This window comes from Cynocephalus volans, chromosome 1, assembly GCF_027409185.1.
Source record: "Cynocephalus volans isolate mCynVol1 chromosome 1, mCynVol1.pri, whole genome shotgun sequence".
Taxonomy (NCBI): domain Eukaryota; kingdom Metazoa; phylum Chordata; class Mammalia; order Dermoptera; family Cynocephalidae; genus Cynocephalus; species Cynocephalus volans.
In genome coordinates this window covers 53,239,575-53,311,663 of record NC_084460.1, presented here as the reverse complement: position 1 = coordinate 53,311,663, position 72,089 = coordinate 53,239,575, and positions in this window count along the sequence as shown.

Genomic DNA, 72,089 nt, shown 5'->3' with positions numbered 1-72,089 from the left:
AGCCACAGAAACCTCTAGAAATTGGGGCTGAGGAAAGAAAGACTACTCTTCTCCCAGCTTGTGGTTCACAAGGGTGCATGTATTCACCACAAACCACGCACTCCGGGACTGGGACTGTTCTTAATAGCAGGGATCCTGGGATTCTGCAAAGGACAGGCAAGATCCCTGTCTCCCTGATGTTCCAAGTGTGCCTAGAAATCTTTCATTCTTAGGGCTGAAAGGGACCATTGACACCCTCTAATTCTATCTCAGGATAATTAAGCACAGGCAGGAGAGGTGGTTTGTCCAAAATGAAAGACAAAGCAAAGCAGGAACTAAGTCAGGGTGGGAACACAGGACTTCTGACAACAGTCAGCCTAGTGTTTCCAGCAGGGTGACAGCCCAGGGCACATATGGCGAAGACTCAAGGAGGGGTTTCTGGAGAAGAGAGAGTGGGCAGACGGCAGCAACAGAAAGAGCCATGCTGCATGGTCTGGAGTCCCTCCTCCTGAGACCTCGTCCCCCCAGCAGCACATTCTCCCTTGGCATCAGGGCCCCCCAGCCCTTTTCTTCAGAGCCCCAAGGGGAAATTGGAGCCCAGGATTGGCAGCATGGAATTAGGGGACCCCAAGGGAGTCTTACCAATTCCTGGATCATGCTCCTTTGATGTTTGTTTTCTATGTAGCTGGAGTACCGGGCTACTGCTAGATCTATGTACGGGCTCTGAGGCGAGTGCAGAGAGGAGGACTTGGAGGAGGTCTAGGGGAGAGGTAGAGAGAGCCATCATTAGGGGTTGGGGTGGGGGCTATCTCAGCTGGCAGCTGGGCACCCAGCCCCCACCATGGGAGGCGGTCAAGAGGCTGGCCTGCAGGGCACTTACCTCCAGCTCCCATGTAAACTGATGTCACAAAGGCCTCCCCACTGATGTCACACAGGACTCCCACCTGATGTCACAAAGGCCTCCCCACTGATGTATGAGGTGGGCTAGAAGAGATTAGAGCGCACATGGAGATGCTGTGTCACCCTCAATAACTAAGCCCTCTTATGTCCTTTCATCCCCATCAGCTGGCAAAAGTCTCTTCCCTGCCTGACCTGGACTAGGCCCTTTTCCTGGAGCCCCTTTGTCTCCACTTCTCATGGTCAATCTCCCCCATTGTTCCTCCCCTCCCGAGCAGCTCTTATCCTGCTTATTTTGGTGGTGGCCAGTACAGGGATTGAGCCCTGGATCTTGGTGTTATCAACATCATCCTGTGCTCCCTGCAGCTGGATCCAATGAGATAACCAAGCTCGTGGTCCATCTTTGTGTGTACAGTTTCAAGGGAGAAGACTCACAGAACAGTACTAAATCATATCCGTAACAGAGGGAGGGGGAGGATTCAAACCCAGACTTCTTAGCCAGTCCCTGACACTTCTTCCATGATAGTTTCCATTACCACCTACTGCCCCTTGAACCCCGTTCCCAGGAGCCTGACCAGCCAAGACTTACCTCCTTAGGCAACTGGAAACCCCCAGAAGTGGTTGAATCAGAGCCACTGCCAGTTTTCATTTTGCATTTTGTTCTTTGGTCCTAGAGGACCACCAGGCCTGTTTTTCCATTGGTAATCTCTTAACTGTGAAAAGGAAAAGCAGTAATATTCAGGAGACCTATAAGCCCCTAAACTTCCATCCTACTTTACAGTTTTTACAAAATATTTTTACTTATACCATACGATTTAATGACACCAGCAGCCCTATAACCCGTTGTAATGACCAGTAAATGGTTGAAGAAATGGATTGATAATATGACTAAAATAGGCCACTAATGGAATTTAACTTCAGTCTTCTAGGCCTTTGTCATGAATCAGCAGCTGCCAGGTGGCAAAATACAGATCAGACATTGGAGTCCTCTCTTACAGAGCTGTGAGAGGTGTACACTAGTACTTCTTAAACGTTTATGCCAGTGTATCCTAATGGCAGAAGTCAGTGAGAGCACACCCATAGGGATCTGCGGACCTAACAAAAAGAGGGCAACCCAAGCACTGCTTCAGCGAGAAGTCTATTACGATGTTACAAATTTAGGTGAATGTCACCCCTAAGTATATTAATAGCTTATTTCTCTCTCCAAAGAATCAAGCAAATCTGATGCTTCAGAAAGAAGCCCCCTATGAGTCCTATGGCACCACACATTGACACGATATGGGCAAGATTCAAGCTGTGAAGTTCAGTTGCCCAGGATTTGTTCCACAGAAGATAAGCACATCTCCCTCCAGAGAGCACTGACTGAAAGGTGCTCTGGTCCCAGAATCCTAGGGAACTCTAATGTGAGATACAGACTCAGACCCAAATTGTAAAGTGTCTCTAGAGAGTAGAAACCTGGGAGAAAACCATACCAAATCCATTCTCCCAATTGTCACCCAGAGATATTGTCAACATTTCGAGCTCACTGGTCAATGTCTAAGTGAAGGGAGTAAGGGAGCCAGAAACCTCTCAGTCCTGGGTCCCCTAGTCCCGAGTGTCCTTCCAAGTGGAAATTTGTTCCACGACCAGAGTAGCCAGAGAGAGGGTGAAAACACTTAGTGGACTGGGTCATCAGGTCAAAGGCCGGGCTCCAGGCATTAATGACAGGGTGAGCCTGGCGAGGGCAGGGGCCAGGCTGCTGAGGGGGCAGGGATGGCTGAAAAGACTTTGGTGAGGTGAATCAAGAGGCTCAGAGGGACAAGCCCTGTGTGCCTCAGAAGTGACACCGATTCCTGCCCCTGTCCCACAATCAGAGGGGCCTCGGGCTGGGTCTGTGGCCTGTGACCCAACACGCTATACCTTATTCTTTACTGGAGCCAATTTCCTCTGTCAGCATTCCTCCGACATTTCGGGGCAGGGAAAAGGAAAGGAGGGCCACATCACCATCATCCAAGCACTGGGGAATCGCTTCCTTCAGCTAACAGCACAGATGTGCAACTGAGCCAGAGCCTTGGGAGCACACAGTGCTAGGCAACACTGAAGTGGGCGTGGCCTCAATGCTCACAGCCCCTTGGTGGATGAGAAAAACGAAACTAATGAGGGCGTGGCCAGAACACAGGGAAGGGTGGAGTCACAAGAAAAGCTGTGATTGCTGGCCCCACCCACTCCAGGGAGGGCCCCCCCTTGGGGAAATGGGGGGGCTCTTATTTGGTGTCCATGCAGCTCCTGTGTGACCCTTCATGACGGTTGTCACAGAATTTGAGGCACCTGGCAGAACAGAGAGGCTGCTCTCCAGCCCCTGCCCTGGACCCTCCTGTGCCAGTTCAACCCCTGAGCTGGAGGCGTAGGACCCCAGGGCTCCGGAGGTGGTCGAGGAATGGACAGCAGGGGAGAGTGTGTCACTTCACAGTCCCATCCCAGATGCTTCACAGCTCTGCCCTAGACTTTCTCATCCCAGAAACCACCTCCCAGGACCCCCGTCCAGTCCTCCAGATGCTTCTCCACTTGGCCCCTTCCTCGAGGGACCCTTCACTAATCCCAGGAGTGTAGCTGCTCTCTCCCAGCTGGGTCCCACCCAGGTCACTCCTGATGCTAGCTGCTCCTCCTCTCACACCCCACAGCACCCCCTTCCTCCCAGCATGGGCTCTGGGTCCCATCAGCCTTTCCTCTAGGACGCCTCAAGACCAAACTGGGGGGCTAAAATTATAAAACTCACAGAAGAGCACGTAAGTGTAAATCTTCATGATCTTAGATTAGGCAATGGTTTTCTAAGCATGACATCAAAAGCACAAGCAATGAAAGAAAAAATGGATGAACTGAACATCATCAAAATTAAAACCTTGTGGTTCAGAGAATGCCATCGAGAAAGTGAAAAGAAAACCACAGAATTGGAGAAAAATTTTACAAATCTTATATCTTAGAAGGAGCTTGTACCCAGAATATATAATAAAGGATTACAACTTGATAATAATAAGATAAATATTCCATTTTTTTAATTGGCAAAAATCTGAATACACAGTTTTCTAAAGAAAATATACAAATGGCCAATAAGCACGTCAAATATGTTTAACATCAGTAAACATCAGAGAAATGCAAATCAAATCCGCAATGAGATATCACCTCACATCCACTACCATGGCTATAATCACAAAGATGCATAAAAACAGTGTTGTAAGGATATGGATAAATTAAAACCCTCACAGATGGCTGGGAAAACTGTACAATGGTGCAGCCACTTTGGAAACGGCCTGAACGCTCCTCAAATAATTCAGTGTAGAGTTACCATATGATCCAGCCATTCCACTTCTAGGTACATGCCAAGAGAAATAAAACTATGCATCCACACAAAACCTGGAATACAAATGGTCATAGCAGCATTACTCACAATAGTCCAAAGGTGGAACTAGCCAAGTGTCCGTGAACTCAGGAATGAATAAACAAAATGGGGGCTATCCATGTCAATAAACATTATTCAGTCCTAAAAAGCATTGGAGTACTGACACATGCTACAACTTCACATGAACCTTGAAAACATTATGCTAAGTGAAAGACACCAGTCACAAAGGACTCCATAATGTGTGATACCCATTTTATTAAATGTCCAAAATAAGGAGATTTGTTGTAAAATAAAGTAGATTAATGGTTGCCTAGGGTTGGAGGGGATGGAGTAATTGCGGGTGATGGCTAAGGGATTTAGTTTTGTAGTAATGAAAGTGTTCTACAGTTGTGGTGATTGCAAAACTCTGAGGGTGCTAAAATGCATCGAATCACACACTTTAAATGGGTGAATGTACATTATATCTCAATAAAAGCTGTTAAAAAGCAAATGTGCAGTGACTTCACCTTCTCGTTAGGATACAGATGTTGCAACAGCCCAGTGCTCAATAGAATGACTGGGAAAAAGCCAGATGAACGATAAAAGTTCTGTTTTTGAAGGCATAACAGAGTCGTGGAGACAATAATTAGATGATCTTGAATTTGACAGAGGGTCGCAACCCCCAGAGGCCCGGCATCCGCTGCCCGGGCCGAAGGCCGCTCGTCATCCTGCGTCATCGCCCGCCTAGGCCACCAGATTAAAGGGAAAAGGGAGATTCGAATTCTGGCGCCGAGTCCTGCGATTGGGTGGAAGGCGTGGTGGCGGGCCAATGGGAAGGCGTGGCGGGCGGGGCGGGGGCGGGGCCGGCCAGGAGTCTTTCCCGCGCTCACGCGGTGTCTATCTCGAGCCCCATGAATGCGCTGCCCACCCCGAAAAGCAAACAGACCAAGCAAACGAATGAAGACAAGCATCGCCCGCGAGGTGGGTCTGCGAGGCGGGCGTGCACACATGACCCTGTCCTCAGAAGGCGACGCCCGCCACGCTCTGGCCCCCCTCCCCCGCCCTCGCTCCCCCTGCAGGCCCCAGCCCCGCCTGCACCCTGGGGAGCGGCCTCCGTGTCTCCCTACGGTAACTGGCCTTGTTGTCAGGCTCCCCAGGTCTATGGAAACCGTAGCTAAGTCCCTCAGAACTTTTCCTCTGGTTTTGGCCACGCTACTGCAGGGAAACGTACCTCAGCTTGTCAGAGAAAGCCCCTCCTTCTGGTTTTCCAGTTCCTTGTTATTTTCTTTACATTCCTCAGCAGCATTCCTGCGCTCACTGCAACTTTACAGTAAGCCAGGGGACCCCGGTGTTGCTTTTGTCCGGAACCTTTTCTTGCAGCACTGGAAGGTGGGGCTCTGCAAATCCCACGATGGGGTACACTCCGGGGTACACTCTGGGCCCCTGCAAAGCGGGCTTGTCTGTGGCTGTGGCCGGAAAGAGCTGTCTCTGACTTCTGATGAGGTGCTTGCCACCTGGGGAGATGGCAATGTGACCTGGGGCTTGGCCAGGATTCAGCTGCTGGCCTGGGGGTATGACGTGGCACACAGCCACACTTCCCTGGGCACTGACCTGTGGTTTTCCATTGCAGGTGTGTCTGCGACCAGCAGAGATCCTTCGCCCTGGGAATCCAGTGGATCATAGTTAGAGCGCTAGGTACAGTGGAACACGAGGAAATCATGCACAGTTGTACGGTGTGTTCACTGTGCGAGGGCACCCGGCAGGGGTCTACTCACTGCACCACTGTGCATCTCCACAGGAGCTATGCCCACCTGGGGAGAGCACTGTTCTCTAACTGTCCCCTAGAGGGACCCATCGTCACTTACTTGCCCAAAGAGTTTTCCCCCCTCATTAACGTGAAGGCTGCATAGGAGTCAGAGATGGGGGACTCCCAGCCTGATGCTGAATCCCTAGAAAAAGAAACATTTAAGTCCCCTCTGTGAGCCTCTGAGAACATCAATGGCTGATGTCACCCTTCCAAGACCCCATGCATTCCAGGTCTCCTGACTGCCCAGACCCCCTGCCTGCCTCTGGGCATATCAGGTGCTGAGCAAGTGTCTCTCTGCAGGGGGCATCCCTGGGCCCATCGCCTTGGCTGGTGATTGACAAGGCGTGCCCTCTGTGGCAGAACCAGTGCGGCCACCAGGGTTCCTGCTTTGTGTACCAGAACGTGGCCATGAGCCAGTACATACTCATCGCAGGGCTCGTGCACAAGGTGAGCTGCGCCCACGGGAGGGAGCCTGGGGTCTCTCCAGAGGGCAGGGGGGATTTCCTCCTCAGCTAGCTCAGGGCGGTACACTCCATGGGATCTTCCAACAGCTTCAACCCCAGCTGAATACCTGCAACTCTGTTTCTAGAAGGGGACATCCCTTCCACATGCCTCATGAGCTGGTGCCAGGACTCTGAAGATGTGCCGGTATCAGATGGAGCCATGGAAGAGCCTTTCGGGGTTCACACTCCAAGCCCCAAGCAATACCCCAGCTCACAACTCCAGGCCATAGAAGCAGCTCCTGTCCCCCTGCCTGCCAGGGGCTGCTGACCACAGCATGGACGGTGCCAGGTGGATCTGGTTAGTGAAGGGCTTTGGAGGGATGACAAGCGGCTCCTCCTGGCAGCCTGGCGGGCCGGTCCAGTGCTGGGCCTTGGCCTGCTCGCTGTATCCACGTGCGACACGACCCTCCACTCTCAACGTGCCTTGAACTCCACCTGTTTCTGAGCCTGTCCCTCTCTTTTCAAGCTAAGAGAAACTTCCTGTTGTAACTCTCGGCTCATGCTAGCTTGAATGTCCCCCGAGTAGAGGACAGGGCAAAAAACCTTCAAAATAAAAAGAAATCCCAGGACCAGGAGCTCAGAGGATCGTGATCCTCCTTCTGGGGTGGCAGACTCAGGGGCATTCAGCTCACAGGAGCCCTGGCCCCACGTGCTTTCCATGCAGGAGGCTTGGAGAAAGAGAAGGGCTTGAAGCCAGGAAGGAGACCCGTGTTTATCCCCCCTCGGATTAGCACAAAAATAGCCACGTCTGAGAAGGGATTTGTGTGGCTCTGGAGAAGAGCTGTTGGTCAATTTGCAGAGATGCACTCTTCCCAGGAACCTGTCCCTTGCCTTTCCTTTCCTGTATGTTGGATGTGAGCAGCAGGCTTGTACCCACGTCTGCCCAGAACACACCCCAGGAGCTCCGCACAGCCGGCACGAAGTGTGCAGAGGGTTGGGGTCGGCTCCAGAAGCAAGGTGTTGATTTTAGAAGGGGGGTAGACAGGCCCGCCCCTGAAAGTCCCCATTCGATCAGATCGCGGCCCAACCAAGTTGAAATAGCCTTGCTCTTGTGAGTGCGGGGGGGCGGTGCTCCAGGAAGCACGTGGGAGTTTCTGCCCAAGCCTGGTGTTCATGCCTCAGTTGTGTGCACAGCTCGCTGCGTGTGTGAGGGGCAAGCACACGTACAGAGGTTGTGCTGTCGCCAGGGCCTGCGCGCCAGCCTGCAATGTCCCCGCATGACCCCGCAAGGGGGGTGACGCTTCCTGTTGTGGGGAAGGAACTGACCGGCTCGTGTTTCGTGTCTGTGGCTGCCCTAATGAGGAACTGAGGTGTGGGCAGGTTTGTCCCTTCTAGGAACTCTGCGGCAGGATCTGTGCCAGCCTCTCCCGTGTTGGAAGCAGCTCTGGCAATCTTTGCTGTGTGGACACGTCACTCTGGGCTCTACTTCTGTCTTCACACAGTCTTCCTTCCGTGTCTGTCTCAGGTCCCCCCCCCTCCCATAAGGAAACCTGTCATTGATATAGGGCCCACTTCAAATCCAGGATGTCCTTGTCTCAGGACCCATAACTGAGTTGCACCTACAAACACCCTATTTCCAAATAAGGTCCCATCCACAGGCACCCAGGGTTAGGACTCGGACATATCTTTTGGGGGGGACACTGTTCAACCCATGACAAGCCCTGCCACCTTATCCTGTGCCTCAGTTTTTAGTCAAATGTTTTTCATTTCCTTGTTGACAATATTGGTACCCACTGTAGGAGCTGGTTATGTGGGAAAGACGTGTCTTCCTCCCAGGTGGGCCAGGTTCAAGGGGCGGGAGAGGCCTTGGAGCAGGTGGCTCGGGGGGTCCATTGACTCCTCCTCTGTCCCCAGGTGCTGGGCTTCCTCTTCTTTGCCATTGCCTGCTTCCAGTACAAACCCCCGTCGTGGTCTTTAGATGGCTTGGAAGACTCTCTGCCCAGCCAGTCCTCAGCCTCCAACAACCTCACGGACCTCCAGCTCCAGAGTGACGTCTGACCCCTTCCCCACCCGCAGGGACACGGCAGCCACTGAGCATCCCCTGAGAGCAAGAGCCACCTGCCATCCAGACTCATCTAACTTCTCGGAAAGGCCGAGGACCTGGGAGAATCCCACATTGGGTTCTGGGGCCTGCAGGGCTGTCCCAAGTTTGAGACGGAGCTGATGGGCCTCAGGGGACAGAGTCTGAAAGGCACTTAGGAGAAACCACGAGCCTCCTGGAATAGGTGCACGTCCTCGTGGCTCAGGGTCCACTGCGTCTGTGGGTGCCTGCTCTGCCCTGCCGTCCATGTTGCTGTGATGAAGTGTGAAACCCAGTCAGATGGCAGCGCCCCAGGGGATGCCATCCTGTGCAACCTCCTACTTGACACAGAGTTTAAAGTCTGCCATCAGTTCTGCCCTCGGAGCTGCACTGCATAGCCTCTGCAATAGGTATAACCTCCATAGGTATATATTTATGGATGTATATTTTGCATAAAAATGTATTTATAGAATTTATTTTATACCTGAGAGTGTGGTGTGTGTACAGGCAGATTCGAGCAGGGGTCGTGAGTCCTATGGGGGTGGTGTCGGGGGTGATACCGAGACTGCCAACCCCAGGGAATGTTTGTCTCTGTATGTCCTCAGTTGAAATTGTGCATATGTGAATATATTTTAATATTTAAAGCACATGTCCCTGTACAGTGTATTTCATTTTCATGAATTTGCACAACGTGGTGGTTTTACCCACCCTCTGTGTGGGTTTTTGTGAGTGTGCACCCCGAGGGCAGCAGTGGACTGAGCCCACAGCCCCCCCATTATTATCCAAGAGGGGCCGTGCATGTGTGTGCTTGCGCATGTGTGCTGAGTGCCTGTGTACACATGTGTGCATGTGCACTCGTGTGTGCAAGCATGTATGTATGAGTGTGTGTGAGAAACGGGACAAAAGGGAACCCAGCACAGGTTCCCTTGTTTGCATGAGCTCTTGGGTGGGCCGAATCTTGTCCCAAGAGGGGCCCACATAGGCCAAAGACCTGTCTCGTGGCTTTGGGGGAAGGGGGTGTGACGCAAAGGACCCCTTCTATCACAGGAGCCCCATGGGAGCGAGGGAAGATAGGCCTTGGTCCTGGTTGTGGCTGTGTGTCCCCAAGGTGGCCCTCCAAAGTCAGAAGAAGGCTGAGAGGTCTACACTCCAGGAAATAGTGTTTGAAGCACCCACGGCTTCTGCGCGGCAGCGATGGAGCCAGGCCTGGGTGTCAGATGGGCAGGCACGCCTCGCACCATACAGGATTGAGAAAAGAACAGAGCGACCAAATCTGCCCTTTCCCTGAGCGTCCTTGTCCGACTAAGTGGGAACCAGCCCGGTCCAGGACCGGCATCCAAAATGCCACCTGCTTCCAGTGTTTGTACCCAGGGCTGGCTTTGGCACCACCATGGACAGGAGCAGGAGCTGGGATCCGCGGGGTGTGTTTCTGCTGTTCTGTGAAGCGCCTCACCACTCCCACCCTACCCTCGGCATTGGGCTGTGGGAGGGGGCTGGGCAGGTGTGTGACCCCAGGTCAGGCCTGTCTATGGGAGACACCAGGAATAACAGAAGTGCCAAGAGCTGGGCACAAGCACCCGTGAGGACAGTGTGCCAGGAAATTGTCTGGGTGGGTTCCCCACACCCATGGAGCCCCTCTCCCCACAGCTGCATCTCACATGACCCTAGTGTTGGACATACCAGGAAGCCACACGGGCACACGTGTGTGTCCAGTGCTCTGCTGTCTGTCACGCGTGTGGATTCGTGGGCCCACAATCAGACTGCAGAGCTTCACCCGTGGTCACACCCACCTCTCTCCTGGCCACCCCTGCCCTGGTGTCCTCTGAGCTGGTCATCTCTGCCATGCTACATTTGGGGCCTCGCACAGTACGTGGCCTTTTGGAGCTGACTCCTCACTTGCACAGCCCCTGAGGCCCACCCGGGGGCTGCGTGTGTGGACGATGCTCCCGTGCACACCTTCTTTCTGTTGCATGGGACACCGTGCCATTCTGGGGCCTCCACCTGCCTTCGGTCACCTGGCCAACCTCATCTTACGGGAAGGAAGCCGAGGCCCAAAGGCATGAGGGTACTGGTCCAGGGTCTCATGTCCCCCAGGTTGTCAACAGACCTGGCAGAGACCATCTTGGCCACGTGCTGAGCAAGGAGTGGGCTCCTGGGAGCTTCCCAGGGGGTTCAGCCAGATCAACAGGCCGAGCCAGGCTGGCAGGCCCAGGAGCCACAAAAGTACCATCCAAACAAATGGTGCGCCACTCCTTTGGGGGTGGCCCACTCCTCTGGGGGTGGCACACAGAGGCGTTTGCTGAGCACCTCTGCCACGCCAGGGTCCATTCCAGCCTCTGCAGAGACAGCACCGTCCAAGGCCAACACGAGGTCCGCCCTCCCAAGCTGACAGTGAGGGGTGAACACACGTTCCCGACAGGATGCGGCTCCAAAGGGATTAAAATGGGCAAGGCCCGCGGGCCCCGCTGGGCAGGACACTCGGGAAGGCTTCTCAGAGGAGGTGGCGTTCCAGCTGAGACCTGAGAAGGGAGTAGAAATTTTAGGTAGAAAAATGGCAAGTGTGAAGGCCTTTAGACAGGAACTAAGTGACGAGCCCACAGGACGCCCGAGAGCCGTCCCCAGCCCCAGAAGTGGGCAGCCACCACATTTTCTTTAAAAAGACATAAAAATGAAAACGTGCAAATATAAAAGTATGCATACATAATTTATTAAAATATAAGGACATAAAAATAAAACAGCTCCCAGTGTTGAGGTGCATTTCCCTGGTTATTAGCAAGGGTGAACAGCTGTTGTGGACTGAATCGTGTCCCCCCACATTCCATGTTGAAGCGCTAATGCCCAGTGTGCTGGTTTCGGAGATGGGCCTTTAGGAGGTGACTCAGGTTAACCGATGCTAAAGGATGGAGCCCTACTAAAAGTTTTGATCTATTTTGCTGCACAAAGATTGAGCTTTTCATGTAACCATATCTGTTGCTTTTACCAGGGCTCAGGGCCCCCCACATCCACACATGAGGAAGTCTGGTCACCCTCTAAATGTTGGGCTTCCCCAACTCCAGCCCAGGCCTCATCTTCCTGCACAATCCTACCTCCAACTGTGACTGGACTGCCCTGGGCCCCTCAGGGATTCCCAGGTAGCCTGCCACAGTCTCTCCCCAGGAGCCCCGTCCCCACCTCATCGTGACATCCAGCCCACCTGGTCATGACACGTCCCCCTCAAGGTGACACCTCGGCATACTTGGCCACTCTGTTCCTCACCTTCCCGTCCCCTCTCCATGCGGGCCCAGACCCATCCCTCCCTCTGTCCTGCTCCGCCTCTGGGACTCAGACCAGAGTCCCATCTTTGAGGGTGTCTTCCTCCCAGGGTCCAGGTCTCAATGGCCTGGGCGTGGTCTGGCTCTGCTGCAAGTCCCTGCCCCCCATGGGATCCTCAGGATGGGGACCTGTCAGCTTCATCTGCAGGAGGGCTAGAGAGTACATGGTCAGACATGAGGAAGAACTTCCCCACACAATGAGAAATGCCAGAAGCGAAAGGTTGCTCCCTCCCCCAGGGAGTTATTCTCATTCCACACTGATCCACCGAACATGGGCAGGTCTTGGCTTGGAGCAAAGGCAACCTGGGGCTCAGAATTCAGCTCAGGGTCTGGGCTGCCCACATGGACAAGAGTGGACTCTAGGTCTGCCCTGAGAGGCCTCTGAGTGTTCCTGCTTAGGGACTTACTCTTCAGATCCTCAACTGCAGAGAGACACAAGGGGCCATCAGGACCCCTCCCTCCAGGGTGGGAGCAGAAGGCCCGGAGCTGGGGGCCCACACATACTCCTTCCCTCAAGGGCACATCATCAGGTTCCATGGACACTCGGCCCCCATGTGGGTGAGACAGAACTTGGACCCAGGCCTGGCCCAGAGGTGTCTCACACTACCCGCCCCCCGCCCCCCCGAGCTGGGATCCAGAGTGGAGGATGGTGGACGGATCACAAACTCCTTCCAGGCCAGAAGGACACGGCCAGAAGCAGTGAGCTGGAAGATCTGCAAGGTGTACCCTTCAGAGGGGCTCAGGCCCCCCACCGTGGCCGTGGGGGACTTGGTGGTCAACATCACCTCCTGCTCCGAGTCCCCTGGTGAGGGGGTGAGAGATCTACAGAGGCCGCTGCAGGGGCCATGTGAGAATGTGTGCGTGATTGTGCCTGTATGTGTGTGTGCCTTTGCATACACGTGTGTGAGTGCGTGTACGTGCATGGGTGTGTGTGTGTGTGTCAGGTGGGGAGGGGAATGAAGTCCTCCAGGCTCCCCTCAGTCCCTCATCTTGAGGCCGGGGAGACACAGGGGGCCAGGATGTGATTGGAGGACTGGCCATCCTGGATAACAACTTGAGAATGAATCTGTGTGGCAGTGCAAAGAAAACATCCTTTACAAAACCTCCACAGAGGAATTTATCACGATGAGATCCCACAAACCCTCAGGGTGCCTGGCCACAACGGCCTTGGGACACCATCAAGTGTGCAGATGGGGGCTGCTCAGGGAGAGGAGTCAGAAGAACCAGAGCCCAGCCCCCATTGACTGGCCTGTACATGATTCCTGCTCTGTGACTCCATGAGTCTAAAGCTAGGGCTGGAGTCCATGCATACGTAATGTTTTGGACTGACCACAAATATGGTGATCTAGTAAGATGATAATGGAGCTGAAAAATTCCTATTGCCTAGTGGCATTGTGGCCATTGTAACGTCTTCGTGCAACACATTACTCTCATAAGAGCCATGGGTCATGCCATGCAGCCCAGGTGTGGTTCGTGTAAGCCAAAACGATGCATTTCTCAGAATGTATCCCCATTGTTAAGCGACACATGACTGTTAAAAATGAACAGTTCCAAAGGGGACAGTGTCACAGTGTCAGAGGAAGAAGCCACAAGAAACAGCCTTGAAATAGAGGTGGGGAGATAGCAGTCAGGCTCGAAGAATCATTGGGTAATTGGGGGATTCTCTGCATCTCAAGCACTAGGAATTGGAGAGAAGAGAAAGGAAAGGGAGCAAAGCACTGTCCTTGTAGAGAGGATGGTCCCCCGCAGCCCCATGCCCACCCTAGAAGAGGAAGACAGGGAAACTGTTTTAGATGAAATAGTTTAGATGAAAATTACTTGAGACATAGGTACCAACTAAAATGTGTGGACTCTGTTGAGATCCCAGTTTAGACAAATCAGTTGTAAAGATTTTCATCAGGCTAGTAAGAGAATTTAAACACAACTAATTATTTTATAATAGCTCTGGAATATTTTTAATTTGTGGCCATGCTAATGGTACTGGAGTTATTTTTGAGTGCTGTCTTTTAGAGAAACATACTGAAATATTTATAGACAGACTTATATGATATCTGGGATCTCCTTTACAATAATACAGTTTTTGGTGGGGGTGGAGGCGAGAGACAGGAACCAATGTTGGCCATATGTTGATGACTGACGAAGCTAAATCATGGGAATGTGCCACTTCATTACACCATGCTCTCTTCCATTGCATGTGTTCAAATTAAAAAATCCATTCAAAAGAAGATGACAAGAGAGAGTAAAAATTTATGATAAGTATAACAAACAGAAAGAAATTATGAAGGATATAGATTTAAACCCAAATATATCAGTACTTTCATTAAATATAAATGGACAAATTATTTCAACTAAAAGACAAAGATTCTCACACTGGATAGAAACAATACCCAATTAGATGCTGCTTAGAAGACACATGTAAAAGGTTAGGGAAAGGTTAGGGGTGAAAGAATGGGAAAAGATATTTAATGCAAACACTACCTGGTGAAGCAATATTGATATCAAAAAAAGTAGAATACAAGTGGAAAACCCTACTCCAGAGATAACGAGGAATACCTCACTATGAAAAAGCTTCACTATACCAGGAAGATACAGTAATTCTAAGTTCATATGCAGCTAGTAACAGAGCCTCAATACGTAAAACAAGGATCAGTGAGATGACCACAAAACAGACATACCTACAATCATAGTGGGGGTTTTGAAATACTTCTGTCAGTATTAATAGAATAGGTAGACAAAACATATCAGCAAAGATATTAAGGTTTTGATAAATAAGGGAAATAAATTTGGCTTAATTAGAACATTACAAAAATACACCCAACAACTGCAAATTGCATGCACTTTCAAGGTTACATGGAACATTTGCAAAAATTGGCCACATACTGGGCCAGAATGCAAGTTACTTTTGAAAGGATAGAAATCACATCAGACATCTCTGAGCACAAAGCAATTAAGCATGAAATCTAAAACAAAAAGTAAGTAGAAAATTACCCATGTATTTTTTTTTGATTTAACTAGATGATTTATTATTTCTTTTTACTTTAATTTAATTTAATTTTATTTTGTCGATATACAATGTGGTTGATTATTGTGGCTCATTACTGAAATCTCTCTCCCTCCTTCCTCTCCCCCCTCCCTCCCAACAATGTCCTTTCTCTTTGCTTGTCGTATCAACTTCAAGGATTTGCAATTGTTATGTCTTCTTCCCCCTCCAGTTTTTTTTTGTGTGTGTATTTATTCATTTATTTTTAGCTCCCACCAATAAATGAGAACATGTGATATTTCTCTTTCTGTGCCTGACTTGTTTCACTTAATATAAATCTCTCTAGGTCCATCCATGTTGTTGCAAATGGCAGTATTTCATTCTTTTTTATAGCTGATTAATATTCCATTGTGTAGATATACCACATTTTCCGTATCCACTCATCCAATGATGGACATTTAGGCAGGTTCCAACTCTTGGCTATTGTAAAGAGTGCTGCGATGAACATTGGGGAACAGGTATACCTTCGACTTGATGATTTCCATTCTTCTGAGTATGTTCCCAGCAGTGGGATAGCTGGGTCATATGTTAGATCTATCTGCAATTGTTTGAGGAACCCCCATACCATTTTCCATAGAGGCTGCACTATTTTACACTCTCACCAACAATGTATGAGAGTTCCTTTTCCTCCACAACCTCACCAGTATTTATTGTTCAGGGAGTTTTGGATTTTAGCCATCCTCACTGGGGTGAGATGTTATCTCAGTGTGGTTTTGATTTGCATTTCCCGAATGCTGAGTGATGTTGAGCATTTTTTCATGTGTTTGCTGGCTATTCGTATATCTTCCTTAGAGAAATGCCTATTTAGCTCTTTTGCCCATTTTTTAATTGGGTTGCTTCTTTTTTTCTCGTAGAGTTGTTTGAGTTTCTTGTATATTCTTGATATTAATCCTTTGCCAGATGTATATTTTGCAAATATTTTCTCTCACTCTATTGGTTGTCTTTTAAGTGTGTTAATTGTTTCTTTTGCTGTGCAGAAGCTTTTTAGTTTGATATAATCCCATTTGTTTATTTTTCCTTTGGTTGTCTGTGCTTTTGGGGTCATATTCATGAAGTCTGTGTCCAGTCGTACTTCCTGAAGTGTTTCTCCTATGTTTTCTTTAAGAAGTTTTATTGTTTCAGGGTGAATATTTAATTCTTTAAACCATTTTGAGTTGACTTTAGTATATGGTGAAAGCTAATGGTCTAGTTTCATTCTTCTGCATATAGATATCCAGTTCTCCCAGCACAGTTGCTGAAGAGGCAGACTCTTCCCCAGTGTATAGGCTTGATGCCTTTGTCAAAGATCAGATGGCTGTAAGCGTGTGGGTTGATTTCTGGATTTTCTATTCTATTCCATTGATCAGTGTGTTTGTTTTTATACCAGTACCATACTGTTTTGATTATTATAGCTTTGTGGTATACTTTAAAGTCAGGTAGTGTTATGTCTCCAGCTTTAGTTTATTTTTTGCTCATCGTTGCTTTGGCTATGCATGGTCTTTTGTTATTCCATATATATGTATGGATAGTTCTTTCCATTTCTGAGAAAAATGTCTCTGGAATTTTGATGGAGATTGCATTGAATTTGTATATCACTTTGGGTAGAAGGGACATTTTCACTATGTTGAATCTTCCAATCCAAGAGCATGGGATATCTTTCCATCTTCTTGTATCCTCTCTAATTTCTCTCAGCAGTGGTTTGTAGTTCTCATTATAGAGATTTTTCACCACCTTGGTTAACTCAATTCCTAAGTATTTTACTTTTGTGGTGGCTATTGTAAATGGGCAAGCTTTCTTGATATCCCTTTCTGCATGTTTACTATTGGAGAATAGAAATGCTACTGATTTTTGTGTGTTGATTTTGTATCCTGCTACTGTGCTGAAACCATTTATCAACTCCAACAGTTTTTTTGTAGAGGTTTTAGGCTGTTTGATATATAGGATCATGTCATCTGCAAACAGGGACAGTTTGACTTCATCTTTTCCAATCTGGATGCCCTTTATTTCCTTCTCTTCTCTGATTGCTCTGGCTAGGACTTCCAAAACTATGTTGAATAGGAGTGGTGAGAGTGGGCATCCTTGTCTAGTTCCTGTTCTTACAGGAAAAGCTTTCAGCTTTTCCCCATTCAGGATGATATTGGCAGTGGGTTTATCACATATGGCTTTAATTATTTTGAGATACTTTCCATCTATACCTAACTTATAGAGGGTCTTTTTTATGAATGAATGTTGAATTTTATCAAATGCTTTTTCAGCATCTATAGAGATGACCATATGGTCCTTGTGTTTGATTTTATTAATATGGTGTATCACATTTATTGATTTGCATATGTTGAACCAACCTTGCATCCCTGGGATGAATCCCACTTGATTGTGGTGAATAATCTTACGTATGTGTTGCTGTATTCTGTTTGCTAGTCTTTTCATGAGGATTTTTGCATCTATATTCATCAAGGATATCGGCCTGTAGTTTTCTTTTTTGGTGATATCTTTACCTGGTTTTGGTATCAGGATGATGTTTGCTTCACAGAATGAGTTTGGGAGATTTGCATCTGTTTCAATCTTTTGGAATAGTTTGTAAAGAATCAGTGTCAATTCCTCTTTGAATGCCTGGTAAAATTCTCCTGTGAGTCAATCTGGTCGAGGACTTTTCTTTGTTGGGAGCCTTCTGATAACAGCTTCAATCTCCTTTATTGTTATTGGTCTGTTCAGATTTTCTACGTCTTCACGGCTCAGTTTTTGGAGTTTGTGTGTGTCCAGAAATTTATCCATTTCCTCCAGATCTTCAAATTTGTTGATATATAGTTGTTTATAGTAGTCTTGAGGGATTCCTTGTATTTCAGATGAACCAGTTGTAATATCACCTTTTTCATTTCTAATTTTTATTATTTGAATCTTCTCTCTTCTTTCTTTTGCTAGCCATGCTAACAGTTTGTCAATTTTATTTATCTTTTCAAAAAACCAACTTTTTGATTCATCGATCTTTTGAATTGTTTTTTGGGTTTCAATTTCATTAAGTTCTGCTTTGATCTTAATGATTTCTTTCCATCTGCTAACTTTAGGTTGGGATTGTTCTTGTTTTTCTAGTTCTTTAAGGTGTAGTATAAGCTTGTTCACTTGCCATCTTTCTGTTCTTCTGAGGTGAGCATTTAATGCAATAAATTTCCCCCTTAGTACTGCTTTTGAAGTATCCTACAGGTTTTGGTATGATGTATCATTATTTTCATTAGTTTCAATAAATTTTTTGATTTCCTGCTTGTTTTCCTCTTGGACCTATATGTCATTAATTAGAACGCTGTTTAATTTCCATGTGTTTATATAGTTTTCAGAATTTTGTTTGTTATTGATTTCTAGTTTTAATCCATTGTGGTCTGAGAAAATACATGGGATAATTCCAATTTTTTTGAATTTGTTGAGACTTGATTTGTGACCTAATATGTGATCTATCCTGGAGAATGATCCATGTGCTGATGAGAAGAATGAATATTCTGAGGTTGTTGGATGGAATGTTCTGTAGATATCTACAGAACAAGTCCAATTGGTCTAGAGTATTTTTTAGATCTTGTGTTTCTCTGCTGATTCTTTGCCTAGATGATCTGTCCAATATTGACAGTGGGGTGTTCAGGTCCCCTGCTGTTATGGTGTTAGTATCTATTTCCTTCTTTAGGTCTAATAGAGTTTGTTTTATAAATCTGGCTGCTCCAACATTGGGTGCATATATATTTATGATTGTTATGTCTTCTTGATGGATCAATCCTTTTATCATTATGTAGTGTCCCTCATTGTCTCTTTTAATGGTTTTTAGTTTAAAGCCTATTTTATCAGATATAAGAATAGCTACCCCAGTGCATTTTTCATTTCTGTTTGCATAGTAAATATTTTTCCATCCTTTCACTCTCAGTCTATGTGAGTCTTTATGGGAGAGGAGGGTCTCTTGATGGCAGCATATAGTTGGGTCCTCTTTTTTAATCCAGTCAGCCAATCTGTGTCTTTTGATTGGGGAATTTCAGACTTTTACATTGAGTTGTTATTGAAAAGTGTTGATTTATTCCTAGCATTTTATTGATTATTGTTTTGTTGTCTGAGGTGTTTTTTGTTCCTTTCTTTCTGATTTACTGTTTGTTTTCTGTATTTGTTGGTTCCTTGGGTTGTAGGTAGCCTTTTTGTTTGTTTCCTCTTCATGAATCCCATTTTTATTATACTAGTGGGTTTTGAATTTCCTTGCATTTTTATGTCAGTGGTAGTTATTTTTCAGGAACCAAACCCAGTACTCCCTTGAGAATTTCTTGTAAGGGTGGTAATGTGTTGGTGAACTCCCACAGTTTTTCTTTGTCTGATAAATATACTATTTGCCCTTCATTTCAGATGGATAGCCTTGCCAGGTAGGGTATTCTTGGCTGGCAATCTCTGTCTTTTAATATTTTGAATATATCATCCCATTCCTTTCTTGCTTTTTGGGTTTGTGATGAAAAGCCTGATGTTAGTCTGATTGGGGCTCCGTTATAGGTGATTCGGCACTTCTCTCTTGCAGCTTTTAAGATTCTCTCTTTGTCTTTGAGTTTTGCCAATTTGACTATAACATGTCTTGGAGAAGACCTTTTTGGGTTGAATACGTTTGGGGATCTTTGAGCTTCCTGGATCTGAAGATCTGTGATTTTTCCTATACCTGGGAAGATTTCTGCTGCTATTTTGTTGAATATGTTTTCAATGCAATCTCCTTTTTCCTCCCCTTCTGGAATACCCATTACTCGGATATTTGAGTGCTTAAGGTTCACTGATATCTCTTTCAGATTTTCTTTAATGCCTTTGATTCCTTTTTTTTTTTTTTTTTGTCTGCCTGTGTTATTTCAAACAGCCCATCTTCAAGTTCAGAGGTTCTGTCTTCAACTTCCTCAATCCTGCTTGTTAAACTCTCCGTTCTGTTTTTTATTTCGTTGAATGAATTCTTCAGTACAGCAAGCTCTGCTACATTTTTTTTCAGGACATTGATTTCCTTGTACATTTCTTCTTTCAGGTCCTGTATACTTTTCCTCCTTCCGAGCTTCCACCTCCCCTGCAGGACATCTCTCTGTTCCGCGTGCACTGGGCTGAGCTGCTGGGATGCACAAAGGCATCCCAGAGCGTGTGTTCTCTTCAGAGCTTCACCTTCCCCTGCTGGATGTCTCCCTGCTCCATCCGTGCTGGGCTGGGCTTGGAATGGAATGGAGATGGAGCAGGCAGCGATGAAGCCTACCTGCTGGAACATGTGGTGGTGGTCCCACAGGACGTGTGGTCTCTACGGAGCTTACACCTCCCCTGCTGGATGTCTATCTGCTCCGTATGCACTGGGCCAGGCTGCTGGGTCACGTCTTGGTGGTTTGGTCTCTGTGGAGTTTCTCTGCCTCTGCACTGGACGTCTCCCCACTCCGCACACACTGGTCCAGGCTGCTGGATTGCACAGTGGTATTGTGATCCCTATGGAGCTCCCACCTCCCCTGCCTGATGTCACACTACTAGGTGCGCACTGGGCCATGCTAGGAGTGGAGCCCGTTGGCGGCTGTGAAGCCTATCTGCTGGATCGCACTACGGCAGCCTCACAGGTCATGTGGTCTCCACGGAGCTTATGCCTCCCCCGCTGGACATCTCTCCAATCCTTATGCACTTGATGTTATGTTTGTATAGTTGCAAATTGGTTGATTTGTGGGAGAGAGTGATGCTGGGGACCATGTATTCCGCCATCTTGACTGAAAGTCGAAAAAAACTTCTGCTAGTTTCAGAGTTGGGTTGGCCCCGAGCCACTGCCGTTGCTTCAGCCTCCCTACAGCGGCTGCCTCGGGAAGAGGCTCGCTGGCCGAGGAGCTGCTTGGGGCCTCAGTACTCGCCCTCTTGCTCTCACTGCGGGTCCTGGAGAAGCGGCTGTGGTCGGGGAATGGGGCTTCGCTAACTAGAAGATTTAATTAACTAGAAGCCAATGGTTCTTCCTGAATTACTAACCCAGGAACACAGCTTCACTGGTTTTGCTGGAATGTGGCCATGAATATGGTAATTTTTGGTAATACTGATTATGCACAAAGGGAACTTCTCAGTAGACAATGTGTTGAGAAGCAGTTTCTGAGGCTGCGAAGTCCAAAGTCCAGCTGGTGGTAGCAACAGTGACCCAGGAATCTCACAATGCAAGACGGTGGAAGCAGAGACAGCAGGGAGAGCAAAAATACCCCATGTTTTATAACTGAGAAATACATTTTGAAGTAGCCTATAGGTCAAGTAAAAATATCACAACAAAAATTAGTAGACATTTAAAACTGAATTATAATGAATCTACTGATATCTGCAACAACAGGAACAAGTTTCAAATGCACCATCCTGATGAAAAAGTCAAACCATAAAGGCCGTGAACTACACGGCTTCATTTGTGTGACCTTCTGGGAAACACGGGACAGACAGAAAACAGTGCAGTGATTGCCAAGGGCTGGGAAGGGCTAGCTCTGGGGTGAGGGCCTGTTCTCCATGTTGATTGTGCAGTGGTCACACACTGAATGCACTTGGTAAAACTCATAGAACCAAACTCAAAAAGGTGAATGTCTGTGCATGTCAATCACACTGCAATAAAAGAACACACAGGATACTGCTAAACCTCCACCAGAATGGCTTAAACTAATGGTACCCTGCATCGGAGGGAGGCTGAGTGAAGGGAATTCCTGTGCACTGTTGGTGGGAGCATGAATCGGTACGAGCACTTTGGAAAATATAGGCCTTCTCCACTAACGCTGAAAGTACAAACACCCTGTGACCCGGCACTCCTCTCCTGGGTTATACTTAACGGGAACACATGCACACGGACACAGAAAACACGTGTGGGATTGGTCCTGGCAGCATTCTTCACAATAGCCCTGAACTGGAACAACCTAGATGTCCACCCATAGCAGGATGAGTCAGAACAGTGAGGACGATGAAGACTCACACAGTGGAACTCTACACAGCAAAGAAAATGGGCTGTTCTTAGGCACAGCATGGATGGACTTGCAAAATGCTGTAGCAACGACGGACGTGGAAGAGTGCACGTGGTGCACACGATTCCAGCAGTGGAAGGCTTTGACACAGGCAGAACTAGCCTGTGCTCTAAGGGTCTTGGGAGCTGAGGGGCAAGACTTGGGAAGGGCACGAGGGGTGCCCGGGTGGTCTTTGTTTGTCCTGGAGATGCCCACGTTGCAGCCACGTTGTGCTACTTCATACGACTATATGTGTACATTTGTGTGCTTCTCTGAGTGGACTGGACCTTGGTTTCTGACGTGCTTTGGACTTGGCAGCCACTGCCATGGTGGCCATGCTCTGTGGCTTGGGCTTAGGCTGAGCACGTTCAGGCACTGCCCTGACCCTGCTCCTGTAGAACGAGTACAAGTGTCCTGGGACGGGGGATCTTCCCGGCCCTCCTCGGCTCTGCTGTGCACTGGCTGGGCAGGTCCTACTGTGCACTGGCTGGGCAGGTCCTACTGTGCACTGGCTGTGCAGGTCCTACTGTGCACTGGCTGTGCAGGTCCTGCTGTGCAGGACCCTAGGGCTCTAAGACTCATTCTGAGGACTGAGTCACTGTTTCTTCAAAGAATTTGTGCTGAGTGTCTTCTGTGGGTGCTGTGTACTGGGGGCACAGTGGCTGGGGCTGCAGGGGATTGCCCCGTTGTGTGCCCTCCATGTCCGTGGAGGCACAGTACAGAGACTGCGCCCAGCAGGGACACCAACTCAAGACTGCACAGACCACCCCCTCACCAGGCCTAACGGGGCAGGAGCAGACGAGCAGACGGCGCAGTGTCTCACCTGCCATAGGCTTCACCTGCACCGGGTAGCCAACGCACCTGTCCTCCGTCTCTCTCCACTTCATCTGTACCCAGTCCTTGGGCAGCACGGCCAGCCTCAGGAGGCCACTCGCTGCAGAGACAGGAAAGGGTGGCCAGGACTGACCGCTGTGATCTGCCCAACTCCTCCTTCACCTGACCAGCTGCAAAGGGACCAAGCAGAACCTGCTGTGAGAGGTTTGAGGGGGACAAGTTTCCATCCTGGGGGACTCTGAAGAGTCACAGTCTCACCCTGGGTGTTTGAAGGGGACCCAGTCCCACTTGGGGGGAGTCCTAGGAAGATGAGACCCTTCCTGGGGACTGAAGAGAACCTGGTCCTCTTAGGGGTGAGAGAGAGTCTAGTGCCACCCAGGGAGGCCCAGCCTGTCTCTCCCAGGGGCGCCCCCGACCCCAGGGGAGGCTCAGGACAGCATCTGGGAGGGCAAGGCCTGCCCGGATGGTGACCAGAGGTACTGAGCCAACACAGTGGTTGCCAACCTGCCAGGACCTTGCAGCTGCCTTGAACTTCCCAACTGCGAGTCCAGGCCATGGGAGCAGCTGTGCAGCTGCAGAGCCCCCCCCCCCCGCTGCCAAGGTCCCTGCTAGGTTGACACACACCTCAAGGTGCAGTTTGAGTGGAGAATCCCAAACTGGAAGCATGTGCGCATGTGTGCGTGCACCTGTGTGTGTGCATGCACATGCCTGAGTGCTGCCTCAGTCTTCGTGCTTGGGGCTGGACTCTGGTGGTTCCCACAGCCATCTGGAAGGTGTAGGGGATAGTGGGGGCCCGGGCTGACCTCCTAGGGTATCTGAAAAGAGTTGGCGCTCTCCAGAAGCTTCTGGGGCTCTGTGATGGGGGCAGCTATTTTTCGAAAATGGGACAGAGACAGGCTTCTTCTGGTTGCCCCACTGAGAGCTGGGGCATGGAGTGAAGGGAAGAGGCTGGGGGACACCTGGGGCAGACACAATGACCTATTCAGAGCAGGAGGCAGCTGAGCTGGGCCTCTGGATGGGGACCGGGAGCTCCAGGGTGTCAGCTGAAAAGCCGGAGTGTGTCAGGGACGAGGTGGGGGCTCTGGAAAGCCACCTGTGAGCAGGGGTCCTGCTCTGGTCATGAAGAGCCTCCTGTTTCTCCACAGTGCCTGAGACAAGGTCCCTTCTTGGGGGACAGCACTGTTGGAGGTCCTTCTGGGCAGACAGCAGGGCCAGCGGGAAGGCCCCCACCCTTGACCACAGCCATACCTTGTCGGAGCCACTCAGGGCAGGGCGGCCCTGATGCGTGGGACCCCCTCCCTGGCCCTCCCTGACCAGGGGACCTGGCAGGGACTTTGTGACATGCATCCCATTGTGTGAGTCCTGAACTGGATGGAGCAAAACACCTGCCTTCGCCTGCACTCAGCTGCTTTTGAGAAGCACGTAGTGACTTGGCTAAAATAACAACGGGGCTTCCTTCTAACTAAATCTCAGCCCACCCCAGCCCCAGCTCAGGTTTTCCTCCATGAGCCGAGGGGACCAGGGACGCGCGCATCCGACAGCCTTTGACCAGCATCTATGTCGCACTGAGCCCCTCGGCGGAGCGAGAAGGCAGCCGTGGTGCTCCGTGCTGGGCCTGGGCACCACAGACATTCCTATCCAGACGGGGTCAGGCCGGGGTGCAGTCTGGCAAATGCAGAGTCTGACAGTGATGACAGGACACCTCTTGCCTTTCACAGTGATGAAGAATAAAATCTTTGTCACCAAGGTAAGGTGGGAACATGTCCACAGGGTGCCCAGAGAGGTCCCACAGGGCTCCAGCCCAGGGAGTGAGCACCAGAGTGCTGTCCTCTGACACAGAAATTCACGTCTGAAACCCCAGTTCTTACCAGCAGATGCCTCTCAGCACAGAGATGCTCCCCACAGCGTCCTCTGCCGCTTCCCTTCGGGTGTCACGACCAACACTGCCACCAGTGCTACCCCAAACAGGAAACTAGGTGAATGCCAGGTAGGAAGGGGCCAGGTGAGGTAGCCCTCGGTGCGGCCACAGACCGCGTGCCTGCCGGGACGCCTAGGCCTAGAGGGTGGCAGATGGGTGGAGCTTTCTTGGGGGAGGAAGGGGCTGAGGGTCTTTGCCATCCGCTCCATATCTGTGCTGTTCGAGGATCTTACACTGAAAAGGTGCTCATGGAACACCTCCACGCGAAACTTTTACGTAACAGAGATTCGAATGCATGGCGTGTTAATAAAACATAGAAAAACAGAAAACACACTAAAGCATCCCCAAGGCAAAGTTGACAGATCACAAGGCCAAAGGACAAGCCCAGAAGTGAAAGTGGGGATTCGGCCAGGCGCACCCTGTCTGTCCTGTCTTCTGGTTTTAACTATCGGAAATGCTCTTAATTAAGCACATGTTCAATTTAGGAGAAAAATGGCTACTGGGGAAGGCGGAGGTCTCGTCCTGCAGTGGGCGATGCCTGGGGCAGGTGTGGCCTGGAGGAAGGGGGTGACGTCCCCAAGAAGCCATCCATGTCCTTACCTTGTCCCTGCCCACATCCCAGGGCAGCACCCAGACACAGCCAGAGGTAAAAGCTGAGGCGGGGCACATGTGGGAGCCCATGGTGTGCAGCCTGCGGGAGGAGGAGAGGCCATGTGCATCCAGACGTCTGCCTGTCTATTTCTTCATCCTTTGCCTTACCACAAAGCAAGAGCTTCTCTGTCCATGGCCTCATGGCTGGGAAGCCAGAGGCCCCCAGACTCCCAAAGCTGGTAGATCGGGGCCAGAGCTGGGGCCACACTGGGGCGGCTGCCCGCAAGCCCACCACCCTTCTGGCATTGGCGTCCACACCTCCTGGGGCTGCTGAGAGTGACAACAGAAGCTTGAGCCCCAGCACACCACACCCAGCACCCAGCACCGGTGGTGGCCAGGACAGGCATGTCCCTGGACACCTGCTCGTGGGCATCCTCAGGCTGCAGGGGCTGAGGCCGTGCATGAGCTTTCCAGGCACCGTCCAATTGCTGGACACATGTGGAGTCCCTGTCAGCCCCAGCCTGGATCTCACTGCAGAAGGGACATTGAGATCCTGCTGAGGTGAGTAGGAGTTGCCCAGGTGATAGTGGAAAGGGGGCAAGTCAGCTGGCGGTGCCCTGGAGCTGGGGTGAGGAGGCGCACGAGGCCGCTGGAGGGTTGTGGTCCAGGTCTCTCTGGTGGCTGTGGGGGCTAGAGACTCACTTGAAGGGGTTGGGAGTCAAGGTCAGACTCAGGATGCTCGGAGGGGTGGCCGATGGGGACACAGAGGAGGCCGGGGTGACCCAGGACCGGTGCCCAAAGTCACCACTCAGAGAGGCAGGGAGGGTGGGGGTGTGACTGAAGGAGGAACACTGAGGCAGGCGGCTGCCTCCAGATGGGGTGCACCTGCCCACACTGCTCACGTGGAGCCCTCGGCACAGTGCACTCTGCGACTGGGCCCTACAGCCCTCGGTGCTGAGCTGGGGGTGATGAGTGCAGCCCCTGCCCACCTCTGAGCTCCAGCCCCCACATGCTGGGCTCCAGGGTCCTCCTTCCAGGCTCCTGAGCTATCCAGACCCTCCCGTAGCCCCCCAGCTGAACAGGCTACCTCCCACCGCAAGTCCCCTCCCAATGCGTGCTCAGGGGTATTCTCACCCGAGGACCAGCCCCTCCCTGAGGGGACGACCCACTGACAGCTGATACACCCCTGCCCCATATCTGTTCCGTTCCAGGGAGTTTGAATCCAGGACCCGAGCTGGCCCAGCAATGTGCTGTCCATGGCGGAGACCCAGGCACGGGCAGCCTGGCCGCCCGGAGCTGACCACAGAGGCAGCAGGTGCACAGCTCCAAGAGCTCTCCTGGGTCCCTGCACCCTCTTGACCCATGCTCTGAAGCCACACCCACCCCCCTCTGGTCCCCGCCAAACCCAGGTACCTGCCCTGACTCCACAGAACTCATTCCTGGATACATTGTTCTGTTGATTGTCTAGACTTACAAAATTGATGAGGAAATGTTAATAATACAGGTTAACCTTAAACACATGTCATGTCTGTAGGTGTTATATTGTGAATAGGACCAAAAAATGAGAAAATCTTCTTCCAGTATTTGAAAACTATTATCTATTTCAGTAAGAAAGTTGCTCATATTGTCAAGCGAGTGAAGTTTTCACTTTCATCTTACTAGTTGACAGAAGTGAAAATATCAACCAACATTCAGGTTGGAACTACAATTGTTTGTCGATGACGTGAGCCGAAATCTTTGCTGAATCAGATATCAATGAAGCATTCCTTCGAAGCCTCATAATGTGACTCTATTGTGGGTGATGGAATTTCAAAAGGTGATAATAAATTTTGCAAGGAATAGCAAGTCATACTGAGGTTATAGGTGTACGGAACTTACCGTAGAGTATTGTAAATCTTATTATTTGAGGGTGGTTTGCTACACTCCCTTTACATCAGTAAAGCGTATATTAAACATAACCCTATGAACATATAACATGCACATAGTTTCATTTTCTGGAGAACCTCCTGTTGACCTCTGCCCGCACATTACTGCTCTGCCTTCTCCAGAGCTCACAGGCAGCTGTCATCTTCTGGTGACTCCAGGTAGGAGAAAATGTGAACAGGCACAGCCCTGAGCTTTGTCATGGCCACCAGGGGAAGCCCGAGGAGCCACATCTGTGTTCTCAAACCTGAGCCAATTTCACCTTAAGGAAACTAATTTTCAAGGATGGCCAGAACATGTCTGAGGACTCCAGTCTGGAAAACACTGGTTTAAGAATCTAAAGCTGAGATTACAAGAGGGTTTCCAATCATGAATTAATACCACAATACACAGGTTTTCTGCAATTCTTTAAAAATATTACCGTAGAAGGGAAATCTACAAGTTAACTTTCTTGTGGCAAACTCCCTGCAGAAAAGCCTACCCATCCACTGAGTCCAGTTGCCAGGGTGGGAAACGCTGAATCACACAGTTTACGGTGGCCACCGGGTAAATGCAAAGCTCAGGGAAAGGGAACAGTGCAGCTCCTCAGATTCCGCTGTTCTCAGCGTGGTTACGTTGTTATCACTCCGCTCTGCACCTGTCCTCCCCAGCTCTAGTACCCTGCTTGGTGACCCCCAGGTCCTCCAGGAAGGACAAGGGCCATCTTCGTAGATGAGCCTCATCTAACACAAGATCTCTGCGGTCTCAGCTGGTCCGCTTGTCCCAGTTTGCCTGGGACTTTCCTTTTCTTAAGCACTGAATGTCTTGGCTTCCAGTGTATTTGTTTCCTATTGCTTCTGTGGCAAATTAACAACTTAGTGGCTTAAAACAACACAAATGGATTATATCATAGTTCTGGAGGTTAGAAGTCCAAAAACCAGTCTCACTGGGCTAGAATGATGGCGTTAGCAGGGCTGCATTCCTTCTGAAAGCTTTAGAGAATTCATCTCCTTGCCTATTCCAGCTTCTGGAAACTGCCTGCATCCCTGGCTCCTGTCTCCTTCCTTCATCCTCACAGCGAGCAGTGTAGCATCTTCTAATCTCCCTCTCTCTGACACTGACCCTCCTGCCTCCCTCTTATAGGGACCCTTGTGAACAATCTGGTATAACCTCCCCATCTCAATATCATTAGCTCAATCCCATCTGCAAAGTCCCTTTTTCATATAATTTACATATTCCCAGGTTCTAGAGTTTGGGATGTTGACATTTTGGGGAGACTTTATTCAGCCAACTGGCTCCAGGAAACCCCTCAGTCCTGGGCATACAGTATGGTGGCTCACCCTCCTGCGTCCCAGTCTTCCCTTCTCCTGCCTTACTGACATCACTGTTCAATTTCAGCCGTCTTCTCCCCCCACCTGGATGCAGGACGAAGCCCCCAACCTGGCATGATCAGCTGACACGTGGTGGGGTGGGGTGGGGGAAGGATTTTTATCCACACCTGGATGGTGCTGTGTCTTTCCAACCCAGATATGTCAGAGTGATTCCTCTCAACCCAGAGGCATGCCTTTATGAAAACGAATTAACCTTTTCAGGCCACTATGACCTCTATCAAATGAGAGCAATAAACCTTCAACTTGTGTGTTGTTGGCATGGAACGGAGTGCAAGAGAGGGCCTCACGAAGGGCCCTTGGTAACCTTAGCTTCTGTTTTAATCAGATCTTCATGGTGACGGGCTTATTCACACACACCTTTCATTTCTGAGAGGACTTCTTGGCTCACAGTGGTCCATCAATTAAAGGAGCAGGACCAGGGCTGGATGGAGCAGGAGAGAAGTGTCTGCCCAAGACTGGAGTAGTGGGAGGGGACCCCAGGAAATGGGCCCAGGTGGAGCTGGTGCACAGGGAATTGCTGCAGGCCTGTCCACGCACCTAGGACACGGGTTGCATGCTGGGCTCTGAGCTGCACCTTATGGTCCACTAACTCTGTGAGCTGGGTGTGATATAAAGCCACAGGACAAACCCAGGGCATCTTTTTGTTAATAATTTGGACTTGAAAAATATATTAAAAGATACAACCTTGAAGACATTGTGGTAAGTGAAATAGGCCAGGCACAAGAGACAAAAGGTGTCTGATTCTACTGACATGAAGTAGCCCGAGTAGTGAGTTCACAGAGACAGAAAGTGCAGTGGTAGTCACCCAACTGTGGGAGGGGAGGAGGGTTCGTGTTTAATCGTGGCAGAGTGCCTGTTTTGCAGGACAAAAAAGTTCTGGAGATGGTTGGTGGTGACGGTTGCACAATGTGAATGTGCTGAATGCAGCTGAACTGCATGTGGAAAAATGGCAAGGATAGCAAAGTTTATGTCATGTGCACCAGAATTAAAAATAAAGTTTCGAAGTGCATAGTCTATAAGTATGAAATGTCCATGAATTTAAAAATGGAAACAAAAGCACCCAAAGTATAGGCAGCACTAACAACCTCTGTAGACTCCGCATGGGCTCACTCTGCCCAGTGTAGGAGAGTGGGGACCTGGAGAGCAGCTGTGCTCACTCCCGGCTGCAGGTGAGGGTCACCTGAGGCACTTTGCAGGGTTCTCATGACCAGGTGGCACCTGAACCAAAGCCCCCACCTTTTTCTCTCCTCTCTCTCTCTTTTTTTTGGTGTCCGTTATTTAATCCATGATTTATACTACTTGTTATGTATTTTAGGTTTCTGCAACTCTAAATGAGATTGGCCCATCTTGAAGGTCCATGTCAGATTTTTGTATCGATGTTACACTGGTTACATAATACAAGGTAAGAAATATTGCTTCTTTTTAATTCTCTCCGAAGGCTCATGTAATATCAGCATTATTTCCTCTTTAAGAGTTTGGTAAATTTTACCGGTGAAACTACCTGGGGCTGGGATTTTCATTTTAGGAAGGTTATAGGAGTATTCAGATTTTCGATTCTGCTTGTGTCTGTCTGTGGAAAAAAATACACACTCAGTCCAGTTTCTCCCACTCTACTCTCACAGCACGCTGTCGACACCGGACGTGTGGGGATTTGTCCCCACCAGCAAGCGAACAATCAATTCCGCAGCAGACGCCGGCTGGGTGTCCTCCAATTCCAGCGCTATCTACCTGGAGATAGTGTCAGATCCAACAGGTTGAGGGCTCAGTCCCCAAGACTGCCCCCAGCTTCTGATGCCAATCGCAAGCCCCGGGTTGTTTTACCTGTGATTCTGATCCACCGGGGTTTCCCAAGACACCCTCCTCAAGTTCTAACAAAATTAATTTTCTAGAGCAGCTCATAGAACGCAGGGAATCGCTTATGCTTACCAGTTTATTATAAAGGCTGTTACAAAAGATACAGACGAAGAGATACCCAAGGAGAGGTATGGGGCAGGGGGCAAACCTTCCATGTCCTCCCCTAACCTTCCGGGAACATCCGAGTGTTTGGCTCTTTGGAAGCTCTCTGAACCCTGTGCTATTGGGTTTTTATGGAAGCTTCATTATATAGACATGTTTGAAACATGGACAAAAAGGGATTGGACGAAGAGAGTCTGATCTAGTGCTGGCAGGCTGGGTGGGGAAACCCAGCAAGGCGTGTTCATTCAGTTCTTCTGGCCTCTCTGTGCAACAATCCTTGCTCCTGGGTATGGGGAAGACCCTTCTGAAATGGGGGTCTTCTCACCTACTGTCAGCTCAGGTAGGTCAGAGAGTTTCTTCTTGGCCACCGCTAGGACAGAAAGGCTGGGGAAGGTGAGAACAAGCCACGAACCATGGACAAAACCCAAAATACACATACCATAATATCACAGTCTGTTTAAATAAGACATAGTTTTAATAGTTTGTCCATTACCAAAATATCCAAGCTCCTTGGTATAAAGTTTTTCATAATAACCTCTCATCTTCTCAATGTCTGTATGACAAAAAAGTGTTCTGTTTTTCAGTCCTGATACTCCCTCCCTCTGGTCTGTGTCTGATATCTGTTACTTCCCTAGGTTTTAGCTCACGTCGATTTGTTTTTTTATGTGAGTAAAGGAATTAATGGACTTTTTCTTTATTTTTCACCTCTACAACTCGTTGCTCATATGGTTGTGGGTAGATTACACAAACGCTTCGGGCCTCGCTGATCACTGCTGTAAAATAAGGGCAATAATTTCTACCTAAGACTCTTGTCTTGAGGATACGATGGAACGAATGAAGGTCCCAGCACAGTGCCAGACAGACCTTCAATAAAGGTAAGCCATGACTGTTTTAAAGCTGGATTAAAATGGGTCATACAGAAATATATAATGTACTAACGAAAAAAATATCAGAAGTGGGTGACAGAGTTAATTAAAAATGAGGCAAAAGGATAAAACAGACAGTAGCATACATTGGACCCAGGAACGAGAAACACATACTTGCTAGAAGGGACCATTGATTTGTTCCTAAACTCAGTGTTGTCAAAGTGGGGTTTGTTCCACAGGGAGCAATGGCCCACTTGCCGAGGCTGGGAAAGCCATGGGTGACGTGGCGTGTCTTCCCGGGATGCTGTAATCCCCAACAGTTATGCACGGTGCTTACTCCAGCCAGGCATGGACTCATGCACTTTACAAGAACTGTCACTTTTAATCCTAACTCTGGTTCTGTGATATAGATACAACTATTTCCCTGATACTACCAACGTGGGTAGACTGAGGCATGGTGAGGTTAAGGAGTCTTCCTTATGGCTTTAAAAAACAGATCTAGTGAAAAGCAGAGCCAGTCCAAACTCCTGAAGTGCATCTTTTGAATCAAGGCCCTTCACCAATGCATGCTCTGCTGTGCTGCTGTGACTTTCCTGAGAACTTACTTTACATGAAGACTTCCAAAATGCCAATGTTCGATTTAAATAAATGCAGCTGTGTCATGGCTTATCACACCACGTCAAGAGCCCTCTGCCAAGCCGGACCTCCACCGGGGGCTCTGGCTTTCCCTATGCCTCCAGCACGCATTGGTGGACAATACGGACATGGAAAGCGGTAGGTTTTCTCTACCGCTACTGTGGTAGAATCTGACCCGTTCGGTGACTATTTCCCCAACTCGAGCAAACTGTCTTTTGGAGTAAAAGAAGTTGCAAAGAGCTCTAAACAAGTCTGAGGACCGTGCAGGCTGAAAACTGCTGATTTAAGAATCTCAGGTTTAAGAGGATGGAAAATGCCTTTCAATTGTACATTAATAATTCAACAGAGCAGATTTGTCTTTCATCTTGTTCAAAAACAAAAAAAATGAAAAAACTTTTAAAAGATTACCAGTGAAAAGACACCAAAAAATAACAAAACATTCATGAAAGTGCCGCCACACAGCCCACGCACACATACAGGGGCTTTCTGTGACCCATACCGAGAGGCATGATGGGTGGTGCCTTCAGGATAAAGCAAACGGTTGCACAGGAAAAATAACCATGCTGTCCCTAGTCAAAGGTGACATTGTGAGCTCAGCCTCTGCAGCCCCACAACTCCCTTGCTCTGGTCTAGTGCCCAATGTACAGCACTCTCTTGACGAATGAATCCGCTATTTAGAGCAGGGCCAGCTACTTCAGGGTCCCAGGTGGTCACTCCCTTCCCACCTGCTTGTGTCAGGCATCACTAATCAATCACAGCCCATCTACCCAGGGGACTTGAAGGAAATCCAGCAGTCCTCCACTGCATTCTCTCTATAAGTGGAGGCCATTTTCCTCCCCACCTACATGAGGGACTCCAATTTCCCCCTTATCCCTGTCTGACCTGCTGGCAAGGGTGTCTGGATCAAGGGCAGCTCAGCCAGCACGTGACCTCGTGTACACAAATCAACCTCTCTGCTGTCCAGCTCGCTTGTCTCTGGAATGGAGAGGGACACCCACCCTGGGTATTAGGTGGGCTCAGCCCTCAGGCCGTCCTGCACTGTGATGGGCCCTCCATAAATGGGAGCTCCTATTTTAATCGAACCACGGCTATTAGGCATTTGCTTATATCCTCCCACTGTCCATTCAGAGAGGTGTCCAGAGGCTCTCCATGAACAGAAACTCAAAGATGGGGTGAGTAAGAGAGTTAAGCAATGGGACAGAACTCAAGGGTGGGGGTGCAGGGGGGTCTCCAGGGGAGAGCACAGGTCACCCTGCCTCCTCTCCGCCCCTTCCTCGCATCCTTGAACCCTGCCAGAGGGGAGTAGACCACTCATAGGCTCCCAGGCTGTGCTTTCCAGAGCAAGGCCGCCTACCCTCGGGTTACTTGGCCACAGGCTGGGTGATATAAGGCCCCAGGACACAGCTGGTACATGTCTTGACTAGAAACTTTGAAAATAAAAAAACACCATTATTTTATGCCCAAACAAACAGGCCCATATTACGGAGAAAAACATAAAATTTCTGTTTATTTTAAAGCTCAAGGAGGAAGTTGAATGTGCTTGTTCTGTCACTCCAACCCCAGCAGAGCACATGGTGAGTTGTTTGTTCAACTCCTTGCTCAGCTCCAGAGGCCTGTGATGGGAAGAGCGGTGAAGCTTTGCTGTGCTGTCTCTAGCAGCTGTTAGAAACCTAATCACTTCCACAGTTCACGGAGCTTGCAGGTGCAAAGCACTTACGCGGTAGCAAGGCTGCTCTGGTGTGTGTGGCCATGAGGGTTGTGGTTGTGGTGGTGGCTGTCCTCTCCTGCTCCTCGTTCTGCAGCCAGCTCGGTGATGCTGCCTGCAGGTGACCTTATTCCTGCCTCTTATTTTCTAGCTTCTGTGGGTCTACGATTGTGTGGTTTCCTATGTCAGAGGAAGATGTCTTCCCAGACCAATGGTTCTACAATCTGGCCCCATGTTAGCCTCACACGGGATGTGTTTCAGAATATAATCATGCTCAGTTTCACCCCAGAGATCCTGCCTTAGCTGGATGGAGTGGAGGGGAGCATTGGAAGTATTTACAAGGTCTTCAGGTGGTTTCAAATCAAAGCCCATTAGAGAGCCACTGTCTGAGACCAAAGCGTGTGAAGGAACTGCTGGTATACCTGCCACCCCCCCGATGAGCAGCATCACCTGCCTCCCTCTGAGCCGGAACGAAGCGTCGTATGGCCAGCAGTGCTCCAGGAAGCCATGCCCAGCAGTCACAGGCACTGGGACAGGGGCTGACTTACCATGACTCACCGTCACGGACGTGAGTATCTGCCCGTTTGGATATGGTCTCCACAAACTGAACTGTGAACCAGGCAAGGTCTAATTCAGGGCTACTGCCTCCCCCACCCTAGTATTCAGAATATGGTGCTTAAGCTCTCATACGTTAAGTTTGGGGTATGGGTCCCACTCCCTCTGGAGATCTGAATAAAACAAAGTGAACATAGTGCTGGAGTCACCCTGCCCTGGGGACCATGGGAGATTAGAGGCCATAGGGACAGTCTGGCCCCATCCTGGCAGCTACTGCGACATACTGGCACATCACTTAAACCAGGCTCTAGCTTCAGGGTCTGAGAAACCAGTTCAGAGCAAACCCCGTCTCCCTGGGAAACAGCTCAGAGCCCTCAGCAACCCCCTTTCATCCAGGAACAATTTCTCAGGTTCCTGGGGAAGGGTCCTGGGGACTTTCTCCTGTCTCTGCTTCCTGTTTTGTCTCTCAAATACATTCTCTCCAGTGGCTACCTCCAACCAAACACCAAATCCCCTCCTGACTTCAGACCCAGTTTGAAACTTTCTTCCAGCTTCTTCGAATGACACTTTCTTTGCATCTACTTTAGACCCTCAACTTTGACATATGAGCACCTCCTCTGCCTGGGTCCCGTGTTAGGGTTGGGGATACATTAAAATAGGATGAATGAAACATCTAACTGAAAGACCATCAATGTGTCATCATAGTGGAGTGTGGTCAGCCCTCAGACAGCACCACATGCTCATGGGTCTACAAGTAGAGAAGTGGGGCCCGATATACACATTTGATGGGGCAAGGCACCGAGACAGAGAATCACAAAGGAGTTTTAAAAGACCACCCTGCAGCTGAGATCTTGAGCCTCTTTGAGCCCAGAGCTCCCCAAATGATGTTACCGTTACCACAGATGGGACTGAGGGGAAATGACCTCGGAAGTGTGCAGGGTGTGGGGGGCCTGAATCACCTCTTAGGTGGAGTGCACTTTCACTCATCAGGCTGGGTGGCTACGGGGACCCTGGTCATTTGGAGGGGAGTGCCCTCTCCGAATGCAGCAGGTGAGTTATGAAGTCCAGTGTGCCCTCCTGTGCATATAAATACACCTCTCCCATGACTACTTCACGACCTCACTTAGGCAGGCTTGACTGGCTCTCGATGAAAACATGCAAGCCCCTTCACCCCATGTGTGGCTCTAGCTGCACCCCTTCTCAGCCTATGAGCACTGCTACCCAGAATTTCATCTTTTCTAAGAGGATGTGGATATCTTTTGGGGGGGGGCATTGTTCAGCCAACTACACATATAAAAGGGGTTTTCGGAAAGATCATGGAAAGGTTTGTATTATATTTTAATTCCATTTTTCCATGAACTTTTTGAAGTTTCCTTGTATTAACAAATTTACTCCCCACAAATGCTCTATGAGATTAAACTTCTGTTAGTAGTCCCATTTTACAGGTGGGATACGTGAGGCACAGAAAGTTAGTGATACACTCGGCGACAGAGCTGGACGGAATGCAGGCTGCTGGGTCCAAATCCACCCTGAGTTACTTCTCCAGCTCTCACCCACCTCAAAGGGACACAGAGTGGCACTTGTGCCTCTCAAACCTGAGCAACTTCACCTTCTAATGAAAATAATCATCAAACCCTCAGGACAGATCTGAAGACCCCAGTGTGAAAAACCTTGATTCCAGCACAGCAAATATTAAATCAGAAAAATGTCTTTCCATTGGGATATGTCAGGAAAATTGTGCTTTTATATTTAGTAAGATAACTTAAAATTGATTATTTATATAATATTTTTTTTTAAATATGAGATGGGAAGTTTACTCCACAGTACCTTGCACCCTGCCATGGGTCTGGAAATGTATTAGGTTTCTAGAACTGTTGTAACAAAGTATCAGAAACTGGGTGGCCTAGAACCACGGAAATTCATCGTCTCACAGTTCTGGACACCAGCAGACCAAAATCAAGGTGTTGACAGGGTTGATTTCTCCCGAGGGCCGGCAGGAAGTATCTCTTCCAGGCCTCTGTCCAGCGCCTGGCAGTCTCGGGCGTTCCCTGGATCGTGGATGGTTGGCTGCAGGCTCACCTGCTGTTCTCTCTGTGTCTTCACACCATCTTCCCTCTGGGTGTCTGTGTCCAAATTTCTCCCTTTTATAAGGACACCAGTCATATTGAATTAGGGGCCCACCCTACTCTAGGATATCCTCATCTCAACTAATTACACGTGCAATGACTCTGTTTCCAAATAAGGTTACATGCTGAGGGACGGGGAGTTGTAGAACTTCAACACATGAATTTTGAGGGAATACATTCAACTCATAACAAAAGTCTCCTATATCCAAAATTCTTGAGACAACTTTACCGTGTCTGTGGAATAAAAGAAAAGGAAGAGGGTGTTAGAAAAACCTATTAAATCAATAATTTGCCTCGGGCTGGGGGAGTGGAGGAACGGAGGGGTTTCGAGGTTGGCACATGAGATGGGAGTAAATACTGTCCAGCCCTCTCGCCCAGATGTGATGGGACCCAGGGTCGGAACGGTGCTGAGTCAGTGATGCGGGGGAGCTACGTGACCACTTGTGAATTAATAAACCTTTCTGGCCGCAGTGTCCTCTATGGGATGAGAACAGTTGTGTGCACTTTGCAGGACTGAGTGGGAGAGAGCGTGTGAAGTGCCCACATGGTCCTGGCACACGGTAGCCACCCAATCGATGCAAGCCCGTACTTAATCAAATTGCCATTGTCTCACATTTCTTCATAGCCCCTCTCTTCTCCATGAGGGCTTCAGGGGGTCACAATGGCACATAAGTAGAGCAGAGGATGGAAATGTGGGTGGGTCAGGATGTGAAATGGGCTGGGGTGAGGCTGGAGCATGAGCCACCCCGCCCACAGCCTGGGCACATGTCATTGGCATGAAGGCTGCCACTTGGGCTCCCAGTCCAGGTCTCTCAGGCTGGGGGTCGCTGACCCTCAGGTGTCCTTGTCCATGTGCCACAACTATGTGAAGTCAAAGGACACACCTGGTGCTCCTTCTACCTCGCAATTCAAAAATTAAAATACGGTCATCTTATTCATCACAAATATGTCTAAATTAGAGAAACTAAAATGTGAAGTTTACACGGATTTTGAAAGATGAAGCAAAATAATTCAAAGACATGTAGGCAATGCACCAAATGCCTTGATCCTGAGGGCACCTGTACAGGGCAATGCCCCAAAGAAATCAGCAGTTTACAAATGGATAGCTCATTTTAAGAAGGGAAAAGATGACATTGAAGACAGAGCTTGCAGCAGCAGACCATCCACATCAATTTGAAAGGAAAAAATCTCGTTCATGCCCTAATTGAAGAGCATTGACAATTAACAGCAGAAACAATAGCTGGCACCGTAACCAATAGACATCATAACCAATAAAAATAACCAATCGACATCTCAATTGGTTCAGCTTACAAAATTCTGACTGAAAAATTACAGCTGAGCAAACTTTCTGCTCAACGCGTGTCAAAACGATTGTGCCCTAATCAGCTGCAGACAAGACCAGACCTTTCCATGGAAATTTTAAACACGTGGGATCAAGATCCCGAAGCATTTCTTTGGAGAATTGTAATCGGAGGTGAAATACGGCTTTACCAGTACAATCCAGTAGACAATGCCAAACAAAGCCATGGCTACCAAGGGGTGGAAGTGGTCAAAGCAAAAGTGGACCAGTCAAGAGCAAAGGTCATGGCCACAGTCTTTTGGGATGCTCAAGGCATCTTGCTTGTTGATGTTCTGGAGGGCCAAAGAAAGAAAACATCTGCTTATTAGGAGAGTGTTTTAAGAAAATTAGCCACAGCTTTAGCAGAAAAACTCCCAGGAAAGCTTCATCAGAGAGACCTTCTCCACCTCCACAATGCTCCTGCTCATTCCTCTCATCAAACAGGGGCAATTTTGTGAGAGTTTTGATGGGAAATCAGTAGGCATCCACCTCACAGTCCTGATTTGGCTCCTTCCAACTTCTTCCTGTTTCCTAATCTTAAGAAATCTTTAAAGGGCACCCATTTTTCTTCAGTTAGTGATGTAAAAAACACTGCATTGACATGGTTCGATTCCCAGGACCCGCGGTTCTTTAGGGATGAGTTAAATGGCTAGTATTATTGCTTACAAAAGTGTCCTGAACTTGGTGGAGCTTATGTTGAGAAATCACGTTTACAGTTTTTATTTTCATCCTTTAATTCCATTTTTCTGTGAACTTTTCGAGGCGCTTCTACAAGTTTATTGGTGTGAGTGTTTGACTGTCTTCTCAGCTAGGCTGTGAGCTCCATGAGGACAGGACTGTGACTGTTTTGTTCCTCCCACATGCCCAATTCCTTACTCCAGCACATGGTCGTGCTCACTAAAATTTGTGGAGTGCATGAGCAGGTGGACTGACTGAATAAACGAATGAACAAATGAAGGAAGGAAGGAAGGAACTAATGAAAAATGGACAGGTGAATGAATGGATGAATTTCATGTTAGCTACTCCATAGCTGTGTGGTGCTGGGTAGATTACCTAACTTTCTGAGCTTCAATGGTCAACGTTTGGAATTGGGGACAATGATGTCCACGTTGGATCCATGGTGAGAGAAGGTGGTGGAAACCGAGGAGCACTTGGCATTGAGTTTGCACACTTCAGAAGACCCTCAACACAGGGATCCATTACTCTTTTCAACTTTCAGTGTAATTATAATTTATTCTTTATCCCTGCCTTCTCCAAAACATGGATATGGAGGGGATATGTAAAGACATAAAATAGCTATTCTATACAGAAATGGGAAGAGGGGAGAAAAATGGGGACATGTAAAATTTTAAAGATTTAAAATTTTAAAATTTTAGAGGTAAACCCAGCAATGAGGCTGCCGTCTGCTATGCCCGCCCACCCGTTTCTCTCTCTCGACTCTCTTTCCTTCAGCCTAGAGTTCCCCACCAGCCCAGGGTTCCCCATGACATCACGAGGTTTCATGAAGTCATAGGACAGAATTGGTGCACCTTCCTGGAGGATAACGATAGTAGGGAATCTTTGTGATGTCCTTGCACTGTGCCAAGTGTTATTCTATGTCGTTGGCTTGAATTTCCTCACTTCCTCTTCCAAACAATCCTGTATTTCTGTAAATTGATCGCTAAACTTAGAGGCTTGGTTATGTTCAAGTTTGGTTAGTGTGGGGGAGATGTGGGGCACAGGAGCCCCTCACAGGAGGAGTTGTGTACGTCCGTCAAGAGAATGTAATGTCTGCCTCACCTTTTACGATATTTGGAGCCATTTATGGCTGTGCTTAAATCTGTTATTTCCGTAGGGGTTGCAGCACAGTAATATTGTAACTCTGTCACTGCTCCTTCATTTATTGCTTGGAGTTGGAATACTTGATAAAAATAAATATTCCTTCACCATTCAGGTACCTTGTGGTGTCGTTTGTATAAGAAGGGTAGGAAAAAGCTCGATCCCTTCTGTCTCTGTTTTACACCAATTTTCAAAATATTGAGTTGGTTTCTAGGCTCCTTAAAACATGACCAATTAGGTTTTGATTAATAACATTAGGATTCTTTAATTTAAACATTGTTTATGTTTCAATTAGCTGCAATCATGATTCTTATTGATGCTTTCTTTCTCTTTTAATTTTCATCAACACATTGTGATTATCCGTACTTGTGGGGTACAATCTGGTGTTTTGACACATATATATTTCATTTAAGAAATGCATTAGGGTGATGTATCCATTATTATTGCTCACATTAACCCATCTTTGGTAGAGTCTTATTCAAGTTGGCACCTGGGTTTTTTGATACCACCTTAGTAGGCTTTGAAAACGTCCTCAATTTCGGTTGTGATAAAATGTTCCAGGATCACCTTGGAACTTTCTTGCCCCAGACCTGGAATCAGTTATTTCTCCAAGGAATTCAGGTTCCTTTTAGAGGAAAATGAAGGACAGGCCACAACCTATGTGCTGAGGGTCTTCACTGCTACTGTGGTGGTCATTGTTCCTAGGCCTTTTTGGTGGACAAAACTAGAAAACATACATAACATGCATCTTGAAAATAAAATACATTATTGAGTTTACATTGATATATTTCAATCAAATTCAGATTTTAGGAATTTTACTGAACCTCACTGATCTTGTTCCTGCATCTGCTTTCTCCCATTCTAAAAAATTCCATCTCTCTGTGTCAAAGTAAATATTCCATTGCTTTCTCCTGCAATATACACAAGACGCTCTCAGAATAAAAACACAATGCTGTCAGCAAAATCAGTGGAACTAAAATCAGTTTAAGATTTTTTTCCAAGTTTTTCCTTTTGGATAATTTACTAGGGATATACAATCAAATAACTGTGTTTTAACGTTAGCCAAGAGAGTCCCTCTGTATAGCTATTTTACCAACTTGATGTATGGTTAGGTTTAGTTGTTCAGTTTTACTATGATTATTAGGAATTCCTTCTTAAAAAATTAATTATATATAATTATATAATTTTGATACATAATTACACATAAACACATAATTATAGGTTTAATACATACAGCTAATACATAGTTATTTATTTTAATACGGTTATTAATTGTTAATTTTTATATAATTATGTAGAAATATCTGTGTGGTTCCACAGTCATATTTACTAACAGAATATACCATAAGTCTAGCTCCTGTCCCTGTCCCTTCTGCCATGTTCCCTTTCTCTTTCTGTAAGTAGACTTATTTTTAACATTCTTGGTTCATTCTTTCTCTTTAAAATATAGGCAAGTATATTTGTATATCTGTCTCAGTCTGTTTAGTCTGCTACAACAGAATACCATAGACTGGGTAGCTTCTAAACAACACAAATTTCTTTCTCACGGTCCTAAAGGCTGGGAAGTCCAAAATCAAGGCACTGGCCGATTTCGTGTCTGGTGAGGGCTGCTTCCTGGTTCATATAGATGGCACCGTCTCACATGATGGAAGGGGTGAGAGAGTTCTCTGGGGTCTCTTTTATAAGGACACCAATCCCACTCAGGAGATCCCCACTCTCACGACCTAATGACCTCCTAAAGGCTCCACCTCCTATCACCATCACGTCGGAGATTAGGTTTCAATGTATAAATTTTGGGGGGACAGAGACATTCATTCTGTAGCAGCACACACACACACACACACAGACACACACACACACACACACACAGACACACACACACACACACAGAAACACACACACAGGAGGGGTCTGCAAAAAGTTCATGTAAAAATTTGTATTATCTTTTAATTCCATTTCTCCGTGAACTTTTTGAATTCCCTCGTATACACACATGTATCCATGTGCCCCTTCGTGGATAGATAGCGTGTCATATACACTTTTCTCCACTTTGTAATGCTCTATTGACAACACTCCCCAGCATGCGTAGAAGACATCCTCATGCCTTTTTCAGCTGAATGATGCTCCACTGTGTGAGTGGACCATAGCACATTCAATCAGTCCCCTCCTGGTGGGCATTTAATTTGTTTCCAGATGTTTGATTTTACAAAAAAGGCTGCAATAATTAGCCTTTTTGTATTTTTGCCCATGAATCCTCAGAATAAGTTCTTAGAAGTAAGATTGCCGCATTAAAGGATAAATGCATCTTTCTTTCTTTCTTTCTTTCTTTCTTTCTTTCTTTCTTTCTTTCTTTCTTTCTTTCTTTCTTTCTTTCTTTCTTTCTTTCTTTCTTTACTTCCTTCATTTCTTCCTTCCTTCTTTCCTTCTTTCCTTCCTTCCTTCCTTCTTTCTATCTATCTGTCTTTCTTTCTTTCTTTCTAGTCAAGTTTCTCTTTACAGAAGTTGTACCACTCTTCTTTCCCACCAGCAATGTATGCGAATGCCTGTTTCACAGACTTGCCAGCAGAAAATGAAGTCCCACTTTTTGATATGGGACAAGCTGACTACAGAGAAATGGCTCATCTAATTTTAATCAGTGTTTCTCTTAATGTGAGCAAGGTTGAGCCTCTTTTTGTTTGTTTAGGGCAATTTGCATTTTCTTTCTGGTCCCTGTTCTGAAGTCCCTTCTGCCATGTAACTGCCCTTCTCCCCTGTGCAGACTTTGCTCCACCCCAGTGCAGACCTGCCGTGTTGTCGGGACGGCACATTCTGGGTTCAGCTGATTGCTTGCTTATGCTATAAACTTTTGCTCTATTGCTGTAGTTTGTATGAGCAGATGTCTAGGTCAGAAGTTCAATAGATTCAGCTTCACTTCATAAGGCAGGAATCTTTCCTAGGTGGGCATGTGCCATGTGGCATCTGTGACATTGTTTTGTTTTCAGTGATGCCAAACTTGAATGGTTGGTTTGCATATTGGTCTGCCTGATGGAGCCAGGACACTGGTCCCCACCAGTATTTCACTTCATGGATTCAGCATCCATCCATAACTCTTACCTAGATGCATTATTAGGGGGTCAACAGGATGCTTTAAAAAAAATCCGTCACTTTCTGAATAGCTGGCATAGTCTCTAAAGTCTCTAATAGTCTCTGAAGAAGACTTTCCCTCACCCCCTAGTTTATCCCTCTGAAATGTAGTTCATACAGGAAAGTCTAGATAGACGTTTTATTCTTTCCTTTTTTTTTTTAAATCAATTTTTCAGATCAGTAAGTTGGAGAACTGTATTTAGAGAGTACAATCTGAGTTCTGGGTGCTCATTTTTAAATACTGCTGAGTTGTATTTTTCTAAACGTTTTCAGTAGACAGAGATAGAAGCATTGTTTAAGGAAAAATGATGAGTTTGTACTCATATTTTCTATTTAAATTTAAGAGTATAGGGTATTATTAAACTTCTTTGATTTTAAAGTTTTATTTCTTTTCTCTTAGGCTGAACATCTTGGCTCCTAAGAACATGAAACATAATTATTTGCTTTATCCTAAAATATATTTAATATAGTTCAAAATAACCATACCAACAATTATTCGGCTTTACATTTCTTAGGTGTTTTTGTCCTTAGAATACGTCTTATGAGGAAGATGCAAACAAAACTGTGTTTTAAAGTCAATTGATTTTCTCTTTGTGGTGATACTAACAGTCTCATAGACTTTTAGGCTCATTTGTTTTGTTTTCTTTTCAAATTCCAGGGTTTTTTTTTTTTTCCTTTTTAAATTTAGTCTTTTTTTTAAATTGTACAAAAGCATGCTCACGGTTTCAAAATCAAAATTATATAAACATTGCATCGAGAGAAGACGCACATCCTCTCTGCCTCCTGCATCCCGTTCCGTCCTCTGCCATGAGTCACCCGGGCTATGGGATTTCCACTTGGCTTTCCCTTGTTCCATTTCATGATGTAAGAACCTGTGTAGACCTGTCCGCGTTTCTCTTTTGCTCGCCTCTTTCTCTATTTCCTCTGGGTTTTCTTGGGGGAGAGGCCCAGAGTGAGATCAACGGGTCAAAGAGTAAGTGAACGTGGAATTTTCCTGTATTTTGCCAAATTCTCCTTTATTGAAGATTCGCATTCTCCCCAGGATATATATGAGGCTGTCTGTTGCCCCACAACATTATCAACAAAGTCTGCGAACAAACTTTTGTATTCTTTTTTTCATTTTAATAAGTGGCACTTTTAATGTGTATTTCTCATACTATAAGTGAAGTTGAACATTTTTCATATGATGAAGGACCATTTGCATTTCTGTTTCTGTGAACACCTCCCTGAATAAACCAAAGCTCTTTAGAATGCTCCACGTTTTTTAAGAGTGCAGAGCAGGACAAAACGCTGGGGAACTGCTGTAGTGGAGGGAAATTTAGAAATGGGTCGGGTCTGTTTTCTAGCCGCCACGAGGGGCAAGCCTGATTCCTTATTTCTGTGTTTCTCCAACTTGAGCAAAGTTCTTTGTAAAGGAAACAAATTCTTAAAGACACCCAGAACATGTCTGAGAACACCATGTCGAGAAACACTGGTGTGAGAATATCAAACTCAGGGTTGTGGAAATCGCGTTCGTTTGTGCATTCGCACCGCAACAGCGAGGTTTTCTCACTGAGCTGCGAAAACTGTGTTGTGCTGTGATTGTTCCTGTTTTACTTTTCTCATCACAAACAAACTGCAGAAATGAAATATTTCCACGCGCTCCACATTCCGAACACCGCCCAGTGTCCCCCTCTGAGAATGCGGATTTGGGGGACACTGAGTCACACAGTTCAGTATCCCTGGGGCAAAAGCAAACCGGCGGCTCTGGAGAAACACGCCCTGTGCACACGGGACGGGACACAGGTCGCAGCCTCATCCCGCCGCCCGCAGCAGACGCTCCACGGAGGCCACGCTCGTCACCGCTGCCCTGACCCCGGGCCGTAATGCTCCTGGAAGTGGGGCGGCCGAGAGCGGGGTGCCAGGGGGGTCCCTCACCCCTGTGCTCTCGCAAGCGGACAGCACGGCGACCACCTCCAGCGCGGGTGTGCCCGCGACGGCGACAGTCCTCGGCGCAGGCGAGTCCGCCGTGGATGGGGCTGATGTGCAGTCGCGCCAGCATTGTGGGCTGTTTCTCACACAGTTTTCTCCTCCCGGAGGGCCTCTGGGGTTCCGAGTGGCAAGAACCTCGGAGCAGCGGTGCAGAGGCTTGGGCTGGGGGCAGGTGCACTGAAGCGAGGGTCCGGGCCTGAGATGCCCCGGGAGAGGCTGGAGCTCGCGGCTCCCGCCCGGCCCTGACACGACCCGGGCCACTGAGCGTCGGGCTGTGAGCTGGTGGCTCTGCCCCAGGGTCGCCCGCCAACCTCGTGGGCCTTGGCCGGCCCTGGGGGTCAAATGAAGTCGAGTACGAATCCGGTGCATTGTTTACCACCAGCGTTTGAAAATATACGGTTCCGCTTTTATTTTCTTAAAACAAGCATTCGTATGCTAGCAGTTGCTGTAAAGTCACTATGTGGCGATTTGAACGTAGTGTCCCTGACTTCTGTAAGATGAAGCCAAGACTCTCCTGTCCTGCGCCCCCACCGCGCCGTCTGCCGGGCACCTGGCGCATTTCTTCTCCTGGGAGAGAAGGATTCAAGTCGGCAGGACCGCGGCCGCAGTCCTTCCAGCCGCCAGAAGAGGGCAGCAGATCCTCTCAGGATTCCCAGTGTGGTCAGGAGGAAAGCACAGGATATAAACATTCCTGTTTGTTATGGGAGTGTTTGTCTCACAAAAGAGAACAGAATAGGAAAGTGAACCTCCGTGTATACTCCCGAGCTCCACCAGAGTTCCCCAGTTGTCCAATCTGATCTAATCTCGTCCTACGTATTTTTAAGTATTTTAAAGCAAATCCCAGTATAACTGATATGCTATGAAATGAGAGAAAATGAAATTATAAAAATGTTCATAAAGTCACAAAAGGCTGACAAAGGGTGCAAGACAAAAATAGGAACAAAGAATGAAGGCTACAAATAGAAAACAGTAACAAATATGAAAGATATTAATCTAACTGTATAGATAATCACTTTGAACACGAATGATCTACATGCACCAAGTAAAAGACAGAAATTCACAGAGTAGATCAAAAGAAGAAGACCCATCTATATACTGTACCCAAGAAATTCACTTTAATTATAAGGACACATATAGATTACAAGTAAATGGATGGAGAAAGACATACCATGCTGACACTAATCAAAACAAAGCAAAAATAGCTATATTAATTTCAGAAAGACCAGACTTCAAAGCAAGGAAAGTTGTCAGAGATAAAGAAAGGCATTACATAATGATAAAGGGGTCAATTCTTTAAGAAGATACAATAATCCTTAAAGTGTATGTGCTTAAAAGAGAGTGTCAAATTATGTGAGGCAAAGACTAATAGAATTGCAAGGAGAAATAGGTGAATCAACAGTTCTAATTGGATATTTCAACACCCCACTATCAGAAATGGACAGATCAAGCTTTCAGAAAATCAGTAATGATATAGTTGACCTCAGCAACTTCTTTAATGCTGGCTGTCACTGACGTCTATAGACCACGTGAACAACAGCAAGTTCACATGGAACATTCACCAAGACAGACTGCATTCTGGGACAAAAAATTTACCTTAATAAATTCAAAAGAATAGAAATCACACAATGTATGCTTTCATTCCACAATGAAATTATACTAGAAATTAATAAGAGAAAAATGACTGAAAAATATCAAAATACTTGGAGATTAAACAACACACTTCTTAATAACACATGGGTCAAAAAAGAAATCTCAAAAGAAATTAAAAACATTTTGAACTAAGTGGAAATTAAAACACAGCTTATTAAAGGGAAATTTATAGCACTGAATGTGTATACTAGAAAAAAATAAATATCTAAAATCAATTATCTGAAGTTTCACCTTAGAAATCTAGAGAAAGAAGAGTGAATTAAGTTCACAGTAAGCAGAGGAGAAGACATAGTATAATTAGAGCAGTATAGTTTTGTATAAAATAAAAAAATTTAGAGCAGTATAATTTAGTATAATTTCAATAAAATAAAAAGCAGGAAGTCATTAGAGAATCATTAGAGAATCAATGAAACCAAAAGCCAATTATTTGTGAAGATCAATAAACTTGATAAGCCTCTAACCAAGCTAAGAAATAAAAAGAGAGAAGACAAATTAATATCAGAAGTAAAAGAGAAAATATCACTACAGATCTCATGCACATTAAAAGGATAATAAAGAAATACTATAAGCAAGTCTATGCCCACAAATTCAATGACCTTGATGAAATGGACCAATTACTTAAAAGACACAATCTGCCAAAACTCACACAGGAAGAAATAGGCAATCTGAACTGGTCTATATCTACTAAGTAAATTGAATTATTAATTAACAGCCTTCCCAAACAGAAAGCATAAGGCTCAGATGGGTTCACTGTTGAATTATACCAAACATTTAAGGAAGAAATTACACCAATTCTCTACAGCCTCTTTCAGAATATAGACGTAGAGTGGATACTTCCTAACTCATTCCATGAGGCCAACATCACCCTAAAACAAAAACCAGACAAAGATATTACAAGAAAAGAAAACTACAGGCAAATGTCTTTCATGGACATAGATGCAAAAATCTTCAACAACATATTAGCAAATTGAATCCAACAATGTAGAAAAAGAATTACACTCCACAATCAAGTGGGATTTATCCCAGGTACGCAGGACTGCTGCAACCTAGTAGGTTGTGTGTGTCCAGAGCTTCTGCATCTGCAGATTCAACCAACCACAGATCCAAAATATTTTTAAAAAAACAATAAAAATAACAGCACAACAATAAAAATTAATACCAATAAAAAACAATACAGTATAACTATTCACATTGTATTTACATCATATTAGGTGTTATAAGTAATCTACAGTTATCAAAGTATGCGAGAGGATGTGCATAGATAGGTAATACGCAAATACTATACCATTTTATATCAGGGACTTGAGCATCTACAGATTTTGGTATTCACGGAGGGTCCTAGAATCAATTCTCCACAGATATGGAGGGACAACTGTATTAGAAAAGTTAATTAACGTAATCCGTTACATCAATAGGCTAAAAATGAAGCCACATGATCATATTGATAGATGCAGAAAAAGCATTTGACAAAATCCAACACCCATTTATGAGAAAAATTCTCAGTAAACTAGGAATAGAGGAGAACTTCCTCTACTTGATAAATAATATCTACAAGAAAACCACAGGTAACATTGTAATAGTGAGAAACCTGAAACTTTCCCACTAGGATCGGGAACAAGGTAAAAATGTCCCCTCTCGCCACTCTTTATAAACATAATACTGGAAGTCATAGATAATGTGATAAGACAAGAAATGGAAATAAAATGTATAATGATTAGAAAGGAAGAAATACAAATATTTGCAGTTCACATTATTGTCTATGTAGAAAATCTGAAAGAATCAACAAAAAATTTCCTGGAACTAATTGGCAACTATAGCAAGGTTTCGGGTTACAAGGTTAATATACAGAAGTCAATCACTTTCCTATATACCTACAATGAACTAGTGGAATCTGAATTTTAAAACACAATACCATTTACATCAGCACCCTAAAAAATGAAATACACAGGTATAAATCTAAATGGAATCCCAGTGTTGAAATTATTTTTCTCTGTTTTGAAAACAAGTTATATGAAGGAAAATGGCTTGCACCCCAACTATACTTGACAGTGAAAATTGCAAGGTGAAGAGGATAAAAGGTGACATGTTGAGAAAAACTAGTTGTCATTCTTGATTTGGATTACCATACCCATGCATTCTACCAACGCTACCACTGCACATTTCTAGAGCAATCTAACATTTGTTCCAGATTAAATAAAAAGCAGCATTATTAGATATTTAAGTTTTTAAAGTCATATTTTTATAAGAATAAAATCATCCAATGATATAAATCCTTCTCTCATCATCTATATATATTATTTACTCTTTCTCTTATTTCTGAGTTCACTGAGCAATTTCTGTCTTTTTGTGTGTGAAAGGCTAACTATTCACTGAGAAATTAAGAAAGAAATGTCACAATATTTTTACCTGTGCATCTCTGTTGGTGTGAATGTATTAGGTGAAAAAAAATACATAATTAATGCTTTCCTAAGTGGAGTATTTTAGATAACTTAACAAACTGTAGGATTAAATGTGTTCTGGTTCATAAACTAAAACCGAGTCATATGCATTCTTATGATCTCTTCACGTAAACCAGCTAGAGAAAGGAGAGTGAGCAGCCCACAAACATGTGAACAAGTAAACATTTTAAGACAAAGATGAAAGAGTCATGTTTAAAACAAAGTAGGTGCCAATCATGGCATGAAATGCTACACAGCAAATGCCCATCATTGCTCATTCACTCCAAATTTCAAATACATTTTTACATGTAAAGTGTGGGCACTCATGCACACACACACACACACACACACACACACACACACACACACACACACACACACACACACACACACACACTGGGAGCGTGTGATACAACAGAACTAGAAAACAGATTCACCTTTCTGAATGCCACATTGGAGAAAATGAAAAAGGGAGCAGGAAATGTGCTAAGAAAAACACGTCCATCCGATTACCGAAGTGGCATTAGAAAGGCAGTAACAAACAGCAGCTCAGACTTCTTACTTTGGGGTGACAGTCACAGTGTAACAGAGAATTCTCCTCCCTGCTGCCACATGATGGTCTACAGCAAATGAAAAATAATTGTATAAATATAGGACAAGCCCTTAGAAAAATGGCTGTCATGGTGTCAGCACTATATGATCTTTCAATTAATAAATCTGGAAGGATGTGCAGAAACTTAACAGTTGTTACTTCTAAAGGCAGAACCTGGAAGGCTGGAGAACAGGAAAGAAAAATAACACTCAGATTTGAATGTACATTCTTTGGTATGTTTTGAGTTTTCTACAAGATCATTATTCTTGTTTATATTACTATGCAAAAACAATCAAATAAAAACCATCCCCCTTAAACAGTGGTCATAAAACATCCACTTTATTTTGCTACTTGTCACAGGATTAGGAATTCAGACAATGTACAGGACGGACAGCTCACTTCTGCTCTCTAATGTTGGGGCCTCGGCAGAGAAGTCTCACCGGCCAGTGCTCTCTTGACAACTGGGAGTTGGGTTCAGGTGGAGGTGACTTCATTCATTTGTCTGCAGTTGAGGTTGGATTAGGCCAGAGTGTCTACATGAGCTGTCCTCCACCCCCACCACATGTGGGCTTCTCTCAGCCTGGCAGTCTTGGGGCACTCAGAGCTCTTCCTGGTGGCTGGGGGCTCTGCAGGTGAGTGACTTGGTTGAACCAGGCAGAGGTTCACAGCCTTTTCAAACATAACCTTGGGCTTCATGTAGAATCACTTCTACAGCAATTGTTAGTGACAAGTGGACAGCAGTGTTAGTCCTGGCTAATGGGGAGGTAACCAGATGCCACCTCTCCATGGGAGGTATGTGAAAGAAATAAAAGACATGATTTCAAACCAGCACATGCATACTAGTCTAACCATAACATACCAGTGTGAAAAATACTTAGTAGCAGGGATACCGTTCCAAAAGATATGATACAGGAGACGTCACCTTAGAGCTTAGGCCAAGGTAGGGCAAATGTGGGTTTAACTCCTGATGTTAGATAAATAAGCAGAGACTTAGGGAAACTTGCAGAACAGTTATGGATAATGTGATGTCATATCTACCTCAAATGTTGCTCTATCAAGGAAAAATTCCTTCCACTCCAGGTCAGGATATATGCCACATAGTCCCCGACAGTTTCCTGACTTTTCTTTCAAAGCAACACACACATTCATAACTACTAATGGATTTTGTGTTCAATTTGCAGTGACCATGTTCCCTGTTGGTTTGAAGCCCTGGGAGAACAAAGGTCCAGTCTTCTTTGTTCCTCATCAGCTTTTTGCTCGTAGATTAGCACATAGAAGGAGCTCTGCAGATCATATCTCTCACTTCCCTGGGGCTCCTACTTTTGACCAACCTCCATGGTTTGAGGATGCTCAAGCAGTCCCATGGAGAGAACCATGTGGAAAGGAACTGAAGTCTCCTGCCAAGAGTATTGTGAGTGACACATTTAGGGTGTAGATTCCCCAGCCACAGTGAAGCTTTCCTATGACTAGAGCCCTGGACAATGTCTTGACTACAAAGTCATGAGAAACTACAAGCTCATTTTCTATCCTGAAAAATAAAACACATATAATTAATAATAACATAAAGTTCATAAAGTGTCTAAAAAGTGGTGTGACAAAGTACATAGGACAAAAATGTAAAGCAATGTTAAATGATGTAGAAGACCAGCAAAAAGGGATACATATACCATAGTCATGGATGGTCCTTGTATAAGTCAACATTGTAAAGAAGGCAGTGTCTTAGGATAAATCTATCAGTTTAATGCATGTGTCATTAAAATTGCAATAGTAAACCTCCCAACAAAGAAAATCCTAGGAGCAAATGGCTTCATGGCTAAATTCTACCAAACATTTAAAGAATTAGTACCAATTCTTACACTCTCTCCCAAAATAAAAGCTATATGTGGAATTTTTTTTTTAAGGTCAAATATGCAAATATACAGAGATAGAGAATAAAACAGTGGTTACTAGGAGCAGAAGGTGGGGGGGTGGGAGGAAATGCAGAACTGTAGACAATATATAGAAAAATACAGGTTCTTAAACACTGCAATAGTGGTGAATGAATCATTTTTAATTCTGGTATAGAATGTAAAAGATAAAAGTATAACATAACTATAAAGTTATGATAATTGATAACACAATATGAGAATATGTAATTTGGGACATCCAAAACATAGAATGGGGGGAAATGTAACGGAGTAGAGGTTTCATATGTGATTCAAGTGAAGTTGTTGGCTGAATGGATTAAAAGATAAAAACAAAAGCAAAAACCAAGATCCAACCACATGTGTGAGTCCATATAAGGGACTCACGTTAGGTATAAGAACACACATGGTGAAAATGAGAAGATGGAAAAATATATTCCATGCAAATGGCAATCAAAAGAGAGCAGAGGTAGTACGAATACATCAGACATAATACAGTTAGTCAAAAACTGTCACAAGAGACAAAGACCGTTATTATATAAGGATAAAAGGATCAATTCACCAGGAAGATATAACAATTATAAACATATATGCACCCACAGCAGAGCACCCAAATATAAGAAGTAAACTGACAGAATTGATGGGACTAATAGACAGTATGAGATTTTCATAGTAGCATAGTATTTCTATACCCCTTTTAATAATGGATAGAACAACCAGACCGAAGGTCAATAAGAAACAGAAGATTTGAACAATTAGACCAAACAGATGTACACAGATGTCACCGCCCAACAACAGCAGGATTCACATTCTCCAAAAGTGCACACAAAACATTTTCCAGGATAGATAATGTTCGGCTACAAAACAAGTCCTACATTTGAGATGACTGATCCTATGCCCAGTATCTTTTGCTATCACAATGGGACGAAACTAGAAATGAATAGCAAAAGGAAAACTATAAAATTCACAAATGGATTCAAATATAAAGGATACTTTTTCAGGGTACAGAAATCTAAGCTGATGGCTTTTTCTCTCAATGCTTTAAATATTTCTCCCACTCTCTTCTTGCTTGCAGGGTTTCTGAGGAGAAGTTAGATGAATTATTATTTTTGCTCCTCTCTAGGTAAGGTGATTTTTTTACACTGGCTCCTTCCTTCCTCCTTTCCCTCCTTCCCTCCTCCCCCCCCCCTTTCTGATAGCTGGCCAATATGGGGATCCGAACCCTTGACCTTGGTGTTATGAGCACAATACCCTAACCAAGTGAGCTAACTGGCCAGCTCACCCCTCACCCCTACTCCCCCCCTCCCCGGCTTTGTTCAAAATTTTTTATCTCTGATATTCTGTAATTTGAATTTGATATGCCAAGGTGTAGTTGGTTGTTTTCATTTGTTTCTTTGTTTCTTCTCCTTTCTTTCTTCATTTATCCTGCCTCGTGTTCACTGAGATTCCTGTATCTGTGCTTTTGTGTCTGCCATTAATTTGGGGAAATTCTCAGTCATTATATTTTCAAATATTTCTTCTGTTTCTTCCTCTATTTCTTTCCCTGCTGACATTCCCATTATGTGTAAGTTATACTTTCTTCTTGGACATTCTGTTCTTATTATTTACTTATTTTTTTTAAGTGCTTTTTGTCTTTCACTTTTCAGGTTGTGAGGCTTCTATTGAGATATCCTCAAGCTCAGAGATACTTTCTGCAACTGTGAAATTCTGCAGAACCCGATGACAGGCATTCCTCATTTCTATTGCTGTGTTTGGATCTCCAGCATTTCTTCATGGTCCTTTCTTAGAATTTCCATCACTCTGCTTCTGTTCTCCAATTATTCTTGCATCTGGGGAAAGGTAGGATTCCCATCATGAAAACCTGGTGAAGTCCGCAGAGGGAACCTGACCCTGGAGTGGCCTTGCTCTTGTGGCTGCCAGGAGACAACAGAGTCTGGCCTGCACAATTGGGCTCCCAGGCTGAGGCAGAGCCCACGCTGCTGTGGGAAACTTCTCCTAATGTCAGGAGCCATTCAGCTGGGACAAGGCACAGGATCCGGGAAGGGGGCCACTCTTCCAAGCACCAGACACCATCACTGTGGTTTCACGTCCCAACTATGCTCTCTGCACCTGGCATTTTCCAACCACCCACGCATGTCTCAAGCTTTTTCCCTGCTGTTGCTGCCTCTCTGGAATGCTGATGGATGTCCTCGTGCGCTGCTCAGCATTCACACGCCTGGAGCTTTCTGGGCACCTGGAGCTTTCCGGCTCAGGCCTGGGAAGGGGCACTCTGACAATGAGCAGCACAGACTCAGAGCAGGTTGGCCACCAGGTTGGCCAGAGGTAGTGTGTGGCAGCCTGTGAGAGCGGTAAGCTCAGTGGGCAGCAGGAGTGGACGTCTAACTCAGATGGTTGTTTTGGGCATGACAGAGTTTCGCAAGTGTCATAAAAGTCAATTCCAAGATACTACCACTGGGGTGGGGACCAGAAGGCTCGATAATTATCTCCTTGCTCCTTAGTACAAATCCCGTCACCTGCAGTCCAAGAAGATGATCCCGCCCTTGATATCTACCAACTCTTCTGGTGGGAATGAAACAAGAGGGGTAGGAGAAGTGGGGAGCCCAGAGCACCGTCCCGAGTTCTTCAGTAAATTCCACTGTGCCGCTTAATTCGTTATGGCCCTGGGAAGGTCTAGTGAACTTTCTGAGCCTCAAAGCCACCTCTGTAATCTGCAGCAGTGCCCGTGTCTTTTTGTCGTATGAGGATACGTTGGGACACGTGACACAGTGAGAACCCCTCAAAACGTGGAAGCTATTTTCCTATTTATATTTTGGTTTCTACCTTATTTTATACCACATTTTATTCTAAAGAGGGCTTAGTATGGGTCACATGGATCCAGAAAACACAGCAACAACATAGGCATTTGGAGTAGATAGGTGAGAAAGAGAAGGTTCAGAGGCAGGAAAGGGCAGTGTCGTGAAATGGGGCAGGGCTCAGGTGGACACACACCTGCTCCCTAGCTCCACCTTCCAAACGAGGCTCTGTTTGTCATTCCAGGGCCCTGAGCACAGTCTAAGGTATTAGTGAAGCCCTTGGCTAAAAATCATGCATCTTCCTGGGACACCCATTTTACTCATATTTGGGGGGAGAAACTCGTTGCTTTAAGGTTAAATCAGCTCAGAATTGAGCACATGGCAGCACTGAAATGACTTATGTTTTTTAAGAATTCATACGGGGCACCAGTGGCCAAGGGCTTGCACCACCAATATCCTGACTGCTGCACCTCTCTTTTGTATGCTGCGGCCCACAGGGAACCTGATTCAGGTCCTTCTCCCTTCCAGAGCCTTTGGTGTAAAAGTTGAAGTCCCATGCAGTTCTTATGGTCACCACCAGAGGGCCACATGCCAGTTTTAGAGACCAGAACTGAGCCTTGATTCACTTCTGAAACACCTGTCCCTGAGTTTCTCTGAGCTGCTTGCTGGAGCTGGATCCTGCATCCATCACAACTGGGTTTCACAAGAGACCAGATCTGTGGTGTAAAAGTGCGTGTAGGTGTCCAGGTGCAAGGCAGCAAAGGTTTCATTAGGACGCCCCCTCTCATGGACTGCAGTGTAACTTTGAAGATTATGAGGCTTCCTGAAGGGTCAGGGGAAAGAGGTTTGAGGTTGATGGGTGATGTCTGTCTGATGAGGGTGAGGGAGACCACAGGGACGCCCCTGGCCAGGTGACCCTGGTGCACGATGTCAGAGGCTGTTGGCAGTGTCCTGGGACTCAGCTCTGGGAGCACAGTCTACACAGCAAATGCTGCTGCTCGGTGTTGGGCTGAGCAGTGTATGGTTGTGTCAGGGTAGCAGGAGGGGTTAGGGCCAAGGTGGATGCATTTTTAGGTGCTAGAACACAGGAGGGAAGTCTTTGCGTCCTGACTCTTGTTTCATTCCCTGTGCCCCCTCTTTCTCAAACTGAAATCTCTGAGGGGGTCTGTGTGGTGCCAGGGAGTGTGGCAGTGCGGTCGCCCCACACACCCTGTCTACTCCATCTCACCAAACCCACTGAACATGACCAGGGCTCCTGGAATAAAGGGCTGATCCCGCTTCTGGGGCAGGAAATGCATAACCGGAGCCCAGAGCATCTTGTCACAGCAGGAGGTAAGGACGCTCTCAAAGCTTCCGATGTGTCCTGTCCTGAGGGTGCAGAGCCGACCTGGAAAGGCCCCCATGGGCCTGGAAGAGGCCACTGGACCATCCAGAAGAATGATGGTGACAGTGACGGAAACACATCGAATTTGTAAAAGTCTGTCAGTTTGTAATGAGAAAAAAAAAAAAACTTTCAAATTGCTCAGAAACCATCTCTTTATTATGTAAAGAAAAAACAGCATCCCGCCTTTCCTATATAAACTATATTCTCAGAAAGCCAAGTAGCTGTTGAGGAAAAGTTCTTAGTGATCTTATTAATACAAGAATTCCAGCTTATTAATGATGGAGCAATGAGACAATTAGAATATCACCATTTTTCAATTTTTACTGAAACAATGGATCTAGGCAATATTCATGAATTACTCCTCACACTGTTAGGTGGAAGGTGGACCATGGACTTTATGACCTATGGACCCAAGTGCACCGACCTAGTGCAACTGGCCAGAAAGAGAAAAAACCTGATGTTTTCTGCCTCTGGATGGGAGGCAACGGGAACCCACACCTGACCCATCCCAAGTTTTTTCCAAAGAATCAAACCTGGGACAAATGAGGACCATTTCCCAGGATGTACAGGGATGCTGGAGCAGCTACACCTCAGCTGAGGTTCCATGTAACATGACAAATATCCAATTTCTTCAACAAACCAATGTCATGTCCAAAAAACCCCACAAAAATTACAACAACTAACAAGTACACAAATAAACAAAAATGAGGGGAGAAGGGAACCCCACGAGCAAGTAAACACTTTGAAGGTCACTACCCAACACAAATACGTGCGTCTTGTCTAGATATGGGTTTGAGCAAATCAATTGCCAAGAGGCGTTTATGAGAAAAATAATATGCAATGAAAGCTGAACTGGTTATGGTATGATATTAAGGGACTGATGGTAATTTTATTAGGTAAGACTGTGGTACTGTGGTTATGTTCAAATACTTTCTGGAAGAGAGACACATTGAATTATTTACAGGGGAAACCATATGAGAATAGAATTTCAGTTCAACTTTAAATTCACCTAAAGAAACAGTTACTGGTACAGTGTCTGGGATTTGCTTTAACATGCTTAAAGAAAAAAGTGGTTATAGGTACAACGGGATTAAACCAGATTGGCCAACTGGTGAACTCTGGTGGAGCTCGGGAGTATACACGGAGGTTCACTTTCCTATTCTGTTCTCTTCTGTGAGACAAACACTCCCTTAACAAACAGGAATGTTTATATCCTGTGCTTTCCTCCTGACCACACTGTGACTCCTGAGAGGATCTGCTGCCGTCTAGTGGCGGCTGGAAGGACTGCGGCCACGGTCCTGCCCACTCGAATGCTTCTCTCCCAGGAGAAGAAATGCGCCAGGTGCCCGGCAGAGGGCGCGGTGGGGGCGCAGGACAGGAGCGTCTTGGCTTCATCTTACAGAAGTCAGGGACACTACGTTCAAATCGCCACATAGTGACTTTACAGCAACTGCTAGCATACGAATGCTTGTTTTAAGAAAATAAAAGCGGAACCGTATATTTTCAAACGCTGGTGGTAAACAATGCACCGGGTTCGTACCCGACTTCATTTGACCCCCAGGGCCGGCCAAGGCCCACGAGGTTGGCGGGCGACCCTGGGGCAGAACCACCAGCTCACAGCCCGACGCTCAGTGGCCCGGGTCGTGCCAGGGCCGGGCGGGAGCCGCGAGCTCCAGCCTCTCCCGGGGCATCTCAGGCCCGGACCCTCGCTTCAGTGCACCTGCCCCCAGCCCACGTCTCTGCACCGCTGCTCCGAGGTACGTGCCACTCGGAACTCCGCTTTCTCGGAGGAGAAAGCGGCGTGAGAAACAGCCCACGATGCCGGCGCGACTGCACATCAGCCCCATCCACGGCGGCCTCGCCTGCGCCGAGGACTGTCGCCGTCGCGGGCACACCCGCGCTGCAGGTGGCCGCCGCGCTGTCCGCTTGACAGAGCGCAGGGGTGAGGCTGCGACCTGCGTCCTGTTTCTCCAGAGCCGCCGGTTTGCTTTTGCCTCACGGATGCTGAATTGTGTGACTCAGTGTCCCCCAAATCCGCATTCTCAGAGGGGGACACTGGGTGGTGCTTGGGATGTGCAGCGCGTGGAAATATTTCGTTTTTGCAGTTTGTTTGTGATGAGAAAAGTAAAACAGGAACAATCACAGCAAAACGCAGTTTTAGCACTTCAGTGAGAAAACCTCGCTGTTGCGGTGCGAATGCACAAACGAACGCGATTTCCACAACCCTGAGTTTGATATTCTCACACCAGTGTTTCTCGACATGGTGTTCTCAGACATGTTCTGGGTGTCTTTAAGAATTTGTTTCCTTTACAAAGAACTTTGCTCAAGTTGGAGAGACACAGAAATAAGGAATCAGGCTTGCCCCTCGTGGCGGCTAGGAAACAGACCCGACCCATTTCTAAAATTCCCTCCACTACAGCAGTTCCGCAGCGTTTTGTCCTGCTCTGCACTCTTAAAAAACGTGGAGCATTCTAAAGAGCTTTGGTTTATTCAGGGAGGTGTTCACAGAAACAGAAATGCAAATGGTCCTTCATCATATGAAAAATGTTCAACTTCACTTATAGTATGAGAAATACACATTAAAAGTGCCACTTATTAAAATGAAAAAAAGAATACAAAAGTTTGATCGCAGACTTTGTTGATAATGTTGTGGGGCAACAGACAGCCTCATATATATCCTGGGGAGAATGCGAATCTTCAATAAAGGAGAATTTGGCAATCAATATATAGGAAAATTCCACGTTCACTTACTCTTTGACCCGTTGATCTCACTCTGGGCCTCTCCCCAAAGAAACCCTCGAGGAAATAGAGAAGAGGCGAGCACAAGAGAAGCGCGGACAGGTCTACACAGGTTCTTACATCATGAAACGGAACAAGGGAAAGCCAAGTGGAAATCCCATAGCCCGGGTGACTCATGGCAGAGGATGGAACGGGATGCAGGAGGCAGAGAGGATGTGCGTCTTCTCTCGATGCAATGTTTATATAATTTTGATTTTGAAACCGTGTGCATGCTTTTGTACAATTAAAAAACAAGACTAAATTTAAAAAGAAAAAAAAAGTCCCTGAAATTTGAAAAGAAAACAAAAGAATTGAGCCCAAAAGTCTATGAGACTATTAGTATCACCCCAAGGAGAAAATCAATTGACTTTAAAACACAGTTTTGTTTGCATCTTCCTCATAAGACGTATTCTAAAGACGAAAACACCTAAGAAATGTAAAGCCGAATAATTGTTGGTATGGTTATTTTGAACTATATTAAAAATATTTTAGGATAAAGCAAATAATTATGTTTCTTGTTCTTAGGAGCCAAGATGTTCAGCCTAAGAGAAAAGAAATAAAACTTTAAAATCAAAGAAGTTTAATAATACCCTATACTCTTAAATTTAAATAGAAAATATGAGTACAAACTCATCATTTTTCTTTAAACAATGCTTCTATCTCTGTCTACTGAAAACGTTTAGAAAAATACAACTCAGCAGTATTTAAAAATGAGCACCCAGAACTCAGATTGTACTCTCTAAATACAGTTCTCCAACTTACTGATCTGAAAAATTGAGAAATGAAAGGAAAGAATAAAACGTCTATCTAGACTTTCCTGTATGAACTCCATTTCAGAGGGATAAAATAGGTGGTGAGGGAAAGTCTTCTTCAGAGACTATTAGAGACTTTAGAGACTATGCCAGCTATTCAGAAAGTGACGGATTTTTAAAAATCGTCCTATTGACCCCCTAATAATGCATCTAGGAAAGTTATGATGGATGCTGAATCCATGAAGTGAAATATTGGTGGGGACCAGTGTCCTGGCTCCATCAGGCAGACCAATATGCAAACCAACCATTCAAGTTTAGCATCACTGAAAACAAAACAATGTCACAGATGCCACATGGCACATGCCCACCCAGGAAAGATTCCTGCCTTATGAAGTGAAGCTGAATCTATTGAACTTCTGACCTAGACATCTGCTCATACAAACTACAGCAATAGAGCAAAAGTTTATAGCATAAGCAAGCAATCAGCTGAACCCAGAATGTGCCGTCCCGACAACACGGCAGGTCTGCACTGGGGTGTAGCAAAGTCTGCACAGGGGAGAAGGGCAGTTACATGGCAGAAGGGACTTCAGAACAGGGACCAGAAAGAAAATGCAAATTGCCGTAAACAAACAAAAAGAGACTCAACCTTGCTCACATTAAGAGAAATGCTGATTAAAATTAGTTGAGGAGCCATTTCTCTGTAGTCAGCTTGTCCCATGTCAAAAAGTGGGACTTCATTTTCTGCTGGCAAGTCTGTGAAACAGGCATTCGCATACATTGCTGGTGGGAAGGAAGAGTGGTACAACTTCTGTAAAGAGAAACTAGACTTAAAAAATGATAGAGAGAAATAAAGAAAGAAAGGTATATGCATTTATCCTTTAATGCGGCAATCTTACTTCTAAGAACTTATTCTGAGGATTCATGGGCAAAAATACAAAAAGGCTAATTATTGCAGCCTGTTTTGTAAAATCAAACATCTGGAAACAAATTAAATGCCCACCAGGAGGGGACTGATTGAATGTGCTATGGTCCACTCACACAGTGGAGCATCATTCAGCTGAAAAAGGCATGAGGATGTCTTCTACGCATGCTGGGAGTGTTGTCCATAGAGCATTACAAAACGGAGAAAAGTGTATATGACACGCTATTTATCCACGAAGGGGCACATGGATACATGTGTGTATACGAGGGAATTCAAAAAGTTCACGGAAAAATGAAATTAAAAGATAATACAAATTTTTACATGACCTTTTTGAAGACCCCTCCTGTGTGTGTGTGTGTGCTGCTACAGACTGAATGTTTGTGTCCCCCCAAAATTTATACGTTGAAACCTAATCTCCGACGTGATGGTGATAGGAGGTGGAGCCTTTGGGAGGTCATTAGGTCGTGAGAGTGGGGCCGTCCTGAGTGGGATTGGTGTCCTTGTAAAAGAGACCCCAGAGAACTCTCTCACCCCTTCCATCATGTGAGAAGGTGCCGTCTATATGAACCAGGAAGCAGCCCTCACTAGACACGAAATCTGCCAGTGCCTTGATTTTGGACTTCCCAGCCTTCAGGACCGTGAGAAAGAAATTTGTGTTGTTTAGAAGCTACCCAGTCTATGGTATTCTGTTGTAGCAGACTAAACAGACTGAGACAGACATACAAATATACTTGCCTATATTTTAAAGAGAAAGAATAAACCAAGAATGTTAAAAATAAGTCTACTTACAGAAAGAGAAAGGGAACATGGCAGAAGGGACAGGGACAGGAGCTAGACTTATCATGCTCTATTCTGTTAGTAAACATGACTGTGGAACCACACAGATATTTCTACATAATAACATAAAATTAACAATTAATAACCGTATTAAAATATACAACTATTTATTAACTGTATGTATTAAACCTATAATGATGTGTTTAAGTGTAATTATGTATCAAAATTATATAATTATATATAATTAGCTTTTGAAGAAGCAATTCCTAATGATCATAGTAAAACTGAACAACTAAACCTAACCATACATCAACTTGGTAAAATAGCTATACAGAGGGTCTCTCTTGGCTAACTTTAAAACACAGTTATTTGACTGCATATCACTAAGAAATTATCCAAAAGGAAAAACTTGGAAAAAAATCTTAAACTGATTTTAGTTCCACTGATTTTGCTGACAGCATTGTGTTTTTATTCTGAGAGCGTCTTGTGTATATTGCAGGAGAAAGCAATGGAATATTTACTTTGACACAGAGAGATGGAATTTTTTAGAATGGGAGAAAGTAGATGCAGGAACAAGATCAGTGAGGTTCAGGAAAATTCCTGGAAATCTGAATTTGATTAAAATGTATCAACATAAACTCAAGAATGTATTTTATTTTCAAGATGCATTTTATGTTTGTTTTCTAGTTTTGTCCACCAAAAAGGCCTAGGAACAATGACCACCACAGTAGCAGTGAAGACCCTCAGCACATAGGTTGTGGCCTGTCCTTCATTTTCCTCTAAAAGGAACCAGAATTCCTTGGACAAATAACTGATTCCAGGTCTGGGGCAAGAAAGGTCCTGGATGATCCTGGAACATTTTATCACAACCGAAATTGAGGACGTTTTCAAAGCCTACTAAGGTGGTATCAAAAAACCCAGGTGCCAACTTGAATAAGACTCTACCAAAGATGGGTTAATGTGAGCAATAATAATGGATACATCACCCTAATGCATTTCTTATATGAAATAGATATGTGTCAAAACAGCAGATTGTACCGCATAAGTACGGATAATCACAATGTGTTGATTAAATTAAAAAAGAAAGAAAGCATCAATAAGAATCATGATTGCAGTGAATTGAAACACATAAACAACGTTTAAATTAAAATATCCTAATGTTATTAATCAAAACCTAATTCGTCATGTTTTAAGGAGCCTAGAAACCAACTCAATATTTTGAAAATTGGTGTAACAGAGAGAGAGAAGGGATCAAGCTTTTTCCTACCCTTCTTATACAAACTACACCACAAGGTACCTGAATGGTGAAGGAATATTTATTTTTATCAAGTATTCCAACTCCAAGCAATAAATGAAGGAGCAATGACAGAGTTAGAATATTACTGTGCTGCAACCCCTACGGAAATAACAGATTTAAGCACAGCCATAAATGGCTCCAAATATCGTAAAAGGTGAGGCAGACATTACATTCCCTTGACGGACGTACACAACTCCTCCTGTGAGGGGCTCCTGTGCCCCACATCTCCCCCACACTAACCAAACTTGAACATAACCAAGCCTCTAAGTTTAGCGATCAATTTACAGAAATACAGGATTGTTTGGAAGAGGAAGTGAGGAAATTCAAGCCAACGACATAGAATAACACTTGGCACAGTGCAAGGACATCACAAAGATTCCCTACTATCGTTATCCTCCAGGAAGGTGCACCAATTCTGTCCTATGACTTCATGAAACCTCGTGATGTCATGGGGAACCCTGGGCTGGTGGGGAACTCTAGGCTGAAGGAAAGAGAGTCGAGAGAGAGAAACGGGTGGGCGGGCATAGCAGACGGCAGCCTCATTGCTGGGTTTACCTCTAAAATTTTAAAATTTTAAATCTTTAAAATTTTACATGTCCCCATTTTTCTCCCCTCTTCCCATTTCTGTATAGAATAGCTATTTTATGTCTTTACATATCCCCTCCATATCCATGTTTTGGAGAAGGCAGGGATAAAGAATAAATTATAATTACACTGAAAGTTGAAAAGAGTAATGGATCCCTGTGTTGAGGGTCTTCTGAAGTGTGCAAACTCAATGCCAAGTGCTCCTCGGTTTCCACCACCTTCTCTCACCATGGATCCAACCTGGACATCATTGTCCCCAATTCCAAACGTTGACCATTGAAGCTCAGAAAGTTAGGTAATCTACCCAGCACCACACAGCTATGGAGTAGCTGACATGAAATTCATCCATTCATTCACCTGTCCATTTTTCATTAGTTCCTTCCTTCCTTCCTTCATTTGTTCATTCGTTTATTCAGTCAGTCCACCTGCTCATGCACTCCACAAATTTTAGTGAGCACGACCATGTGCTGGAGTAAGGAATTGGGCATGTGGGAGGAACAAAACAGTCACAGTCCTGTCCTCATGGAGCTCACAGCCTAGCTGAGGAGACAGTCAAACACTCACACCAATAAACTTGTAGAAGCGCCTCGAAAAGTTCACAGAAAAATGGAATTAAAGGATGAAAATAAAAACTGTAAACGTGATTTCTCAACATAAGCTCCACCAAGTTCAGGACACTTTTGTAAGCAATAATACTAGCCATTTAACTCATCCCTAAAGAACCGCGGGTCCTGGGAATCGAACCATGTCAATGCAGTGTTTTTTACATCACTAACTGAAGAAAAATGGGTGCCCTTTAAAGATTTCTTAAGATTAGGAAACAGGAAGAAGTTGGAAGGAGCCAAATCAGGACTGTGAGGTGGATGCCTACTGATTTCCCATCAAAACTCTCACAAAATTGCCCCTGTTTGATGAGAGGAATGAGCAGGAGCATTGTGGAGGTGGAGAAGGTCTCTCTGATGAAGCTTTCCTGGGAGTTTTTCTGCTAAAGCTGTGGCTAATTTTCTTAAAACACTCTCCTAATAAGCAGATGTTTTCTTTCTTTGGCCCTCCAGAACATCAACAAGCAAGATGCCTGTTGCCATGACCTTTGCTCTTGACTGGTCCACTTTTGCTTTGACCACTTCCACCCCTTGGTAGCCATGGCTTTGTTTGGCGTTGTCTACTGGATTGTAGTGGTAAAGCCGTATTTCACCTCTGATTACAATTCTCCAAAGAAATGCTTCGGGATCTTGATCCCACGTGTTTAAAATTTCCATGGAAAGGTCTGGTCTTGTCTGCAGCTGATTAGGGCACAATCGTTTTGACACACGTTGAGCAGAAAGTTTGCTCAGCTGTAATTTTTCAGTCAGAATTATGTAAGCTGAACCAATTGAGATGTCGATTGGTTATTTTTATTGGTTATGATGTCTATTGGTTACGGTGCCAGCTATTGTTTCTGCTGTTAATTGTCAATGCTCTTCAATTAGGGCATGAACGAGATTTTTTCCTTTCAAATTGATGTGGATGGTCTGCTGCTGCAGGCTCTGTCTTCAATGTCATCTTTTCCCTTTTTAAAATGAGCTATCCATTTGTAAACTGCTGATTTCTTTGGGGCATTGCCCTGTACAGGTGCCCTCAGGATCAAGGCATTTGGTGCATTGCCTACATGTCTTCGAATTATTTTGCTTCATCTTTCAAAATCCGTGTAAACTTCACATTTTAGTTTCTCTAATTTAGACATATTTGTGATGAATAAAATGACCGTATTTTAATTTTTGAATTGCGAGGTAGAAGGAGCACCAGGTGTGTCCTTTGACTTCACATAGTTGTGGCACATGGACAAGGACACCTGAGGGTCAGCGACCCCCAGCCTGAGAGACCTGGACTGGGATCCCAAGTGGCAGCCTTCATGCCAATGACATGTGCCCAGGCTGGGGGCGGGGTGGCTCATGCTCCAGCCTCACCCCAGCCCATTTCACATCCTGACCCACCCACATTTCCATCCTCTGCTCTACTTATGTGCCATTGTGACCCCCTGAAGCCCTCATGGAGAAGAGAGGGGCTATGAATAAATGTGAGACAATGGCAATTTGATTAAGTACGGGCTTGCATCGATTGGGTGGCTACCGTGTGCCAGGACCATGTGGGCACTTCACACGCTCTCTCCCACTCAGTCCTGCAAAGTGCACACAACTGTTCTCATCCCATAGAGGACACTGCGGCCAGAAAGGTTTATTAATTCACAAGTGGTCACGTAGCTCCCCCGCATCACTGACTCAGCACCGTTCCGACCCTGGGTCCCATCACATCTGGGCGAGAGGGCTGGACAGTATTTACTCCCATCTCATGTGCCAACCTCGAAACCCCTCCGTTCCTCCACTCCCCCAGCCCGAGGCAAATTATTGATTTAATAGGTTTTTCTAACACCCTCTTCCTTTTCTTTTATTCCACAGACACGGTAAAGTTGTCTCAAGAATTTTGGATATAGGAGACTTTTGTTATGAGTTGAATGTATTCCCTCAAAATTCATGTGTTGAAGTTCTACAACTCCCCGTCCCTCAGCATGTAACCTTATTTGGAAACAGAGTCATTGCACGTGTAATTAGTTGAGATGAGGATATCCTAGAGTAGGGTGGGCCCCTAATTCAATATGACTGGTGTCCTTATAAAAGGGAGAAATTTGGACACAGACACCCAGAGGGAAGATGGTGTGAAGACACAGAGAGAACAGCAGGTGAGCCTGCAGCCAACCATCCACGATCCAGGGAACGCCCGAGACTGCCAGGCGCTGGACAGAGGCCTGGAAGAGATACTTCCTGCCGGCCCTCGGGAGAAATCAACCCTGTCAACACCTTGATTTTGGTCTGCTGGTGTCCAGAACTGTGAGACGATGAATTTCCGTGGTTCTAGGCCACCCAGTTTCTGATACTTTGTTACAACAGTTCTAGAAACCTAATACATTTCCAGACCCATGGCAGGGTGCAAGGTACTGTGGAGTAAACTTCCCATCTCATATTTAAAAAAAAATATTATATAAATAATCAATTTTAAGTTATCTTACTAAATATAAAAGCACAATTTTCCTGACATATCCCAATGGAAAGACATTTTTCTGATTTAATATTTGCTGTGCTGGAATCAAGGTTTTTCACACTGGGGTCTTCAGATCTGTCCTGAGGGTTTGATGATTATTTTCATTAGAAGGTGAAGTTGCTCAGGTTTGAGAGGCACAAGTGCCACTCTGTGTCCCTTTGAGGTGGGTGAGAGCTGGAGAAGTAACTCAGGGTGGATTTGGACCCAGCAGCCTGCATTCCGTCCAGCTCTGTCGCCGAGTGTATCACTAACTTTCTGTGCCTCACGTATCCCACCTGTAAAATGGGACTACTAACAGAAGTTTAATCTCATAGAGCATTTGTGTGGAGTAAATTTGTTAATACAAGGAAACTTCAAAAAGTTCATGGAAAAATGGAATTAAAATATAATACAAATCTTTCCATGATCTTTCCGAAAACCCCTTTTATATGTGTAGTTGGCTGAACAATGCCCCCCCCACAAAAGATATCCACATCCTCTTGGAAAAGATGAAATTCTGGGTAGCAGTGCTCATAGGCTGAGAAGGGGTGCAGCTAGAGCCACACATGGGGTGAGGGGGCTTGCATGTTTTCATCGAGAGCCAGTCAAGCCTGCCTAAATGAGGTCGTGAAGTAGTCACGGGAGAGGTGTATTTATATGCACAGGAGGGCACACTGGACTCCGTAACTCACCTGCTGCACTCCCCTCCAAATGACCAGGGTCCCCGTAGCCACCCAGCCTGGTGAGTGAAAGTGCACTCCACCTAAGAGGTGATTCAGGCCCCCCACACCCTGCACACTTCCGAGGTCATTTCCCCTCAGTCCCATCTGTGGTAACGGTAACATCATTTGGGGAGCTCTGGGCTCAAAGAGGCTCAAGATCTCAGCTGCAGGGTGGTCTTTTAAAACTCCTTTGTGCTTCTCTGTCTCGGTGCCTTGCCCCATCAAATGTGTATATCGGGCCCCACTTCTCTACTTGTAGACCCATGAGCATGTGGTGCTGAGGGCTGACCACACTCCACTATGATGACACATTGATGGTCTTTCAGTTAGATGTTTCATTCATCCTATTTTAATGTATCCCCAACCCTAACACGGGACCCAGGCAGAGGAGGTGCTCATGTGTCAAAGTTGAGGGTCTAAAGTAGATGCAAAGAAAGTGTCATTCGAAGAAGCTGGAAGAAAGTTTCAAACTGGGTCTGAAGTCAGGAGGGGATTTGGTGTTTGGTTGGAGGTAGCCACTGGAGAGAATGTATTTGAGAGACAAAACAGGAAGCAGAGACAGGAGAAAGTCCCCAGGACCCTTCCCCAGGAACCTGAGAAATTGTTCCTGGATGAAAGGGGGTTGCTGAGGGCTCTGAGCTGTTTCCCAGGGAGACGGGGTTTGCTCTGAACTGGTTTCTCAGACCCTGAAGCTAGAGCCTGGTTTAAGTGATGTGCCAGTATGTCGCAGTAGCTGCCAGGATGGGGCTAGACTGTCCCTATGGCCTCTAATCTCCCATGGTCCCCAGGGCAGGGTGACTCCAGCACTATATTCACTTTGTTTTATTCAGATCTCCAGAGGGAGTGGGACCCATACCCCAAACTTAACGTATGAGAGCTTAAGCACCATATTCTGAATATTAGGGTGGGGGAGGCAGTAGCCCTGAATTAGACCTTGCCTGGTTCACAGTTTAGTTTGTGGAGACCATATCCAAACGGGCGGATAACTCACATCCGTGATGGTGAGTCATGGTAAGTCAGCCCCTCTCCCAGTGCCTGTGACTGCTGGGCATGGCTTCCTGGAGCACTGCTGGCCATACGACGCTTCGTTCCGGCTCAGAGGGAGGCAGGTGATGCTGCTCATCGGGGGGGTGGCGGGTATACCAGCAGTTCCTTCACACGCTTTGGTCTCAGACAGTGGCTCTCTAATGAGCTTTGATTTGAAACCACCTGAAGACCTTGTAAATAGTTCCAATGCTCCCCTCCACTCCATCCAGCTAAGGCAGGATCTCTGAGGTGAAACTGCGCATGATTATATTCTGAAACACATCCCGTGTGAGGCTAACATGGGGCCAGATTGTAGAACCATTGGTCTGGGAAGACATCTTCCTCTGACATAGGAAACCACACAATCGTAGACCCACAGAAGCTAGAAAATAAGAGGCAGGAATAAGGTCACCTGCAGGCAGCATCACCGAGCTGGCTGCAGAACGAGGAGCAGGAGAGGACAGCCACCACCACAACCACGACCCTCATGGCCACACACACCAGAGCAGCCTTGCTACCGCGTAAGTGCTTTGCACCTGCAAGCTCCGTGAACTGTGGAAGTGATTAGGTTTCTAACAGCTGCTAGAGACAGCACAGCAAAGCTTCACCGCTCTTCCCATCACAAGCCTCTGGAGCTGAGCAAGGAGTTGAACAAACAACTCACCATGTGCTCTGCTGGGGTTGGAGTGACAGAACAAGCACATTCAACTTCCTCCTTGAGCTTTAAAATGAACAGAAATTTTATGTTTTTCTCCCTAATATGGGCCTGTTTGTTTGGGCATAAAATAATGGTGTTTTTTTATTTTCAAAGTTTCTAGTCAAGACATGTACAGCTGTGTCCTGGGGCCTTATATCACCCAGCTTGTGGCCAAGTAACCCGAGGGTAGGCGGCCTTGCTCTGGAAAGCACAGCCTGGGAGCCTATGAGTGGTCCACTCCCCTCTGGCAGGGGTCCAGATGCGAGGAAGGGGCGGGGAGGAGGCAGGGTGACCTGTGCTCTCCCCTGGAGACCCCCCGCACCCCCACCCTTGAGTTCTGTCCCATTGCTTAACTCTCTTGCTCACCCCATCTTTGAGTTTCTGTTCATGGAGAGCCTCTGGACACCTCTCTGAATGGACAGTGGGAGGATATAAGCAAATGCCTAATAGCCGTGGTTCGATTAAAATAGGAGCTCCCATTTATGGAGGGCCCATCACAGTGCAGGACGGCCTGAGGGCTGAGCCCACCTAATACCCAGGGTGGGTGTCCCTCTCCATTCCAGAGACAAGCGAGCTGGACAGCAGAGAGGTTCATTTGTGTACACGAGGTCACATGCTGGCTGAGCTGCCCTTGATCCAGACACCCTTGCCAGCAGGTCAGACAGGGATAAGGGGGAAATTGGAGTCCCTCATGTAGGTGGGGAGGAAAATGGCCTCCACTTATAGAGAGAATGCAGTGGAGGACTGCTGGATTTCCTTCAAGTCCCCTGGGTAGATGGGCTGTGATTGATTAGTGATGCCTGACACAAGCAGGTGGGAAGGGAGTGACCACCTGGGACCCTGAAGTAGCTGGCCCTGCTCTAAATAGCGGATTCATTCGTCAAGAGAGTTCTGTACATTGGGCACTAGACCAGAGCAAGGGAATTGTGGGGCTGCAGAGGCTGAGCTCACAATGTCACCTTTGACTAGGGACAGCATGGTTATTTTTCCTGTGCAACTGTTTGCTTTATCCTGAAGGCACCACCCATCATGCCTCTCGGTATGGGTCACAGAGAGCCCCTGTATGTGTGCATGGGCTGTGTGGTGGCACTTTCATGAATGTTTTGTTATTTTCTGGTGTCTTTTCACTGGTAATCTTTTAAAAGTTTTTTCATTTTTTTTGTTTTTGAACAAGATGAAAGACAAATCTGCTCTGTTGAATTGTTAATGTACAATTGAAACGCATTTTCCATCCTCTTAAACCTGAGATTCTTAAATCAGCAGTTTTCAGCCTGCGCGGTCCTCAGACTTGTTTAGAGCTCTTTGCAACTTCTTTTACTCCAAAAGACAGTTTGCTCGAGTTGGGGAAATAGTCACCAAACGGGTCAGATTCTACCACAGTAGTGGTAGAGAAAACCTACTGCTTTCCATGTCCGTATTGTCCACCAATGCGTGCTGGAGGCATAGGGAAAGCCAGAGCCCCCGGTGGAGGTCCGGCTTGGCAGAGGGCTCTTGACGTGGTGTGATAAGCCATGACACAGCTGCATTTATTTAAATCGAACATTGGCATTTTGGAAGTCTTCATGTAAAGTAAGTTCTCAGGAAAGTCACAGCAGCACAGCAGAGAATGCATTGGTGAAGGGCCTTGATTCAAAAGATGCACTTCAGGAGTTTGGACTGGCTCTGCTTTTCACTAGATCTGTTTTTTAAAGCCATAAGGAAGACTCCTTAACCTCACCATGCCTCAGTCTACCCACGTTGGTAGTATCAGGGAAATAGTTGTATCTATATCACAGAACCAGAGTTAGGATTAAAAGTGACAGTTCTTGTAAAGTGCATGAGTCCATGCCTGGCTGGAGTAAGCACCGTGCATAACTTTTGGCGATTACAGCATCCCGGGAAGACACGCCACGTCACCCATGGCTTTCCCAGCCTCGGCAAGTGGGCCATTGCTCCCTGTGGGACAAACCCCACTTTGACAACACTGAGTTTAGGAACAAATCAATGGTCCCTTCTAGCAAGTATGTGTTTCTCGTTCCTGGGTCCAATGTATGCTACTGTCTGTTTTATCCTTTTGCCTCATTTTTAATTAACTCTGTCACCCACTTCTGATATTTTTTTCGTTAGTACATTATATATTTCTGTATGACCCATTTTAATCCAGCTTTAAAACAGTCATGGCTTACCTTTATTGAAGGTCTGTCTGGCACTGTGCTGGGACCTTCATTCGTTCCATCGTATCCTCAAGACAAGAGTCTTAGGTAGAAATTATTGCCTTTATTTTACAGCAGTGATCAGCGAGGCCCGAAGCGTTTGTGTAATCTACCCACAACCATATGAGCAATGAGTTGTAGAGGTGAAAAATAAAGAAAAAGTCCATTAATTCCTTTACTCACATAAAAAAACAAATCGACGTGAGCTAAAACCTAGGGAAGTAACAGATATCAGACACAGACCAGAGGCGGGAATATCAGGACTGAAAAAGAGAACACTTTTTTGTCATACAGACATTGAGAAGATGAGAGGATATTATGAAAAACTTTATACCAAGGAGCTTGGATATTTTGGTAATGGACAAACTTTTAAAACTATGTCTTATTTAAACAGACTGTGATATTATGGTATGTGTATTTTGGGTTTTGTCCATGGTTCGTGGCTTGTTCTCACCTTCCCCAGCCTTTCTGTCCTAGCGGTGGCCAAGAAGAAACGCTCTGACCTACCTGAGCTGACAGTAGGTGAGAAGACCCCCATTTCAGAAGGGTCTTCCCCATACCCAGGAGCAAGGATTGCTGCACAGAGAGGCCAGAAGAACTGAATGAACACACCTTGCTGGGTTTCCCCACCCAGCCTGCTAGCACTAGATCAGACTCTTTTCGTCCAATCCCTTTTTGTCCATGTTTCAAACATGTCTATATAATGAAGCTTCCATAAAAACCCAATAGCACAGGGTTCAGAGAGCTTCCAAAGAGCCAAACACTAAGATGTTCCCGGAAGGTTAGGGGAGGACATGGAAGGTTTGCACCCCTGCCCCATACCTCTCCTTGGGTATCTCTTCGTCTGTATCTTTTGTAACAGCCTTTATAATAAACTGGTAAGCATAAGCGATTCCCTGCGTTCTATGAGCTGCTCTAGAAAATTAATTTTGTTAGAACTTGAGGAGGGTGTCTTGGGAAACCCCGGTGGGTCAGAATCACAGGTAAAACAACCCGGGGCTTGCAATTGGCATCAGAAGCTGGGGGCAGTCTTGGGGACTGAGCCCTCAACCTGTTGGATCTGACACTATCTCCAGGTAGATAGCGCTGGAATTGGAGGACACCCAGCCGGCGTCTGCTGCGGAATTGATTGTTCACTTGCTGGTGGGGACAAATCCCCACACGTCCGGTGTCGACAGCGTGCTGTGAGAGTAGAGTGGGAGAAACTGGACTGAGTGTATTTTTTTCCACAGACAGACACAAGCAGAATCGAAAATCAGAATACTCCTATAACCTTCCTAAAATGAAAATCCCAGCCCCAGGTGGTTTCACCGGTAAAATTTACCAAACTCTTAAAGAGGAAATAATGCTGATATTACATGAGCCTTTGGAGAGAATTTAAAAAGAAGCAATATTTCTTACCTTGTATTATGTAACCAGTGTAACATCGATACAAAAATCTGACATGGACCTTCAAGATGGGCCAATCTCATTTAGAGTTGCAGAAACCTAAAATACATAACAAGTAGTATAAATCATGGATTAAATAACGGACACCAAAAAAAAAAGAGAGAGAGAGAGAGAGAGAGGAGAGAAAAAGGTGGGGGCTTTGGTTCAGGTGCTACCTGGTCATGAGAACACTGCAAAGTGCCTCAGGTGACCCTCACCTGCAGCCGGGAGTGAGCACAGCTGCTCTCCAGGTCTCCACTCTCCTACACTGGGCAGAGGGAGCCCATGAGGAGTCTACAGAGGTTGTTAGTGCTGCCTATACTTTGGGTGCTTTTGTTTCCATTTTTAAATTCATGGACATTTCATACTTATAGACTATGCACTTCGAAACTTTATTTTTAATTCTGGTGCACATGACATAAACTTTGCTATCCTTGCCATTTTTCCACATGCAGTTCAGCTGCATTCAGCACATTCACATTGTGCAACCGTCACCACCAACCATCTCC